Here is a 55054-nt window from a genome sequence, read left to right as displayed (position 1 = left end):
TTGGCTTAGCGACAAATCAGAGAATTTTAAGTTGGCTTGTAATTCTCTAAATTTAGTACAACTCATTGATAGCCCCACCAGATTTAATCCATCTAAGCCTAATAGTGACACTCTGTTAGATGTCATTCTCACTAACAGGGCTCATAAGTATACAGCAATAGGTGTGTTTGTGAACGACCTAAGCGACCATTGTGCAATAGGATGTGTTAGAAACACCAAAATACCTAAACTTAAGGGTCTCACTGTTTCTAGACGCTATTTTAAACATTTTTCAGAGCAGGCATTTTTATCTGACTTGGCAAGACTGAACTGGAATCATGTTGCATTGATTCCTACTGTTGATGAAGCTGTTGATTTTTTTCAGCAACAGTTTCTATTGATTGCCAATAAACACGCTCCTTTTAAAAAGCATAGAATAAAGAATAGGGATAATCCTTGGTTTTCTCAAGAACTAGCCCAGTTAATTCAATTAAGAAATAAACAGTGGTCCCTTGCAAGGAGGTCCAGCAGTAATGTAGATTGGCAACGTTTTAGAACTTTGAGAAATAAATGTACCTCAGCCATTCGGGCCTCTAAATCAAATTATTATCTTAATGCAACTACTGATAACTTTAACAATCCTTCTAAATTCTGGAAAACAATTAAAGTATTGCAGAACAAAAAGGTTTCAGACTTTCCCCAGAAATTGATCATTGGAAATGTAACCATCACAGATAAAAGTGACATTTTAAATGCCTTTAATGTACACTTTGAGAAGGCAGGTCATCTATTTTATCAGCAGTTTCCATCAATTTCAGGGGATGCTTCAACACATTTTTTGCCACCTAGTACATCTTCTATCTCTGATTTGTCATTTGATTTTGAAGCCCTTCAAGTTCAAGATGTTATGAAATCACTAAATTCTATAGACCCTAAAAAGGCGCCTGGACCTGATGGTCTGGATCCCTTTTTGTTAAAGGTGGCTGCACCGGTTATAGCTGAGCCTATTACTCATATTTTTAATATGTCATTAAGTTTTAATCAGATCCCAGCAATCTGGAAGCAAGCTTACATTACTCCCCTGTTCAAATCTGGTGATCGATTTGACATGAATAATTTTAGACCCATCTCTAATCTTCCTGTTCTTTCTAAAATATTGGAATCTTTAGTTGCTACTCAACTTAAATCATATTTGCACTCACATAATATTTTAAATGAAATGCAATCCGGGTTCCGGTCGGGGCACAGTACAATATCCGCCACTTTAAAAGTTATGGATGACATCAAAGACTCAGAGGCTATGGACAGTAAACTTAGCTGTGTTTCTCTGTTCATAGACCTCACAAAGGCGTTTGATACTGTGGACCATCCATTATTGGTTAATACCCTGCTGAGAGCTGGCATTGGATGTAACGTGGTCAAATGGTTCCATAGCTATTTGACCAACCGTTCACAAATGGTCAAATATGGCAATGATCTGTCAAACGCAGTCCTTGTAACTAAGGGTGTTCCACAGGGTTCTGTTTTGGGTCCCTTGCTTTTCCTAGTTTATATTAATAATGCTTGTGATAATTTTAATTTTTGTAAATATCACCTATATGCAGATGATACAATTCTGTATTCCTGTGCCCCCACAGCTAAATTAGCCTTTTCAAATCTACAGGCAGATTTCAATACCCTGCAACATGCCCTACTAGATTTGAAGCTGTTGTTAAACCCACATAAAACTAAAGTTATGGTTTTTCAAACTGGGCGAACAAAACTACCATCCTTCTCCATCAAGTCACTAGATGGAATTTGTATCCAGTCTGTAGATAATTACAAATATCTGGGATTTTGGATGGATAAAAACCTAAATTTTAAATATCATGTTGATTTTCTTGCAAAGAAACTAAAATTCACATTGGGTTTTCTGTATAGACTAAAGTCCTGTTTTTCCTTAGCTTCAAGAAAACGTTTAGTTGTTAGCCTTTTTCTGTCACAGATTGATTATGGGGATACTATTTACAGATTTGCCTCTCTGTCCACCTTGTCCAAACTTGACCCCCTTTATCACTCTGCTCTCAGATACATCACAAATTCTAGTTTTAGGACACATCATTGTTTACTTTACAGTTTGGTAGGATGGCCATCTCTGCATTTGCGCAGGCTTGAACATTGGTATATTTTAATTTATAAAGTTATTTTAGGAAAACTTCCAAAATATTTATATAGGAAATTTTTATCATTTCAAAGTTCCTACAATCTCAGGTCACATAACTGGTTACAGTTTAAAGTGCCGGCTATTAGAACAGAGGCTGGAAAGCTAAGCCTGTTCTATTATGGTCCCTGGTCCTGGAATGACGTGCAGACTAAACTTAAGCTACAATCCCTCATCTCTTTAAATGATTTTAAACATAGAATAAAAGAATTGGTCATTGCTAAGTGCATATGTTTTGATAATTCCACTTCCACTTAAATTCATTATCAATATGATTTTATTAATGTCGTTTCTGTGAACAGTATTATATAGGGTATTAGGTAATACCTAAATGTTTATGCTGCTGTATTCTTTGTTGTATTTATTGATGATGTTGGTTTTGTCTGTGGTTTGTTATTTGTTTAATCCTGCTATCTGACCCTGTCTTGACTAGGTCTCACTTGTAAAAGAGGTTTTAACCTCAATGTGACTTTCCTAGTTAAATAAAGGTTATAAAAAAAATGTAAAAAAATTTTTTTTTTTTTTTTGTGAATCATTCACGAAATTGAGATGACTGACAGTGATACCCGGCCATAGCAACAGAAGACATTTTTCAAAACAGATAGAACAAATCAGAAAAATACTTACAATAGCCTACAGTATTGCTTTCAATTAATAAACAATGAAAATAACAATAAGCAAAAAAAAAAAAAAAATATGACAATGTAAAAGAAAAAGAAAATTAATTAAGTTTAAAAACCCCATCTCACATTTCAAGGTATAAATAAAGTGTCGGGACAGATTATTTATTTAAAACAGGGTTGCATCGATAGAGTTTATTCCCTTCGCGATTCAAAATAAGAAACACAGAATCTTATTCTTGCAACATTTTAAATTTCTATTGTCAAAGAAATTGCAGCTAAGTTAAAAAATTAAAACGGTACAAAACGAAAATAGTTCAAAGCAACATAAATTAAGAACAGGCGTTTTTCTTTGCCTCTCTCTCGCGCTGGATCTCTTTTTAGTAAGTTTCTTTTGTCTCCCTCACTGCGGGTGCCGGGTCTCTCTCGAAATTAAACATTTCAGGGTAAAAACACACCATAGGCCTACAGCTGATAATACTGTATATGTCGCTGCGTGTCATCCGGTCACCGTGATTTTGCCAAGTAAGATGTGTTCCTGGATCAACAAATTTTGTTGATCCTGGATCAACATTTAATAAACCAATCACAAGCCTCTGATGTCATCAGTGTGTGCCAACCAAATCCAATCGGTCCATTTTGAACGTTCCCTCCTCTCTTCCCTCGGCTGACTGACAAAAGGTAAGTTATTTTGTCTGTCCTCTTTCTTCGACCCTTTCTGCAACTAAAAATCTGACTTTGTAAATGTATTTATTCACTAAAAAATCCTGAAATAGAACACTTAAATGGCCTAATGTAAAGCAACTCTGAACATAACAGCCATGTGCCGTTTAGCTAATAGCTAAGCTTACTTTAACCCCTAAAAATCTCCTTTCTCTCATACCTTTACACACTCATACACATTTAATATTTAATAAAATTCCAGGTCTTTAAAACAGAATACTATGATTTTAGTCCGAATAAAGTGTGCAAAAAGTATATGACATTTAAAAAAACAGTACAATAATTGCTTTTTTTTTATTTTTATTTTTTTATACTCTTTATTTGCCATTTTTCTTATTTACAACACAACATACAGAAAAAAAAGCAAAACAAAAACAAAACAAGGGGCACTACAAATTGTATAATAACAAAATAAAGTATTAAAATTGTTCCGCTTCCTTATATGCAAACCATTTTGACCAGCACTTATTATAAATGTGTCCTTTGATACGTAGAAAGTATGTCATCTTCTCCATTGAGTGTATCTCCTCCACTATTTCTTTCCATTGTTCAGTCCGAGGTGGGTCAATCTTTAACCAAGACCGAGTGATAGCCTTTTTACATGCAATCATTAGAATTTTAAAAAGATAAATGTCGTCTTTTTGGACCACCTCATCAGGTAGTAGACCTAACAAGAAAATCTTAGGATCTTTAGGGATGACATAACCCATTATCCTCCCAGTAATTAAAAAGATACTGTCCCAGAATTGTTCTAACTTTGGGCACGTCCAAAATATATGAGAGTGATTGGCGTTCCCGTGCCCACACTGTCGCCAGCATTGCTGTTGTTCACCCCTTTGGTTATTAATAATATGAGGTGTAATGAAAAATCTGACCAGACTCTTCCACCCAAATTCCCTCCACCTTTTAGAACTAGTAGACGTCTGTTGTAGTGTTGCACGGTGTACCGATACTTCAAAAGTATCGCGATACTCGGAAATTAAAAACGTCACGATACCTAAATTTATCAGTATCGATACTTAAATTTTTTTTGTGAACGCCTCCCTATGGACGTCTGTGTTTTTTTCCTGACGCACGCAGCAAAGAAGCTGTCAGTGTCATGTGACAAAACACTACAGCGACATGGCTGCATGTGCGAGCACAAGTGGTCCACGACTCGTAGAAAGATGACGCGAGGAGTGACATATGGAAGTACGTTGCCTACCTTGCTCTGTTGCACGGTGCACCGATACTTAAAAAGTAAATCGGAAATTAAAAACGTCACGATTCCTTAATTTATTAGTATGGATACTTCTAAGAATGACCGGCTGCGTGTCGTGTCCGTTTTTATTTCGGCTCCCATGTTAACTGCCTGCGTGACACACGCGTCTGGGCGCGGCTCGAGGGAAACGCGTGTATGCTAGAAATAGAACCGACGCCTATTTTTCACGCGACACGCAAGCGTGTTGGAAGCGTTTCCAGGCAAAATAGAATAGGAAAAGATGTTTCTATGTCATTTTGACACGAATACATATTAATAAATGACATTTTGATGTTTGAAAGTTTTGACATAAATACAATAGGCCTATAAATGTAATTTAAAAAAATATTATCGATTTTCAAATATTGCACCTCTCAATACAGAACTAATTATTCTGTAGCCTATTTTGCCGTCAACACTGCCGACGTTGTCTTTGCTGCTATATATTTATGTTTAACATGAAGTATAGGCCTTCCACAACTCTCTCCCCAGATGTCAAATATATCACCAATGTGGCTTATCATATGTTACCAATATTAAACATTTTTTAATATAATCGCTGTTCATATTTTTATTCAAAGTTCAGAATCAAGATAAAGCTCATATGTTTCTTATGATAAATGAGATAATGCTGCTAAATTTATATATATTTTTTTTACCTTGAATGTCATTGCTCTAATTTATTTTTTATATTTATATATTTCATATTTTGTTCAAATGTTTTATATATCTGCTGTTCATATGTTCATTTATTAGTGTGTTATATGATTAGAATGTTGTCCCGGTTTTAAAATAAAGCACAGCAGTGATATTTGAGAGTGTTTCTCCCTTTTCAGGAAAAGTATCGAAAAAGTATCGAAATCGCAATACTTGACTTGGTATCGAAACAATAATTTTGGTATCGTGACAACACTAGTCTGTTGTGTCACGCACATCGAAAGCCAATCACCCTCTGACACTTCCACACACAGCTCTTTTTCCCATTTTGACTTAATATACAAGGTATTATTTCCATTTTGTTTCTGCAGTGCTTTATACAATTTAGAGACAGTTTTACTTGGCAGGAACTTATAAGCATTAACAAAAACTTTAACAATGTCACTGCCTTCAGGAGAAATACCTTTTCTTATTTCACTGTTATAGAAATGTCTCACTTGAAAATATTTGAATAGATCTCTGTTCTCTAGTTTGTATTGTCTCTTGAGTTGTTCGAATGTCTTAAAGGTGTTGCCGTCTACAAACTGACACAGGGCCATGAGGCCATGATCTTTCCAACTCAAGAATGAAGAGTCTATTTCACCTAGTCGAAAAGTCGGGTTGCAGGAGGGCCAAATCAAAAGTTTAATATCATTAGCCAATTTGTACTTATTTACAACCTCTTTCCAAATGAATAGCGTATCTTCAACTATACGATTCCCATCTTTGTTTGTGATAACTTTACCTCCTAGACGGGTTTGAGGTTGGCTCTGTCCCTGGGTTAATTCAATCAGTCTCCATCGAGCCTCGATTTCTGGGGAACACCAGCAAACCATGTATCTCATTTGAGATGCGTAATAATATTCCTTCAGATTTGGAAGGGCTAAACCACCATGATCTTTATCAATCTGAAGTGTCCTAAATTTTATTCTTGGTCTAGCCCCTGACCAAATATATCGTGATATTAGCCGGTCCCAAGCGTTAAAATGTGAGTCAGCAATCCTGATAGGCAATGACATGAAAAGATACAAAAATCTGGGAAGCAGATTCATTTTCACTATTTCCAATCTAGCATTGAAGTCTAGTATCAGCATTGCCCAGCACTTCATGTCTTTTTGTATTGAGTCAATAACTTTCTCGAAATTCAAACTGAATAAATCATCTAGATCTTGGGAGATAAACACACCTAGATACTTTAACTTTTTAGCTTCCCATTTGAGTTTATAATTATGTCGTATGGATTTACTGGGGGAGTAGTTTATGGTCAGGACTTGCGTTTTGGTAATGTTTAGGTGATAACCAGACAGCTGACCAAACTCTGTCAGAGTTCTCATAAGTTTAGGGAGGCTTACATCTGGATTTTGGAGGTAGGTGATAATATCGTCCGCAAAAAGTCCAATTATATGTTCAGTGTTTGCAATAGTAATGCCTCTAAGCTCTTCATTTTGCCTAATAGCCTGTGCCAAGGGCTCTATGTATAATGCAAAGAGCGCTGGACTGAGGCAACAGCCTTGTCGAGTACCTCTAAACAGCTGAAAGCTATCAGTTAGGTGGCCATTAAGTTTTACCCTCGCCCTCGGACTATCATACAGTGACTGGATACACCTAATAAATTGATTATTAAAGCCAAGACGCTCAAGCACCTTGTATAAAAAGGGCCAGCTGACCTGATCAAAGGCTTTCTCCGCGTCGAGGCTGACTAGAGCCGAACTCAGTTGTTGTTTCTTGGCTTGGTCTATGACATGCAATGTTCGTCTTATGTTGTCATGAGTTTGACGGCCTTTAATAAATCCTGTTTGATCCTCATGAATCAAATCTATAAGATAATGCTCCATTCTCTTAGAGATTATAGAAGTAAAGTGTAATCAACATTCAGTATTGATATCGGGCGATATGACTCACAATATTCTATATTTTTCCCTTCCTTAGGGAGGACAGATATTACAGCCTCTCTCCATGATGGCGGTATCTCTGCTCTACTCAGGGTCCAATTAAAAGACTCCAGCAGAACGGGAGCCAGCTCCTCCTTGAAAATCTTGTACCACTCATTAGAAAACCCATCGCTACCTGGGCATTTATTAGTTTTCAGATTTCCAATAGCTGCATCCACTTCTTTTCGAGTGATAGGGGCAGTTAAAGCGTCATTTTGTATTGATCCTAGGGAAGGCAGGCCTAATCCTGCCAAATACTGTGTAAAAACACTTTCATTCACTGGTTTTGAGGATGTGTATAGTGTTTGATAATAGTTTTCAAAGATTTTATGAATTTGATTAATATCATGAGTCAAACTATCAGTTAAAGGGTCTCTAATTTTGGTAATCGAGTGTTTCAATTGCTGCTTTCGGAGGCGCCTTGCTAGAATTCTTGTGGCTTTTGGACCAGATTCGTAAAAAGTCTGTTTTGAGAATCGTACATTTTTCTCTATCTCTTCGTGTAACATATCATTTATATTATTTTTAATAACTGTTATTTGTTCGGTCAATTCTTGATCATTAGCACTTTCTTGTTGTTTTAGCTCTAGACTCCTAAGTGTCTTTTCCAACTCGTCATATTTTAATCGTTTTATCTTCTTCAAATAGGCAGTTCTTGAAATGAGTCTACCTCTCATTACTGCTTTAACTGTATCCCAAACCAGAGCAGGATTTACCTGACCATTGTTATTATCCTCTACACATTCTGCTATTTCCTTCTTAATGTCATTAATTGTGGTTTCCTTGTTAAGAATGCTTATATTTAAGCGCCATAGTGTTGTTTTTGGTTGATTAGATAAGTGAATAGACAAATAAACAATATTGTGGTCAGATATATCAGATGTTCCAATTTTGCATTCCTTCACCCTAAACCTGTCAATGGTGTTCATCAAAAAGAAGTCAATCCTGGAGTGGACTTTATGTGTGAGAGAATAATGGGTAAAATCTCTCTCTTTAATGTGAAAATCCCTCCAGACATCAAACATATTAAATTAAAATATTAAAATATTAAGATCTTTTGATCTACCAGTTTTTTGTTTTTTGGAGCTGGTTGTATCCAGGGTATAATTTAGGATTGTATTCCAATCACCAGCACAAACTAGAATCCCCTCACTTACTGAGATTATTGTATCAAAAAGCAGTTTTAAAAATTTCCTGTCACTTTCCGGTGGGACATAAATGTTAGCAAATGTGACCACAACATTATCAATTCGCCCTTTTATAATAATAAATCTGCCTTCTTTATCAACCTTTTCAGAAATTAATTCAAAGTTTAGAGAGTTGGAAATTAGAGTAGCCACCCCCCTTTTCCTACTATTTTTACACCAGCTATGAAATGTATTTGAGTACCCTAATGTTTTAAATTTATCATGTTCTTGCTTAGACATATGTGTCTCCTGTAGAAAAGCTACTTGTATCCCATCTTTTCTCAATTTAGCTAGAACCCTTTTTCTTTTCACTGGACTACTCAAGCCATTTACATTCAAAGAAGCAATTTTTAAATCATATGACACTGTTATAATAGCAAAAGCAGTTACATAATTTAGTGACCCCTAAGAACACACATTGAACAATAACAAAAATGAACCTTAATGAACTGACTTCCAAACGAAAAGAGGATTCTTCCTCCTCTCCTGTAACCCCGTTGGCAGGTGGAGGGTTAAGTCTCTCTGGACGAGAGGGCCCGAAAAAGACAGTAGATGTGTCTGGATGTAAAAACACGTCCATCTTATTAGTCCAACGTAGACGATAAAGTGTGACCTCTCCCACGAAGTAGATAATCAAGCAGTGGCCTGAAAAACATCTGGTTGTAGCGTGATGAACAACATGTTTATTAGATCCTATACCAACTAAACTACTGAAAGAAGTGTTACCTGTAGTGGAAGAGCCTCTTCTCAATATTATTAACTCGTCTTTATCTCTAGGTCATGTTCCAAGAACATTTAAACTGGCAGTTATAAAACCTCTCATTAAGAAACCACAATTAGATCATAATAATCTAGCAAATTATAGACCCATTTCAAATCTTCCATTTATGTCTAAAATATTAGAAAAAGTGGTGTCCACTCAACTGGGCTCTTTCTTGCAACAAAATGATATCTATGAAAAGTTTCAGTCTGGATTCAGACCGCATCATAGCACTGAAACTGCGCTTGTTAAAATCACAAATGATTTACTTTTAGTTTCTGACCAAGGCTGTATCTCAATACTAGTTTTACTTGATCTTAGTGCTGCGTTCGATACTATAGATCATACATTACTCTTAGATCGACTACAAAATTATACTGGTGTTCAAGGACAAGCACTAAGCTGGTTCAAATCATACCTATCTGACCGCTACCATTTTGTCTATTTAAATGGAGAAAAATCGATCATAACTCCAGTAAACTATGGAGTGCCGCAGGGATCTGTGTTAGGCCCTCTGTTATTTTCAATATATATGATGCCACTTGGAAATATTATAAGGAAACATGGAATTAGTTTCCATTGTTATGCTGATGACACTCAAATATATATTTCATCACGGCCGGATGAAAACGCTACATTTTCCAAATTGACAGAGTGTGTTAAAGATATAAAAGATTGGATGACGCGTAATTTTCTTTTATTAAATCCAGACAAGACAGAGGTAATACTTATCGGTTCAAAAAACCGCCCACAAAACATCGCACAATACAACTTTAACATCATAGGATGTCCTGTTACTTTATCCTCTACAGTAAAAGACCTGGGTGTTATACTCGATTGCAACCTGTCTTTTGAAAATCATATTTCATATGTTACAAAAACAGCCTTTTTCCACCTTAGAAACATTGCTAAGCTACGTAATATGCTATCAGTTTCTGATGCAGAAAAGTTAGTTCATGCATTCATGACCTCGAGACTGGATTATTGTAATGCTTTATTAGCTGGTTGTCCTGCATCCTCAATAAACAAGCTACAGTTAGTCCAAAATGTCGCCGCTAGAGTTCTTACGAGATCAAGAAAATATGATTATATAACACCGATTTTATCATCACTGCATTGGTTACCTATAAAGCTCCGTATTAATTATAAGATATTGCTACTGACTTACAAAGCCCTAAACGGCTTAGCTCCAGTCTATTTAACGGATCTTCTATCACCCTATAATCCATCACGCTCTTTAAGATCACTAAATTCAAGGCTTTTGGTCATACCTAGGATATCCAGAACCACCAAAGGAGGGAGAGCATTTTCACATTTGGCTCCAAAACTCTGGAATAGTCTTCCGGATACTGTTCGTTGCTCAGACTCGCTCTCCCAGTTTAAAACTAGATTAAAGTCGCATCTCTTCAGCCAGGCATTCTTATAATCCTACAGTTCAAACTACAATCCGGCCTCTAGCTCATAAATGCCAGAGGAGAACTGGCCCCCGACTGAGCCTGGGTTCTCCCAAGGTTTTTTTTCTCCATTAGGTCACCTGATGGAGTTTTAGGACACCATTAGGTCACTTGATGGAGTTTTTCGGTTCCTTGCCACTGTTGCCTTTGGCTTGCTCAGTTGGGGATATTTTGGGGATATTTAATTTAATTTTATCAATCAATAAATTCCTCTTGAAAAAACTTTGTTGTATTATTTTAATTTAATACTGTGAAGCTGCTTTGATACAATCTGTATTGTGAAAAGCGCTATACAAATAAACTTGACTTGACTTGACTTGACTTGACTTGACTTGACTTAAGGATGCTGCGAGCTCGATGCAGACAGCCTTTCCTCTGGATGTGCTCGATGGCAGGTAGTGGAGTCCCAGTGATGCGCTTGGCGGTTTTCACCACCCGCTGCAGTGCCTTGCGCTCTGCAACAGAACAGCTCCCATACCACACTGTAGCACAGTTGGTCAGGATGCTTTCTATTGCACAGCGATAGAAGTTCACCAGGATAGTGGAGGAAAGCTGATTCTTCCTCAGTGTCCTCAGGAAGAAAAGGCGCTGGTGAGCCTTCTTGACCAGGCAGGAGGTGTTGGTTGTCCAGGACATGTCCGCCGAGATGTGGGTCCCCAGGAACTTGAAACTGGAGACACGCTCAACAGCCATTCCATTGATGTGGATGGTGTCGTGTGTGCCTCTTGACACTTTCCTGAAGTCCACGATGAGCTCCTTCGTTTTGGTGGTGTTGAGGAGCTGGTTATTTTCAGTGCACCATGTGGCCAGGTGCTTGATCTCCTCCCTATATATAGTCTCATCGTTGTTGCTGATGAGACCAATCACCGTAGTGTCGTCCGCAAACTTGACGATGGAATTAGATCCGTACACAGGCTTGCAGTCGGAGGTGAAGAGGGAGTAGAGAAACGGGCTTAGCACACAGCCCTGTGGTACACCAGTGTTGAGTGTGATGGACGTGGAGCAGTTGGAGCCTGATCGAACATTCTGGGGTCTGTTGGTCAAAAAGTCCAAAATCCAGTTGCACATGGAGGTGTTGATGCCCAGGTCTCCAAGTTTGGCTATTAACTTAGTTGGGATGACAGTGTTGAATGCTGAGCTGAAGTCAACAAACAGCATGCGTGCATAAGTGTTCTTATTGTCCAGATGTGTGAGCACAGAGTGCAGTGCCATGGAAACTGCATCCTCTGTGCTCCTATTGCTACGGTAGGCAAACTGGTGTGAGTCCAATGTGGATGGAAGAGAGTCTTTTAGGTGTGCCAGGACCAGCCGCTCAAAGCACTTCATTACGATGGGTGTGAGTGCTACAGGGCGGTAGTCGTTAAGGCACTTCGGGCTGGAGTGTTTTGGCACTGGCACAATGGAAGTGCATTTAAAGCATGTTGGTACAGCTGCTTGGGCAAGAGACAGGTTGAAAATGTCTGTAAAAACCCCAGCGAGCTGCTCCGCACATGCCCTGAGTACGCGTCCAGGGATGTTGTCTGGTCCAGCAGCCTTGTGCGCGCTGATCCTGCTCAGTGCATTGCAGACATCTGTGGAGGAGAGTGTGATCGGCGGGTGGTCAGCTGAGGATTTGAGCTTGGTGGCAGTTTCTCTGTTGTCTCTTTCAAAGCGAGCATAAAAGTAATTTAGCTCGTTCAGGAAGTTGACATCAGTGGCTGCGGGGGTGGAGTGAGTGGGTTTGTAGTCACTGATGGCCTGAATGCCCTGCCACATGCGCCGAGGGTCAGCGTTGGAAAAGTGTCCCTCTATCTTAAGCTTGTAGCAGTGCTTGGCCTCTTTGATGCCCCTTTTCAGATTTGCTCTGGATGTGCTATAGGCTTGTGCATCTCCTGATCTGAAGGCAGTATTGCGTGTCTTCAATAGGAGTCGCACTTCCCCGTTCATCCATGGCTTCTGATTTGGGTATGTGGTGATCTGCTTCTGAGTTGTAACACTGTCAATGGTGGTATTGATATAATCCAGTACAGAGGAGGTGTAGCAGTCAATGTCCGTGTGAGAGCCACTGGTGGCTTGAGAAGCAAACATACTCCAGTCTGTGTGTAGAAACCTTTCCTGGAGTGAGAAATCTGCCCCCGCAGGCCACACCTTGATGGTCTTCACTGATGGCTTCACGCGATTGATGAGAGGTGCATATTTGGGGGTGAGGAACAAAGAAAGGTGATCTGACTGTCCCAGGTGGGGAGGGGTGTCGCGACGTAAGCTCCAGCCATGTTTGTGTAAACATGGTCTAAGGTTTTGTTTCCTCTGGTGTGACAGGAAACATGCTGGTGAAATTTCGGTAGCACTGACTTTAAGTTTGAATGATTAAAATCACCCGCAACAATAAACGCAGCTTCCGGGTGAACGGTCTGTTGTTTACTGATGGCTGCGTGAAGTTCTTTCATAGCAAACTTGGCATCAGCATCCGGGGGAATATAGGCTGCAGTTATAATAGTGGAAGTGAACTCCCGCGGTAGATAAAACGGTCTACATTTAACCATGAGAAACTCAAGGTTAGCTGAACAATGTCTCCCAACAATAGCAGAGTTTGTGCACCAAGCTTTGTTAATGTAAATGCACAATCCACCACCTCTGGTCTTACCGGAGCCATCTAATGTTCTATCCGCCCGGAATGTATGGCGTCCCGCTAGCTCAATAGCGTTGTCCGGTATTCCGCTGTTTAACCATGTTTCCGTGAAAATTAGAACATTACAGTTCAAAAGTCTCTTGCTGTATGTGATGTTGAGTCGAATCTCCTCCATTTTGTTCAACAGCGACCGTACTTTGGCAAGGAAAATGCTGGGTAAAGAGAGCCGGTGTGGTGTTAGCTTTAGCTTAGCTCTTAGTCCTCCGCGCTTCCCCTGCCTTTGTTTACGATCTCGACGCCGCCTGCGAGCACTTCCGCCCGGCCGGGCAGAGTGCATAGCCTCGGGTGTTCTGGCAATCTCAGGAAGGAGTCGAAGGTTGTCCATAAAACTGTCGGAAATTCGCAAACCAATATCCAAAAGCTCACCTTGGGTGTACGATGTTAAGGCACAACTGTTCTGCACGAACAGACCCGAAATGAGCAAGAAAAATACTGCTAAATTGCAGAATCTGGAGAGATCGCGAGCCTCGCGATGTACTTGCGCCGCCATCTTGGTTTCAATCAGTTTTGAATGGAATTATGGAAATAAATAAACTTTTCCATGATATTCAAATTTTTTGGGAAGGGTCTGTGTATATATATATATCACATGAGGATTGGTATTAGATGATTCTTTGAATCTCCTTTTTTAATTTTTAATCTCCTAATTTTCTGATCTTATTTTGTAGTTCTGTGACCTCACAAAACAAGAAGTCACATACATGGATCCATTTGGTGAAACCAATGGCAAGAAAAAATGGATTCTGAAGAATTGGAGGTAGTAGAATAACAATAAATAACATTAAGATTTTGATAGTATCCCTTTATTTCAAGGCTGTAATCATTTGGTCCATTTGTCCGTTCAGTTACATGACAACAGCATTTTGGGAGCCTGAAAACACAAGCTTTTGAAAACGGATTTCAAAGTGCATGGTTTTGAAAATGATGCATTTACTGTCTCATAACAATATTTTATGATGCTTAAAAATCAGCCTTGCATCACAGGAATAAATTACCTTTTTAACTGTATTACTATAGAAAACAATTATTTTAAATTGAAATAATATTTCACGACATTACGTCTTTGTCTTACAATTGTTCTTACATAAATGCAGCCTTGGTGAGCAGAAGAAACGTAAAAAATTAAAAAGTTATCATATTTTTGAACTTTTGACAGGCACACATACGTATACATAAAATGCAACAACAAAAAAAAATGTCTTGAGTTATAGAGATGGGTATAGTGCCTGGGAAGCTCAATATTTAAACTTTTGGGGAGGTAAACCCATGAATGGGTTGTCAATGATCAATAAACTGAATACACACTTCACCTTTAATTAATTGTACACATTTCTAACATTTAAAAGTCATGACTTAAAAGTGACACCGCAAAAAAACGGAGACACGTCCTGGCCAGATATTTTTGAAAAATACCCCCGTCCACAGTCTACTTTCATTTAGTTAATACTTGATACTTGCCAAAGTGTGTTGTGTTTAGAGTCCTGCTGCACAACAAAATTATTCTGCTAATGGATTTTATTATAGTGAAACATTACCTTAAATGACCAAGCATATGAAAAAACAACAACATACTATATCAGCACTACATTCAGAACAAATACCTAATAATTAAGCTTTATTTTTTCAGTTCTTTTGCCAAAGCTAAAGGATGTGCCCTGAAATGGACATGGAATGATGTGCCCCACCCACGACAAGAGGATGGACATTCTTGTGGGGTCCATGTGCTAATGGTAATTTTTTTCTAATTTTCTAAAATCTGTCGATGTACTTTTATTTTTATGCATTCTGATAAAGTATTTAGAATTCACATTAAAATGTATATATATTTCAGTTTGCTCAGGCCCTGCTTGAGGGAAAAGGTTTCGTGGATGGATATGCCTCAGTGGATATACCCCAGCTAAGGGCACAGTTCTGCAACATTCTGTTCTCCTCTTTAGGTGCTCCCTTTCATAAAAACTAAAGCAAAACATACAAATTATACATTTGGGGGGACATGTTCGGTTCACTTAGTTTGGTCATGACCATGAGTTATTAGATCCAGTCAAGTCACCTTTATATATATCTTTATTTGACATGGACATACAATTACATTGGACGAACCATATGCATTGGTTTTAGTGTTATAGCATGCATACTAATTTTCAACACCTGTCCACGGGAGGCTTTTAGAAAGAAAATACAATAACAAGACTAATAACAAAAGTGATAACAACAATACCAAAAAAACAAACAAACAAAAAAACAGCAAAGCATCAGAATCAGAGAGTATCTTAGTTGTAGGTTATACATGCGAGCACTGTTGTTTAGTTTTTAGCCATTGTTTCAGTCCTCTGTTAAAAGCATTGCCATCAGTCTCTAGTTTTAAATTAGCGCGTGAAGCATTCCAGAGTTTTGGCCCCTTTACAGAGAAAGCAGACTGACCAAAAGAGGTCTTGCACTTTGGGACTAGACAGACTAGACACTTTATTTACAGTATATAGCGCTTTTTTCAATGCAGATTGTGTCAAAGCAGCTTTACAGTGATAGAGGGAACATCATTTTGGCTGTACAGCAGCTCTAGAAGAAAAAAGTGTCCTGCTTGCATAAGTTCAGTATTGATTCATTCTGTTGTAAAAAATCATTAGTTATTAATTTAGTTCATTTATCTATACAGCAGCTCTGGAGAAACAGTGATGTCATCATCCAGCTCACTTCAGTTCCCTTTCAAGGGAACTCCCGTTGCGTCGAAAAGCTGACGCTATGGGAACGCTTTGCGTGATGACGTCTTGAAGCACATGTAAAATCAGTCCAATGGTGTGGCGGAACGTCAGAGGCGGGTGACATCACGTACCAGGAAGCTATAAAAGCCGGCCCGAAACAGAAAACGAAAGCTTTCTGAGTCTTCAGTTGCGCTCTGTGTTGAATCTGTCCTTGTTATTTGGTGTTGTCTGTCTATATTATATATATATATTCAGTATGGCGAGCAAGCAGCAGTTTAGAGTGTGTGTCCATCCCTGCCCGCGTTATTTAACGGGAGGTGATACTCACACTCTTTGTGTTGTTTGTTTGGGTGAGGAGCATGCCCAGTCAGCACTCGAGGGTGGTGACTGTGTGCATTGCGACGCGCTTCCATTGCGCACGCTCCGATCCCGCTTGGCTCGGTTCAATCCCGATCGCGTTCCCCAGGGCTCGGGTCCCGCCGCGGCTGAGGCTCGGCGGCGATCTCAGACCTGGGGTTCGCAAATGGATCTGTCAGTGGATGTTGAGACGGGCTCTGCCTTATCTCAGCATCAATCTGACAGATCCAGTGCCTCTCATCAGGGTGTGGAAGCACGCATTGCGGTTTCTTCCCCCCCGATAGAGGCACCAATACTGCAACTGTCCAGCTCTGAGGAGTTGGATGTTGTGAGTATTGAAGCTGAGTCTGAGGATTCGCCACCTCAGTCTCATGCGTTTGAGGAACTGCTCGATGTTATTACTAGAGCAGTTGACAGACTATCTATTGAGTGGCCAGAGGATAGGCAGGACGTTCGTTCGAAAAGTAAGCTCGACGAACGCTTCCTGCCATCTCGTACACAGCCTCAGCGAAGAAGCCTTCCGTTTTTCCCCGATCTCCACACCGAGGTGTCGAAATCGTGGGGAAAACCGGTTTCATACAGAGTGTATGCACCACAAACATCCCACTATTCTTCCATTCACAAATATAAAGAATATGGTTATGGGGAGATGCCGAAGGTGGAGGAGACGCTTGCGAGCTATCTCTCTCCAGCAACGGCATCTTCTCTGAAAGCTCCTTCACTTCCCTCTAAGCCAGTAAAATTCACATCATCTCTGGTTCATAAATCGTATGCAGCCGCTGGTCAAGCTGCAGCGTGTCTGCATACGATGTCTATTATGCAAGCCTATCAGGCAGAATTATTGGGGGATTTAGAGGAGGGCGGGGGAATTGGTCCTGACACAGTGGCTGAACTACGCAGAGCCACAGATCTGTCTCTCAGGGCCACCAAGGAGACCGCTAAATCAATCGGGCGGTCTATGGCAGCCCTGGTGGCCACTGAGAGGCATCTGTGGCTCAATTTGAGCGATATAAAAGAGAAAGAAAAGCACGTTCTCTTAGATGCTCCGGTTTCCACTGTTGGTTTATTTGGTGATGCAGTAAACAGTGCGGTAGCTAAATCTCAGGAAGCTGCTAAACAGGCAGCTGCATTACAAAAACTTCTCCCCCGCCGTTCTTTCATTGAGGCTGCTGAGCGGGAGCAGCCTCACTCCTCTAAAAAGAGCGCTGAACATCGTGCCACTCAAAAACAGAGTGTGTCCTCTCGTGCTCCCCCACAAAAATCTCGGGGACACGGAGGGCGCTCTCAAACCCAGCAGTCTTCGAGGGGTAAAACGGATCTGCGGACCGTTATTACCGCCAAGAAGGCTGCTGGGAAAAAGTCCTGATGTCTGAGGGCTCAGGACAAATGAGGGTAGTCCCCCCGAAGCAGAGCGGTTAACACCTCTTTTCACGGTGCCCGTCTCTCTTCGGTGCCCTCAGGGGACCGTTCTGCCAACCCTGCCACCTCTGGTGTTACAGGGCGCAGCGGTCTCCGGCGAGCACATATCTCAAGGTCCACCCGGAAACGTAGTGGCCTCGGGATGCCCGCCCCCTCTGAGGAGGGTGCTAGAGCAGTCTGTTTGGTCGTTCCCTGCCGGTGCGCCGTTACAGGGCGACGAACCGACTACTCAACAGCAGGAGAAAAATACGGTGCCGTCTCTCTTCGGTGCCCTCAGGGGACCGTTCTGCCAACCCTGCCGCCTCCGGTGTTACAGGGCGCAGCGGTCTCCGGCGAGCACTTATCTCAAGGTCCACCCGGAAACGTAGTGGCCTCGGGATGCCCGCCCCCTCTGAGGAGGGTGCTGGAGCAGTCTGTTTGGTCGTTCCCTGCCGGTGCGCCGTTACAGGGCGACGAACCGACTACTCAACAGCAACAAAATCCAGAAACCAGTCTCGAGAGACTGGTACCTCTAGTAGAATCTTTGACAGCGTGGAAGCTACTGTCAAATGTTTCTCGTTGGGTCCTGCAGACCGTGGAAAAAGGGTATTAGATACAATTCTATTAACGCCCACCGCGGTTTATGGGGGTCCTGCCCACAGTGGTGGGCCCCGAGCAGGTTCTGGTTATGGAACAGGAAGTAAACACTCTGTTAGAGAAAGGGGCCATAGAATATGTACCCCCCTCCAACAGGGAAACCGGGTTTTACAACCGGTACTTCATAGTTCCAAAAAAGGACGGGGGATTGCGTCCCATTTTAGATCTTCGAGTTCTGTACGAGCACATGCAGCTCAAGTTCAAAATGTTAACCTTGAGACAAATCGTGCCACAGATCAGGTCCGAGGACTGGTTTGTCACGATAGACCTCAAGGACGCATATTTCCATCCGTCCGTGTCATTGGAAGTTCCTGAGGTTTGCTTTCGGGGGCAAAGCATACCAATATCGAGTTCTTCCATTCGGCCTAGCTTTATCACCCCGCACTTTCACCAAATGCGTGGATGCAGCTCTGGCGCCTCTGCGCCTCCGGGGTATTCGCATCACGAACTACTTCGACGATTGGTTGATTTTAGCTCAGTCGCATTAGATGGCGGTTCAACATCGAGATGTTGTTCTCGCCCATATGAAAGAGTTGGGGTTACGGCTGAACGCCAAGAAGAGTGTGCTTTCTCCATTTTAGAGGACCACTTTTTTAGGCGTGGTTTGGGATTCAGTGTCGATGCAGGCGCGCCTGTCATCGCCACGCTTCGATTCCATCCTGGCAGCTGTGAGAAGTGTAAAGCTAGGCCAGCTACTCACTGTCAAACAGTTCCAGAGACTGTTGGGTCTCATGGCAGCAGCTTCCAACGGGATACCTTTTGGACTGCTGCACATGAGGCCCCTGCAGTGGTGGCTCAGGACCAGAGGGTTTTTCCCCGAGGGGCAACCCATTTCGCACAATCAAGGTCACGCGGTGATGCCTACGTGCCTTGGTTATGTGGAAGAAACCTTGGTTCCTGTCCCAGGGCCCAGTGCTGGGAGCTCCTTGTCGTCGCAAACTGCTAACGACGGATGCTTCCCTCACGGGTTGGGGAGCGATCCTGAGGGTCGCTCATCTCAAGGTCTGTGGGAAGACCATCATCGTTCCTGGCATTCTATAGCCTAGAGATGTTAGCTGTCTTCCGGGCTCTGAGGAGCTTTATCACAGGTCTCAGGGGACACCATGTGTAGTACATACGGACAACACGTCGGTAGTCGCCTATATCAAGGGGGTTTGCGCTGGCATGCCATATCCTCTTGTGGTCCCAGGGGAAGTTGCTGTCACTCAAGGCAGCCTACATCCCCGGGGTCCAGAATATAGGAGCAGACACTCTGTCGAGACAGGGGCCGAGGCCCGGGGGAATGGTGGCTCCACCCCCGAGGTGGTGGAGCTGATATGGAAATTATAAGTGGATCTGTTTGCGTCTCGAGAGACGTCTCACTGTCCACTTTGGTTCTCCTTCACGCATCCAGCTCCTCTGGGACTGGATGCTATGGTACAGACGTGGCCGAGGCTACGTCTGTACGCCTTTCCCCCAGTTGCTCTGCTCCCGGGAGTTCTGGAAAGAGTTCGCAGGGACCGGGTTTGCCTGCTTTTTATAGCCCCGCGCTGGCCGGGCAGAGTATGGTTTCCCGATATTGTGTCCCTCCTCGACGGGCATCCTCTGGAGTTACCCGTCAGGAGGGACCTTCTGTCCCAGGCAGAGGGCTCGATATTTCACCCTCGGCCAGAACTGTGGAACCTGTGGGCTTGGCCTCTGAGGGGGCCCAGCTCATAGAGTCAGGTCTCTCAACCGAGGTTGTTGAGACCATTCTACAGTCCAGAGCTCCCTCCACGAGGAAACTTTATGCCCTGAAGTGGAGAGTATTCACTTCTTGGTGTAGTGACCGTCGGTTGGACCCAGTCCACTGCCCAATTGGTACAGTGCTGGAGTTCCTGCAGGAACGGTTCACTGCAGGTCTGACCCCGTCCACTTTAAAGGTCTATGTGGCGGCCATAGGTGCTTACCACAGTCCTTTGGGTGGAATGTCTGTGGGGAAAGACCCCTTGGTATCTCGTTTCCTTCGTGGCACTTGGAGGTCCTCCTCCCTTTCGAAATCGGACCAGGAGGCGAATAATTTGCTTTGCCCTGTTCGGGCGTTAGACGCGTATGTCCACAGAGCTGCCCTGTGGCGTAAAAGTGACTTTTGCTCCCCTAACAAGGGAGGTCCAGTGTCTAAGCAAAGGATGAGCAAGTGGGTGGTTGAGACTATCTCACTGGCTTATGAGGCGGCTGGACAGCCTTCTCCTTTGGCTGTCCGGTCGCTCTCTACTAGGAGTATGGCGGCCTCTAAGGCCCTTATATCAGGAGTATCGTTACAGGACGTCTGTGATGCGGCAGGCTGGTCCTCACCGCACACCTTCGTCAGGTTCTACTCTCTGGATTTAGACTCTACTCTAGGGTCTCATGTTTTGTCTTCTTAGTGCTGCTCACATGATTACACACAGGACAGACATTTGTAGCTATGGAGGCGTTGGTATAGACGTTCCCATAGCGTCAGCTTTTCGACGCAACGGGAGTTCCCTTGAAAGGGAACGCCTCGGTTACGACTGTAACCTCGGTTCCCTGAAGAGGGAACGAGCGTTGCGTCGCCTTGCCATATCTCCTTCATGCCTGTCAGCGCGACTTCAGACTTTACGAAGCTTTCGTTTTCTGTTTCGGGCCGGCTTTTATAGCTTCCTGGTACGTGACGTCACCCGCCTCTGACGTTCCGCCACACCATTGGACTGATTTTACATGTGCTTCAAGACGTCATCACGCAAAGCGTTCCCATAGCGTCAGCTTTTCGACGCAACGCTCGTTCCCTCTTCAGGGAACCGAGGTTACAGTCGTAACCGAGGCGTTCTCAATCAATGGTGTCAATGCAGGAGATCAATAATATTGTTTAATATCAAGTGTTCCCATCTAAGCAAGCCAGTGGCCAGAAGCGACAGCGGCAAGGGTTAATTAATTAATATTAATTAGTGGGAATGTGATGTGTCATGACCACAAGATCATGTCTACATTATATGTTCAAAGTGAAGCAGCGCTGCACAGACCGAACGGTTTTGGATCCTTGCTTCTCCTCTTCCTTGCCAACTCGTGACAATAAGAATGTCACTACTCATGGACAAATGAATATCTCATGGCCAAGACAAAACTACTCATTTGATTCTTAATATATGATTTGCATATATATACTGTATACACACACACACACACACACACACACACACACACACATATATATGTCAAAGCAATAACTGAATCAGCATACTATCATCTAAAAAATATTGCAAGAATTAGATGCTTTGTTTCCAGACAAGACTTAGAGAAACTTGTGCATGCTTTAATCACCAGTATATATATATATATATATATATGATCATAATTTTTTCCCCTGCAGATAGAGGTGTAAAGTGCACATTGTGCTGGAGTGTCCTGATGAAAGAGAAGGTAAATAGAAGAATCTGTTTAATACTGTAACTAATAAAAAAATAAAAATAAAAATAAAAAAACAAGCATTGTTTCACTTTTAGGTGTGCTGTCAGGAATGCGGTGCACACAGCCATTTGAGATGTCAGCGAACACCATGTGGCATCTGTGTAATTTGTAAGTAATTTCAATTCCAAGAACAAACAGCTATTCAACACACTGTCTAAAATGTGCAGGCTAAAAGAGCAAGTTGTGCAAACTGCGGTGAAACTCCCACAAAAATCAAAACAAGTATATAATGTTACATACTATATTTCAAAGCAAATTTAAGGATATTTTTTAGATGAAATGGGCAGTTTGAATAAGGGTATGCTTATATGCATGTTATGCAGTGCTGTACAGTTTGTTTTTGGAACAGTCTTTTTAATAGTCTAATAGTGCTTCAACTACTGAAGGTATTTGACCTCTGGTGATGCACTTTGTTTCAAAAAAATTTTGAGTGCATGCTATCTTTTTACATCATAGGTCTTGTCTTAGGAAAAAAAAAATACAATTATGCATTTAGACTCAGAAAGTCTCAGAAAGTTACAAGTGTATGTTTTGCTGAAGCATGAGGGGAATGTTATTAGTTAATAATATGTTTGGGTCTGTTCCTTATAATGTATGACTTCAGAACTGTTGTCCATTGTAGATGTATAGAGGATTATGTATCCCAGTACAAGTTTAGTTGTACACCCATTTTAATGTTTTCTATAGATGTAATAATTAGTCCTCCTGAGATTAGAATGGCATTGCTGTTTATGCTGATGCTTCAAATAGCAGGTGAAGGAAACAATATCTTCGAACATCTACAAAAAGGAGAAAGTAAGCAGACAGAGGAAAGAACAAGACCTCCAGATGATGAGAAGAAACAAGAGGAAGAAGAGAAAAGGGAAACTCACAAAACAGAAAAAGTGGAAGTAAAAAACAAACAATCAAAGGGTAAAAAAAGAAAGGCAAGTGATGCATCAGACAGGGAAAAAAAGCAAGACAGCAAGGAAGAAAGACAGCCACAAACCTTTGACACTGGCAAGGATGCAGGTTTTGAAAATGAGGAAATACAGGCAAGAGACAGTGGAGACTGTCCTTTGAATAACCCCACAGACAACATTAAAGGCATCAAAGTTTTTGGACGCTTAGCCCTCACTGGTCAGAGAAAGTCCCCGTATGTTGTCACAAAAGAAGAAATTCAGCGCAGAATAGAAGGGGAGAATATGTCCTCTAATGTTTTCAGAGATCTGCTAGGAGTAAGTTCATTTTTAAATTGATAAGGTCGATATATTAAGTTATCAGTAGTGTTTTATATTTGTTTTCATCTCTCTATTAGTTTTATTTTAGTTCTAATGCACTACTGTTAATTTTTCTTAAGGGGCGCAAACAAAATCTGCCTGAATTAGTCCTCAATCTTCCCAAGAAAATGAAGACTAAGACAAGCATTTTTAGTGCACTAACAGAGGGAGAGGCTTCAGACCTAGCCACTGGTTTAACTAAAAGCCTGTGTCAAAATGTCAGTCCAAAGTTGGTACGTAAAGACATAAGTGACCACAATGCAGAAGTAACCAGGTACAGTACATGTTCTTAATGCAGAGCTACTGTATTGCTGATATTTGATGTAATTTTATTAACCGTTTCATTTTTTTCTTTTCATTAAAGGACAACTCTGGCTAGTGTACGTGCCAACTTGCAATCAAGCCTGGATTCTAGATCAGCTTTCAGTTTATTAACCCACACATTTGGTCCACAGGCAGTGGATGGAGTGTTAGGTTTCATCTTAGAGAGTCTAAAATGAAAGCAGAACAAAGTAATGTCATGCAGCACCAATCTGTATGTGAAATGTTAAGGTTGTTAAATCTGACAATAACCTTTTATGTTTGATATTTTGTTTACACAGATGGTTCATCTCTTCAAAATGTTCCTAATTAATCGAGAACTAATTGAATCAGGGGCCTTTTATTTCTGTAAAATACCCTTATATTTGTGTTATATTAATAATTTTGTTATATCAATATGCTCAGTGTAAAATAAGATTCTTACATCTTTAATATGTGGAAAAATTAAAAATGTTTTATTTGATGAATGGCGTATGATTCCTTCTTATGAACACAAACAGAAACATACTGCATGTCATCTAGCCACATTGCAATGGTACTGTAACAGTAATAATTAATAATAGATCTAAAATATCAAATTTACATTGACGGAATCTCTTTTTAGCACACAAAATATTACATTGAAAACAGCTTTGCAGATTCTTCCGAAAACAGTATTGTTTTGAAATTAACATCAAGTTAAACAAAACATTTGGCCACACTAAAATCAGCTATTCATTTGATCCCATACAAGAAAATCTGCACCCAATCCTGTATTCACATTTTCTTTAATTTTCTTCCTTTTTTTGGGTTGTCTCTTTCTTCTTTTAAACCCTCCTGAATTTGTGTCAGAAATGCAGGTTTTCTTGGAAACCTTGGAAGTCTTTTTTCAGTTTTTTGCATTGCATGGAAGAGTGGCTGCATCTTCCTTGAAGTGTCATTGGTACAATGCCTTTTAGACAAAAGACTTCTGTCTTCTTGTTGCACATTAACATATAGATCATTTATTTGGCTTTTGATGTTCTCTGGAACAGTCTGCCATCTTTTGACAATTTCAAGAACATCTTCTAGTCTCCGGAAGTCTGAACTTGTGTCTTGTTTCTCAAAATACACATCAGCATTGTCAGATTGATTCACAGAACAGCAAATTTTTTCATTAATGGTCATGCCAAACAACTGTTGTGCTAAAATAAGGCAGGGACATATGCCATGATATGAGAATGTGCAACAGGTACAAGAATAGGTTTCCAAATCTGTATGATATGTTCCTCTCCCACAAAGGCTTTCCACGTCGATTTCCATCTTCACCTCTGAACAGACACTGAAGTGACCTTTGTCTTGTACAGCTCTTGCATGAGCTTCTATCTGAAGAGCAAGTTCAGGGAATGCATCATCCTTATCTTTGAGTATATCTAGCAACATCAAATGTTTGCATACTTCACCTTTCAAACCCACAGGGCAACTGCAGAAACATATAGGAAAGTGAGGAGTCTTGTTCGGATGGCACATTATACACATATATTTCCAATGATTCTCTTGTAATGGTGCGTTCACACCGGACGCGAATAGCGCGTCAGGCGCGAGTGATTTCAATGTTAAGTCAATGTAAAGACGCGTTACGCGCGTAAAAAATTCCTGCGGCGCGAATGAGGCGTAGAGCGCGGCGCGGTAGACGCGAATACGCCTCATTCGCGCGTCAAGTTCGCGCAAATTGAGCGTCTGGCGCGTTAAGCGCGTTAAGCGCGAATGATTTCATTAGTGCTATTTGTGCATTCACGCGTTTGACGCGAATTCGCGTCTGCCGCCCGAGTTGAAAAATCTGAACTTCTGCGTCAATTCGCGCCGCGTTAACCAATAGGAGCCTTGCTGCTGTCACGTGGTGAAGTGACGGGATAAACTCCCGCGTGGAGTTTCATTCATTTAAAATGGAGGAAAAATTCATTTTAGCCGTGAGCAGTCACCCAGAGCTATACGACAGCAGTTCTTATTTTTACCGAGACAGGAATAAAAAGGACCTTGCTTGGAAAAAGGTCAGTGAGGAGATAGGGCAAACTGGTGAGTTGTAAACATGTACACATTTCACTTTTGAGTCACGTTATTGACCTTGCCGCTATATTCCCGCTATACAGCCAAGTTACTTTTCGCTAACAAGATAATGTGTTTATTCAGAGGAAGTTTGCAGGAAAAAATGGAAAAGCCTCAGGGACACGTACCTGAAGGAGAAGAGGAAGGAGATGGAGAAGAGGAGTGGATCAGCAGCAGGGTCTGTGAAGAGGTGGAAGTTCTCTCAGATCTTGGGATTCCTCGACCCCTTCGTCACCCCACGGGAGACAAGTGGTAACATGGAGGGGGTCGAGGCCCAGATCGGAGAGGACTACCACCTCGAGGACCAGGGACAGCCTGAAGAGATATCAGGGGAGACAGTGACAGGTGTGTTTCCAGTCAAGGCATTTATGCTGTCATGTTTACAGATGAAGAAAATGCAATCTATCTATGACTATTGTTACCAATGTGTTTAACATAATAACATTTAAATGTTTAAAATAACATTTAATATTGTCTTGACAGAGGCAAATTATCAAAGAGGGGATCGTCCAAGATTCCCTGCCTCTCCTCCTGTCTCCCCAGTCCCTGGTCCCTCAGCCCCTGCTGCTGAACCCACAGGTGAGTGAAGGCAATCGTACAAACAATATTTCAACATGTCATGAGCTCTAGTCCCCTTACTAATAATCATTGTATTTGTAAATGCAGACACAAATCCATTGCAATGTATGGAACCAATCATCTGCAAACATACTTTATAGCTACTGTTCATTTGCATGTTTATCTATGTATATGTCTGAAGTATATTTATTTATTTATTAATTAAAGGATAGCCTCTAACTTATAACTTTAAGTAATTAAAGCCTATAACTTTAATTACTTAAAATATGTTAAAGCAAGTTAAAAACAGTATCTTGCATCAGTATATTGCATTTAAATTAAAAATTTTAAACCTTCACTGTGAACATGAAAATCATGTACCATCTTTCTGCCTTCTCATTGCAGTTCTGTGTTGTATTTTTTTTATTTCACATGCCAACAGAGGAGGAGAGCCCGCCGGCGGCCCCGTGAGCGGTCCCAGGATGGTCCGTCAGAGGTGGAGCAGGCGCTGATGGAGCTTCTGTCACAACCTCCGGCGCGACCACCAGCCCCACCGCCACTGTCCGCCGATGAGCACTTTCTCCTCAGCCTTCTGCCTTTTCTGCAGAGCATGCCGCCTCATATAAAAGAAAATGTTAAATTCCAAATATATAAATTGACGATGGAGAACAGCACCACTGTGTTAAATTTGGAGCAATTTGACCCCCCACAGTAGTTTAAAAAAAAATGAGGCAGCAGGCTCTGCAGGAAACGCAGAATGCCTTCCTTCCTTTTCTCCTACATGTTGTTCCCTGTGGCTTTTCCACCTTCCAAGCGAGGACCTTTTTATTCCTGTCTCTTTGTAAATAGTTTGTACGTTCAGTTTTTTTATTTTTAAATTCTGTTCATATTGTTAAATATAAATGTTCTATATTCATTTTATTTAAACCAATAAATTATTTTTAAATATGACTAAATGCCTCGTGTGGTTCTAATGCACAACAAAACATTTCTTTTATCACATAACTTGATTTTTTATATTTTTTTTATATACGAGATATATTAATTTAGTATTTAATGTTATTTATTCCATATCTAAATATAGATTATATGAAACATCATTGTAATGTGAAGAAAACCAAAAAAAAAGAAAGGTTCACTTTTGGAGGCTGGCTCCATTTATTTATTAAAAAATAAATAGATCATTTTACCTTGTATACAAACATTGAAAACCTGTAATTTTGAAAAGGTTAGTCAGAGTTTAAACTTAATACATGTGCAAGTTGTGGACCTGACAGCCTGGAACTGAGGCTGACAACCTGGAAAAAAAATACTAAATCTTATAATGGAGGAAAACTGTTTTTAGAAAAACATGCTCTTTATAGGTTTGTGGGTGGCTCTTAAAAGAGCCGTTGTGGGGAAGTCATGAGGAGGACTTCAAATGCTACTCCGTCGGCTGCCATGGTACTGCTCCCTCCGCTGAGAAGTGTTCCATGAAAACCTCCCTCACCTGGAGTGCCTCTCTAGAGGAGTTGTTGGCTGCAACTCGACCCAGACCTGGCAGTGGCTCATCTCCAGCATGCCCCGCGCCCCTCACAGCAGGTGCCTCTCTCCCTTCCGAATACCGCATGAAGTTGTGGAGAACACACGTCGCCTTCACACACTTCTCCGCAACTTCAGGGTGGACCTCGATAAGGCGGCGGTACATCCTCCACTGTGAGGAGAGTATGCCAAAGGCGTTCTCCACCACCAGCCTGGCTCTGGAGAGGCGGTAATTGAAGACACGCCTCTCTGGAGGAAGCGTGCGTCCAGGGAAGGAACGCCTCATCAGCCACGAAGACATGGGGCTGGGGTCCTCTGTCTTCAGCACCAGGTAGAGGCTGGTCAGGAGGCAGATGAAGAGTGCCAGCCCGGAGAGCCTGTCCAAAGGCGGAGTTTGCCAGAATCCCTGCCGTACCCCCCAACATCGATCACCCGGAAGCGATACTTCGCATCCACAACTGCAAGCAGAACGATGGAGAACGTTCCCTTGTAGTTGTGGAACTGGGATCCTGAGTTGGGGGGTGCCTTCATCACCACATGCTTCCCATCCACCGCTCTAACGCACAGAGGGAAGTTCCACCGCTCCTGAAATCCCTCTGCGATGGACCTCCAGTCATCGGTGGTGGGCACAGCCATGTAGTCCTCCACAAGGCAGTCCCAGATGGCAGTCACTACCTGGGCGACGATCTGGCACACGGTGGAGACACCAACTCGGTAGCTGGACGCTATCGTCCTGAATGAGTCCCCAGTGGCAAGAAACCTAGAAAACATTGTTATAAATATTATTACAAGTACACTTGTAGTTACATATTAAACTATACAATCAACAGGTATGCTATTAACCCTCTGAGGTCGAGAAACGCGCCGACGCGTTTTGCTGGATTTTTTTCACATAGCAGCAACATAAACTTAAATTACTCCGTCATTTATGGTTATACAGAAAAAAGAAATATAAAAAAATAATCTGTGATATTTCTACTTTTGTATGTGTCCACTTACAATCAAATCAAAACATTGTGCTTTTGTAAAATAAAGAAAATAAACAGGGTGTGCGTTCTGCCTCTCCGTCGCGGTGAACTTTTTTTTCTTGAGCACGTCTATAAACTGAAACATAACTCAGCGAATACTTCTCACACATTTATGAGCCATATACCTTTATACACATTTAAGTGTGTACTTTTAAATGATCGGATTCAAACTGAAAACAAATATTCTCTGTTTAAGTAATTTGTATAAAACCAACAGGATGTCCAGTATCTCAAACGCTTGCTAATTACTTTCTAAAGAGATTCACATGCAAATCTCCACATGGGACGCGAACGCCCTCGTTACCTCAAACACAAAACACCAAAACACTTCACAAGTCTCTGCTTTTCGTCGAGTTTGGAAGACACGTCTGAGCTTACATTGGATTTAACTCAGAAGAAGAAGAACGCGATTTGAAGACAAGAAAGATGTAAGGTAAGAAATTCTTACTTATTAGTTTATGGTATTGTTGCATAAACTTCACATTGCAGTTGAACTGTTGCTAGATATATGGTGAATATGATACTATTTAGACCCGTGTTTCCTGTTAAATACTGTTTGTGGATATCTGCTCAAACATAGATATGTATAACCATAATGTTTAATATTTTGGAGCGTGATGGCGTTTGAATGTATCATATTTTGGAGCGCGCTGTGGGTTTGAGTATCATATTTTGGAGCGCGCTGTGGGTTTTAATGTATCATATTTTGGAGCGCGATCGCGTTTGAAAGGAAAAATGCACCAAACATTAGGCTTTATGTTTTTACTATTATCTCATTTCATATCATCATAACGAATGGAAACATTTGAAGTAACATATGATAATCAATATATTTTTCTCTAGCGTAGTTGTTTTTGAAATCTTTTGGAAGATTTAATTTATTGTTATTATTATTTTATGCAGCACTGCGTAGCCTATGCCTACAAGGCACAACAAACCTGGTGTTCATTATATATTGTTGGAAACGTGTGTGTGTGTGTGTGTATTCTGTGAATTTTAAAAAGAAATTTTAACCAGAAAAATCTAAAATCTATTCCCAAAATCGTGCAGCCCTATAGTTTCTCTTGATATCATTATGTTCACAGTTTTTTCTTTTTTTTTTTTCTTTCAGGGACCAGATGCAATTGAGTCCTGCTGACTTCAACATTCACATGAGTCTCTGTACATGAACATGGTAAAGTGAAAATCAAACACCTTGGAAATGAAAGGTATGTACAATGTTTTTAGGAATGGCACAAAGGTCTCTGTCTTTGGATCATTGTTTTCAATGTGCTCTTTTGTCATTTGTATTTTTGGATTGTGTTGTGTTGTAAATAAATCCAAACAATCTAAAAGCCATTCTTTTTTAAATCTCCTCATTCTTTGTGCAAGGTTGCTCTGAATGACAGGGCCTGATCGCTCCTAATAGGGCAGTTAGGGGAGTGTCTTTGTCTTTCTCAGGTGTTAAAAGCTTACATATTCATGAGATGATCACGCCTCTTCGCATAAGGCTTTGTCACACAAAACACGTCTTAGAAATTTTAAATCAATATATTGTCTTATCTGAATGAGCAGTCAGGGTGATTTTCACATAGTTTTGGAGCAAATATTCTAGGCTATGTCATACAATTTTCAAAAGTCTTGTGAAGAAATAATCAGTATGGGTTTCATGGCCTTATTTCAGTGACAATTTTTTTTTGTATTTTCACAAACCACGCATAAATGTCATTATCTCAAAACTACAAACTTTTACATACATGCTGCTGATATATTATTGTAGCAGAGTTTGTGCTGAATACAGTGTAATTAGACTTTAGCCATGAAAATGTCACTAGTAACAGAAAAACACACAAATGTCAGAGCATGTCAGAACACCTCCAGAGCCCAGAAAACAGCTCAGACCTCAGAGGGTTAAATGGTTTATGGTATATTAAAATGCCAATAATCAAGCACTACATATAGACAGTGTTGCCAAAGTTACTTTGAAAAAGTAACTTAGTTACTTTACAGATTACTTGATTTAAAAAGTAACTTAGTTACTTTACAGATTACTTGATTTTAAAAGTAACTAAGTTACTTTACAAGTTACTTTCTTAGTTACATTCAGCAGCTGCCGACAACATAAAAATGACAACCGGTTTTGCCAACACTCACTTTATTGGAAGTGTATTTTTAACAGTAACATCAACAATCTATCTCCTGACAATTAAAGTTGAACTTAAAAACTATTTCCTGAAAAAAGACATGTTTTTACAAAAAATAAAGGCAGTCTTTCTTGACTTAACATAAATACTTGTTTTTATAAAAAATTAAATACAGTCTTTCTTGACTTCACTTAACATAAATACTTGTTTTAATAAAAAAATAAAAGTCTTTCTTGACTTCACTTAACATAAATACTTGTTTTAATAAAAAATAAGTCTTTCTTGACTTCACTTAACATAAATACTTGTTTTAATAAAAAATAAAATAGTCTTTCTTGACTTCACTTAACATAAATACTTGTTTTAATAAAAAAATTTAAATAAAGAAAAAGACTATAAAATTTCTTGACCATCAAGAAGTGGTTTTACAAAACAAAACAAATGTGTAACACCACATGTAAGCTTATATCATGTTTTCTTTACTTTTGTTACTTTGGCCAAATCTTATTTTGTAATCCCATGTTATGAGTGAAACAGTGGAGTGGGGCGAGTAAACCAGTGGTTGTACCTCATTAACAGAAGCTTCTCAAACCTTTTGTCAGAAAGTCTATTTCTTCTAGGAGTGAGCACCAAACCTCCAAGACTGAAAAGCCGCTCCACAGGAGCACTTGATGGGGTTGGAGTGTTATATTTCAAGAAAATGTTCTTTATGTTTGAAAACTGATGCAGAATCTGAAGGTCATATGCTGACCTCAGGTAGTCCATGACTTCATTTTCTGCAGAATAGGTCTCCTCTGCCTCTGCCTCAAAAGTGAAAAAGTCCATCTCACCTTGGCTGGCAGATGTGGTGGGCACACTAGCAGGGCTCTGTGCTGCAAGAGCAGTTGTACGGCGGCACTCTGCTGTCAGAAGCTCTTTTACTCGCTCTCTCCTACCTGCATCTCTCAGCCATCTGAGTTTGAATTTTGGACAACTGACTGCTGCGAGAAGGGCATCTTTGTCATCCAGCACACCGGCAAAACGGGTCTGGATAGCCTGAAAAATATAATTCATATGTTAATGCATACAAGGCCTACTATTTATTATGTCATTGAATACTTACAAATCATGCCTAATGTGGGATCAATATTATGGATTTAATTTTGTTTTAGGTTACTTACTGACATTTGTATTTTTTTAATCTTCTTTTGCAATGATAATGTATATTCTGTTCCATGTTCATGACTAGTGTGATGCAAGAAATTTTAACTAGCTTAAAAGAGGGGAACATACCTGCACTATGGCATCTGGAAGGCCTGCAGTCATACTGGAGAGGGCATCTTTCACATCCAGGGTCTTCTGCATCAGAACTTCAAGTGTGGGCAGTAAAGTCCCATAAGGACAGTCACCTTGTAAAATATCAAGTGCTGCAGTCAGAGGCTTCATGGCGGTGCAGTACTCATGCAGAAACTGGTACTCTTTCTCTTTGAAGCACTTAACTCCCAGCTTGGTGCACAGAGTATTCAGCTCACACATGGGGATTTCTGCAACTCTCTTAACAGCATCAAAAAATGAATTCCACCTTGTGGATGTTGGTACCAGGAGCTTTCTTTTGCTGACTTCCTCCACTGTTTCTGATGCAAGGGTAGATCTACTTGATTTGGTCCAAAGAGCTGAGCATTTTGCTGTGCTGCTCCTATACACAGCCTTGCTCTCTGCATTGGAAGTTAAATATTTATCTACATCATTTGTGGAAATTAGGTTGATGGTGTGTGAAGCACACCTGTGATGCGGGGGAAGAGACAGCTGGCATTCACTTTCATCAACAGCTGAGAGGATTTCTGACGTATCTAAAAAAGTGACATCATCATTTGTGGGGGTGGACTCTCCCTCCTCCGTCTCATCATCGGACTCTGTGACAGGCTGAGGCTGATAAACATTAAACGCCTTGACAAAGTTGGATCCATTATCAGTCACTGTTGCAACTACTTTGTGTAGTAATCCATACGAAGAGTGAATGTTTTCGATTTCTGCACCAATAACATCATACGTGTGTCTGCCGCGAATTCTCCTACATGCCAATGCAGCCTTGTTGCGCTCTAATGTGGATCTACTAATCCAGTGGAGCGTTACTCCCATATAACTTCTGTTGTTAGCAGTCCAAATATCCGCGGTAGTTGACACAAAGTCGACCTCATTCAGCGCTGCCTTCAGATTTCTCTCCATTACTCCTCCTCCATGTAAGAAGAAAAAGCTGTTCTGTGAGGCAGCGCGGCATTGACAGTAGTAGGGATCTTATTTATTATGGCACGAAACGAGGGCGAGTCAACCGTATTTAATGGCAGCATTTCCTCCACAACAAACTGCCCGACTAACTTCTTCAACTCTCCCCCACTTACTGGTTTTGCACCGAAGTCCAGCTTTTGTTGTTTGGGTGGTCGGGGACCTCCTGCTCTCTGCTTCGCATCACCTGGTGTGACTTGCTCTATAAGTTTGACTGTGCAGTGCTGCGACTCCAAATTCGACGTAGTGTTTTTGTAGCTAGATAACACTTTGTCGCCGCCAGCACAGAGTGTACAACGGACCTTAATGTTGTCATCTTTAGCTGACACAAACTCAAAATAGTGACTGTATTTCCATCTAGAAAACGCACATCTCTCGCCTCCCTCCATTGTTGTTTACGTTTGTGTCGCTGCGTGGTACGTACACGTGACGTGAACTTCATGCATGCTGAAAACGTGACTTGTCGCATACGTGACTTCACTCCCCGAGATGCAAGAAGAAATAAATATATATTTTTATTAAGGAAAATGACAAAAATAGTGACTTGGTTAAGTAACTTTAATCTGATTACTGGTTTGGAAATAGTAACGCGTTAGATTACTCGTTACTGAAAAAAGTGGTCAGATTAGAGTAACGCGTTACTAAGTAACGCGTTACCGGCATCACTGCATATAGACAATAATCAAGCACTACATATTGCTTACAGATAGAGATATTTAATTTCTAGGTTAATGTCTAGGTTATAGCCTAGCAGTTAACTCAGTATCACTAGAAAGATCACTGGGTTTATACAGAGAAACATGACAGTATCACGTCTGCCAAGAATATTTTAATGTCTAGGTTATAGCAGTTAACTCAGTATCACTAGAAAGATCACTGTGTTTATACAGAGAAACATGACAGTATCATGTCTTCCAAGAATATTTTAATGTCTAGGTTATAGCAGTTAACTGAGTATCACTAGAAAGAGCGCCAATAGTGGTATCCGTACCACAGTTTAAAAAAAACATTGATAGCATATGTTAGCATATTGAATATACTGTATTTAAAATATCATATACATTTACTAACCGAAGACAGATGGACAGGCGCTCCGCAGCCGGGATAGAGCGCCTGTAGTTGGTGTCCTGGAGGGTGATCCTCGCTCCGATGCGGGACAGCAGGTCATTGAACTGGGCGCGGGACAGGCGGAAGTACCGCTGAAAGCGGCCGTCATCCAGGCGCAGCTCCTGGAGCAAATGATGAAACTCGCCGAACTGGGTTCGCCTCCGAAGGGTCTGGTGGACCCAAATACGGCGACGATGATCCCTACGCCGCTGTTCTGCTCTCCAGAGCAAATACAGAGCAGTGACTCTCTCGATAAATGACCGATCAACAACAGACATCTTGTAAAAAGATGGCCGCCAACGGGGTTCGAAACTTTTGGAACTTTCGTCTCTGACGCGCGTAAATTTCGCTTCAAAGTTTTGTTTTTACGCGCGTCAATTTCGCTCTTGACACGCGAATTAACACAAAGTGGTCAAGCGTCAAACTAGACGCGGCAGGCGCGAATTTGACGCGCTATTCGCGTCCGGTGTGAACGCAACATAATGTGGTCAATCCAGCCTTTTTCCATCATTCTAGTTGCTTTGTTAAATGTTTCCTCCAACTTCATGGCAACACAGTTTGCCATTCTTCCTGCTGATTGCAAGTGTTTTATCACCTGAAAGTAAGTCTCTGTCTTGCAAAGAAGGACGTCAAGCAAGTCATCCAAACGCCGATTTCTTATCCCAGATAAGAATTGGTATTTCAGTCGATGGAAGAACCTGAATAAAAGAAAAACAATTTATAGTGCCAAAACAAGTTCATAATTATATGTGGAAAAGTTGCAACGACAGTGATATGGAGCTAGAATTGTGTCTTTATTACATGCAAGAAAATAAATGATCTGAGAGAAAAAAAAAAAATTTGAGAGAAAAAGTTATCACACTGATAGCAAAAAAAGCATTTCATGAGAGAAAAAAGAATATTTGAGAGAAAAAGTTTTCATACCAATAGCAAAAAATAATAATATTTGAGACTAAAAAAAGTTTTGAGAGAAAGTATTTTCTCATAGAACATAAAAAAAATATACATTTGAAATTTTTTTTTTTTGGAGAAAAAAAATCTCTCTCAAAATACTTTGAAAAAAACTCTCAAATATATTTTTTGCTATCAGTGTGAAAACATTTTCTCCAAAAAAAAAAAGTGTTTCTCTCGAAACGCTTTTCTTTGCTCTCGATGCAATTTCTTGCTCTCGTGTCAGATTTTGCTTTCACTGTGAGAATTGTGTCATGGGCGGGGCCACGTTCCTATTGGCCAGTCGGGTGAGCATCGTCTTGTCTTTGGAGTCGAACTGAATCATTACACCATTGTTCGGTTCACCTGCATAGATGCCGCCTCTGCCTCATGACTAGTTGAGTTGAGCACGGACACTCCAATGTTTGGGTAAGATGATGACACACAGCTGGCTGAGCAAGTTCAGCATCACTGAAGATTAAACATTAAAAAATAGCACTCATATTCATGAATGAATGTGTATTATATTATTTGCTTGCTAATCGTTAGTAAAGCTAACCAGTCATCATGCTGCATACTCACCTGGTTTATACTATTTTTAAATCAAATGCCAAATGAATGTTTTGATTTAGATAGCTTCACGCCTTATTTAGTGAGTAGTGGTGCAACGGATCATCATCGATCCGTGATCCGTTCGGATCAATATCTTCGGTTCGGCACTCACGTGATCCGCGGATTGATTGATGAAAAAAAAGTTGTGCGCATGTTCAGTCCACACACAGCGTGGTCATGGCGAGCGTTATGAACCGCAGAGAGCGTGACGCCTCATTCGCGCCGCAAAACCTCCAGACGTGCGTAAACGCGTCTTTACATTGACTTCACATTGAAATCACTCGCGCCAGACGCTCTATTCGCGTTTGGTGTGAACGCAGCATGGGTGACGGCGAGAGAGAGAGAGAAAGAGTGCCTGCGAGTGCGAGCGAGCAAGGTAATACGTTGTCAAATATGTTTAAACTTAAACGAACTACACAAGTAGTTATGTCTCTTTGTATTCATTTGTCCTGTTATTGACATAGGCCTAATGCGCGTCATTGACAAAATGCGCAACCAGATGTTCGAATAATTCGAATATGTGTTTTTTAGAGGGAATATTCGAACGTCATTTTTGAGCAATTTTGACAGCCCTATATGACAGTGGAAACACATAAAGCATTGGTCCATGTTTAAAGGAAGGAGATGCCTTTTTATGTTGCACTTTAAGTTGTTTTTCATTAATTATGTTAAAAAGAAGATATTATGCCTTGTGCACTTTAAGTTGATTTTAATTTAACAATTTAAAAGTGTTAATAAAAAAATTAAATAAAATTTTGCTGATCCGAAAAATGATCCGATCCGTGACTCTGATCCGAGAAACGATCTGAACCGTGAGTTTTTTGATCCGTTGCACCCCTATTAGTGAGTAGTGAGCTAGTTTCTACCTTTGCACTTGCTAGCCTCAAAGCACCTGAAGAGTAACTGCTTGTTCATCATATAACATACAACCTCCTGTATAACTATCAACTAACGTTAGTAGCCTATGCATGGAAGGTGGCAACCCTATAGCTAGCTAACGTTAGACAGTGATTGATATAACGTTTGAAAGTGTCCCACCTAGTTTTGTTTAAAATAAGTTAGTCTTTGTATGGTTGTTGCACATGTAGCTTGCAAACTCAGCTACACAGGGCTTATTCTAAATATTTTTTACCATCTAGCCGAGGTCTAGAGCTGACAAGGTAAATTGCAGGTCTAGGACTAACTCTTACATTAGCAACCCACGAATATGTTTGTGCCTGTACTGTCATAATAATTATTTTTTCTTTTAAATCCCAGCATGGAAAACCGACCACAGGTACCATTCAGAAAGAGGATGTCCAGTGTCCTATATGTGGCATGTTCTTCCCCGTCCTGCTTATCGAGGAACATGCTAGCCATTGTGGCCAAAGGTAATGGTTACCTATTTCTTAAAGCTCTGTCTTCTGTGGGGAGAGGGGTGGGGTGTCTTGCTGTGTGCACTCAGGATGTTGTATGTATTGCTTTAATTATTTAATTATTTTTGTTGAATGATATGGGGATAGCTGATATGGACTGGATTTGTAAATACATTAATGCCTTTATTCTTATAGAACTGAGGACACAACCTCACCTGAGAGGGAACTCCATACTGAGACAGATGATATCTCATGGTAAGTCCAATTTTTTATTGATGTAGCATGTAAGGGATTGTTCACTCCAAAATGAAAATGCACCCATTATCTAGACACCCTTGTGTGAATGGAACTGCCTTAACCTGCCTTTCCATGGACACAAGGGTGACTAGATAATGGTTGAATTTTAATTTTGGTGAGACCTCTACCTTACTGTATTTGTATACAATGAGAGGGTTATTCAGATGTGGTATTTTTCACAGTGAGGAAGATGTGATCATGTGGCTCAAATCAAAAGTGGATACCAGCAAGACCTTTGAGCTCTGTGTGTCTCGAGATAATATGTTTGAAAGGGGTCTGAAGTTATGGAAGCGCAACAAAAAGGCTACACCAATTAATCCCTTGCGGATCAAATTCCTTGGAGAGGCAGGGATTGATACAGGGGCCCTTAGAAAAGAGTTTCTGACCAGTGAGTAGTGGCCATTCATTAGTTACTTTTAAAAAGGGAAATGCATTTAAAAACCAATTTGACGATATTATACAGTATAACATTTGTGGTGTCTTGTCTAATGATTTTAATTGTTTTGTTGTTGAATCTAAGCAATGGTATCTGGGATTGAGCAACGCCTTTTTGAAGGTGGGAAGTCCAAAATGCCCAAATATTCTGTGAATGACTTTGATGAAGAGCTCTTCAGGTAGGCGATTTGCAGTGATGGGATTTGATGGAAGGGAGGGGGGGCAATCAGTTATACATTGCTTTCTTTTTTCATGAATTTGTAGCCTTTGTTAAAATCTTTAGCCTAGTGATTAAAAAGCTGGAAGTTATTTGTCTTTCTGTTTTAACTCCCATGTTCTCTTTTATAGGATTGCGGTTGAAATCTTTGCTACAAGCATTGCCCAAGGTGGACCTGCACCACGTTTCCTCCAGCGGTGGTGCTACAACTTTCTAGTATCTGGCAAGCTCTCATTGGATCACGTCCTGGACCCGAGCTTATCACCGCTAATAACAACAGTGTGTTTAAATTTTAACTGACTGGATTATAAAACAGTTTTAGATGTTTTGATAATTGTATTATACAATTAAAGTTCACCAAACTATCCTCGATAATGATATTACAGTTGAATCAGCTCTTTGTAAACTTTTTTCTTAATTTGGTTTAAGGTTGCAGAGGCGTCCGACATGACTGACTACATTGCAGACATTATGGATTGTGGCTATACTGGCAAGATCGACATGGAACACAAAGAGAACATTCTAAAGTAGGCGCACTGTAAAGAATACTTATGTGGATATAACTGTCTGGCAAAGGAAAGGTTTGCTTGCCCTTGGAGATTCATGATTTTTTATTTCTTTGTATTCAGAGCAATCGGTCTGCATGTCATGACGAAAAGAATGCCCATGCTTCAGCAACTCCGTGAGGGCTTGGACATCTACAGCTTCTCCCAAGTGATGCAGGCAAAGACGGAAGAGTGCCGCAGTCTGTTCGTCGCCGGAGACGACGAGTCGGTATGCTGTCCAATAGTGTTCTATAGCATAGTTGTAGGCCATGTTATTTCCTTCATGAAAAAAAGAGGAAAGAGACTGCTGCATTCCTTCCTCAGGTAAAATTAACGAAAAACAAGAAAGTTGCTCATTAGAGTCACGGGGAGGTATCCAAGGTGAATAAGAAAAATATGGTCCTAGGCAGCTCTTCAAGAATGTTTAAAATGCCTTTATTTCAGGCGGCTTAAAAGCCGACATCAGGCTGAAGCATGTTGATGATTTGATGATGTAAGCCACATGAAATTAAAGCGTTATACACTTTCTTGAAGAGTTGCCTAGTTGGACCATCTCTTTATTATACCATGGTATGTCCTTTCTTCCTTCTGCTGCTTCTTCGGGCACTTTTAGAAGAATGTAATGAGTTTCATTATGTTTTGATCGTAGGTGGACTCTCATTACATCACTTCCCATCTGGCGCCGGAGATGAGCGAAAGGGGCTGCAACAAGGAGTCCCAGATCCTTGAACACTTTCAAGACTTCCTCCACGAGCTGGAAGGTATGTCTACAACTAGTCATTGAAAGTGTTGATTGTGATTTAAGATTTCCACTCTAGGGGTCTGCAGTGGTGTGGTGATCTAAGTATCAGGTGTCTGATGCAGCTGCTCACCAGAGACCAGGATTCAATTCCCGGTCCCGCCACATTTCAAATATGTCTGGATTCCATAGGGTAGTCATATGTGGGCCGCCACTCCAGATGGTGTTTAGTTTAATTTTGGCATGAGTGTTTTTGACTCCACAGCAACCCAGTCTGGTGTTTTAGTTACGGTGTTAAAATGCTTTAATGAGCATTACATCATATGTAAGCCTATATATACTCACTGGAGTTTTTTTTTTCTAGTTGCTGAACCAGATGCCACGTCTGAAGACATCACAACTGTACCCTCAGTGATGCAGTGGATTACGGGTCAAGCCCACAGACATCTTCTTCTTTCTGATCGCCAGAAATTCAAGATCACAGTGAAGTTTGACCATGACTGTCACAAGATGCTTAACCACACAATCTGTTATCCAACAGTTAGCGCTTGCACAGACACCATAACATTCCCTGTTGCACACGTCAGACTATGGGTCTTTCAAAAACATCATGACAACAGCCATTAAATATGGTGCAGGATTTGATAGAGCGTGATGCATTGTGTTTCATGTTTGTAAGCCCACGTTATATCCTCGAATATGTCCGGATTCCACAGGGGAGTTGTGAACTTGCATAGCATGGTTTTAACATACTGTTCAGGGTAAAATTTGACCAATTTTAACATTTGTGAGGGTTAAAGATTGTATCAGTGATTACAGGCCCAAAAATAAATGATCACATTCATCTATTCTTTCCTAACGATCCGCTAGCTGCCTGCCCCATAAGCATGCCGTCAAAAAAACGCGTCTCTGTTAGCAGCCTAGGCTCTGAGATCTGCACACAAAAACAGTTGGTTTCACCACCACTCAAAACCAAAATAAAGTGTTCCAACCAATCACCGACAGGGGTGTGTGTTGTGAGGTTTTGCGCTCGTGCACGGCTGCCTATGACGGCTGCACACGAAAACCTCACAACACACACCCCTGTCGGTGATTGGTTGGAACACTTTATTTTGGTTTTGAGTGGTGGTGAAACCAACTGTTTTTGTGTGCAGATCTCAGAGCCTAGGCTGCTTACAGAGACGCGTTTTTTTGACGGCATGCTTATGGGGCAGGCAGCTAGCGGATCGTTAGGAAAGAATAGATGAATGTGATTATTTATTTTTGGGCCTGAAATCACTAATACAACCTTTAATCTATTGTGTTTTTAGTTGTCATATTGTAAGACACCCACGTTGCTTTTTGTTTAAAATTTCATTCACCAATGTTAATTAACAAGAGAAAAAAATTGTGACAGCACACCTTGAGGATTTTTTGGAAATCTGTTCTTGGTGATTTACAGTTTAATGTATTGTTCCAGATATGCTTCTGTTCGATTGGGAAGACTTTTATTATTCCTAGACTTATGGTCTTTTGATAGATTTTAAAGATCATAATAGTTGATGCTACTGTGTGAGTGAGGTTCGATGCTACTGTGTGAGTGAGGTTCGAGTAATGTAGTTGACTTGAAGTTATGCCAGCACATTTTCTGTTCTCGTGCAAGGCTGTTCTCAGACATTCATGTAAAAGGACATTTTCTGTTTTCAAGGACTATAAACCACAATGTTACTACACATATTTGCCTTTTGTCTGTAAAACCATACATATCTTTGTTTCTAATAAAGAAAATGGATAAATATGTATAATAAACTGTTTGGACCACTGGCCATCATTGGGTTTTCTGGAGGGAAGGGGTCCATCAAATAGATAGATATGACTGATTTATTGAATTTAAGTGTCATGCTTCAAAAAGCCCAGCCCATATGGGCTTACAAGAAACTCCAAAGAGGTCAAATACAGTGTTCAATAATACAAAACAAACAAATGCTATGTTTTGTAAACTGCTTATCCAGCTCTCACATAAGGAATGAGACCAATTGAAGAGCATGCATATAGATATCCCGCCCAAGAGAAGAGGACTCTGCAGTGGGGTTAATATCTTGTAAGGCAGCAAGAGCCTCAGCTGACAAGGGGCATGCAGTTTCTGGTACTATGACTCCATGTTCTGGATCAGCACCACAAGCTTCCTGGTCATGCAAGTGTTCCATCTGTAATAGAAAATAAAAAGTCAAACAAAATACTATTATAACAATTGTCTTCTAACGTACTGTGAGATTGAATATTCATACTATGTTAGGTCGTAGTTATCTAGATACTTCATGTACATGTAAACCCGCTTTAAAAACTAATGTACTGCATGCGGCAATGTCTGGGACAAACCTCAGACAGATCTGGCTCTTGCACCGGTACTTGCATCCTCCCAATTCTCCAAAGCTGATTAGGGGTCAGGTTTGCCTCGGTCCTCAAGGGGTGACAATTCCATGTCTCTACAAAGTTTTGAAGGTCTGCTTGTAGACGTGGAATGAAAACATACCCAAGACAGAAGAGGTGAACAGCATTTGAGAGGTCTACAAACCCCTCTTCCTCCAAGGTGTGAAGCATGTTGTAGTACTGAGATGTTACAGCGTTCCACACATCTCTCCATAGTCGTTCCACTCTGCAAATAAGTTACATGGTAAAGTGGTCAGTTGCATAAAAAAAAACACTAGTATGTACAAATTTATATTAGTCTGGCTACAAAAGTTAGAATCCAATTGACTGACAGTTGGTCTAGTATAAGGGAAAGCGTCTTTTCCACTCTAAATTTTAATAGACTAATCAGCGCCATGAATTGTAATGATTAGCCAATCGACACCAAGGGCAGAAGTAATGCTTTTGTCAAAACGGTAGTCTGGCCTAGTATCAGCTGTGGTGCCTGTGGCTTCTTGTCTATTCCGCTAGATACCAGTCTACTTCAGGCAATACCTCAAACGATATCTGTAGAGCAGTTCTTCATGCCTAAAAATAACAGACAAGGCTCCCCCCAGGATGTATATGTAATACCCCCTAGTTTGGGGACTCGCAATCAGGTTACTATCAGGTGTCAAGCATAATCAGGCTAATTGTTGGGATGGATGTAGCTAACTGTAGGTAGGATGCAATGTGAACCCTGGATTGAGAGGAAAGTAATAACATAGACCATCTTCACCTTTGGTTGTGGACACTTTTCCCAGCTATAAAGCTGCCACGACCTGTTCCTCGCACAGTGAACATGGATCTTGCTATCTCCACATTTTCTACGCCTTGGTCACCACGTACTCTGAATAAAAAAAAGAGCATTGTGAGATTAATTTGAAAACAATACTATTTGAAACTGGAGGAGGGAGAAGGTCCTTACTTACCTTGATGGCCATCCATGTTTCTGCACACTCTCCATGAAAAACCTCAAACCAGTCTCTGCCTTATTATTCCCAGCCGCATCGAGGTACAAAACCTGATTGAAGATAGGAATTAAAAATGTTAGATTCCAAGCAAAACTAAAAATGTAAACCAGTAGTTCAATTTAAAAATGGTAGTTAACTGTACCTTCCGAGAAAATCCATCGATACCTCCGAACACCACTATGTTGTACCTTAAAATGTATCAGATTGGATATTATCTCTGTAACAGGCAACCACTGATAAGAAATATGCAATTTTCTAATATCCACCGTAATATGCTATTTGAACATCACCCCATCCAACACATCATAAACCTAACTAAAGTGTTTCCCATCCATAGACCAATGTGTGGCGCAGCACCACAGAATCAACATCAAGGGCCACAAATTGATTCCGCTTTTTTCCCCCAACGCAATTTTGAAATATAAATATTATTACGTTCATTCATATCGGTGAGTAATTCTCAACATGAAACTTAAAGACAGGTCTTCCTCCAACATAAAGTCCAGGTATTCATATGAGCAACTAATTCTACTGGCCTGCCCTGTCATGTATGGAGTTAGGCTGAGGAATGAAACCAGGCAGGGTTCTGGTAAAAATGTTTTTAGTTGTCTTCTCTTAAATAACTTACTTTAAAGAATTAAGATTGAGCGGAGTAATTTCAAATGCTTCTTGTAGCTTTACAATTGTCTCAGCAGGTGACTGAAGAACAACAGATAAGCATACAGGTGTATATTTAACATGGCAGCTTCAGAAAGTGTGTGTTTGAATGCCGTCTGCTGCACACACTCTGACCCTGATGACAGACTCCACTGACTGCCACGACACCATGACACTCGATTCCCCCACCAGCGCCAGAGGGGCACCACAAATTGCTACCTGTTCTGTGGGGAACACTGACATAACCCTCATAAACCGAACATTAACTTCACAATGCTTGAAATCATATTTGTGCAGTAAAAATGGAGACAACCTCATAAATAAAACACTACCTGATCAACTTGTGATTGGTGTCAACGTGGACAAGAGACAATGAAGCTGGGACAGAGTATGTCCGTCTGGCAATGCATGTCAACTGGATCATTCTTGAGATGATGCCTGCTCCATCAACACGCTGCAAGGATGACTTGACTCTACTCCATGTGACACGGTGTCCCATGGCCAGTAGAGCCCCTTTCACCAGCCTATATCCAGCATCAGGCATTCTGGCCTTTATGGATCTCACCTTAAAGATAGAGTTTAAAAGGTATTAAGTCACATATGGCCACTCTGTGATTGGTTTATCCAGTTCCATCCTCCATCCCTACCCCACAGAAGAACTGTTGAAAAAAAGAATGAATACCATGACCAATACTGACCATGCCCATTTAGGAGACATGGTGGCAAAAGCTCTGGTTGCAGATTTATCCATCTTTAAAGTAAAAATATAACTGGCCTAATGGATTAATGAAAAAGATTGATTTTTTATGGCATCATGAATTTATTGTCATACTTGCCTTCATATCAAGGACACAATCGGGAATGTCAGAGTAGCTGCTTCTGACTGAGAGACCATACTCTCTCATCCTCCTACACAGGGTGGATCTTGAAATACCATGAGCATTAGCCAGAGTGGTCAATGGTAGGTTGGTGCTTAAAAGACTTTCAATAACATTCCTACTGATACTCAATCTAGGTTGCCCCACACTTCCATTCCACTCGACTACAGCTACATTGTCAACTAAAGGGGTGACGGGAGTGTTGGAAAGCAGAGCCTTGATCACCTCATTGAGCTGCTCAAAGCCAACTATAACACATTGAGGAATATCCATATAAGCAGCCCCTGCCCGTAAAAACTGCAGTTCCTGATAGGTGATGAAGTGGAGATATTCAAAATCAACAGGCTCCCTACTGATTACAGCAGCCAGTCTATCCCTGGCCCTTCTTAATAGCTGCCACCTAATCGATTCCTGCAAGAGGGAAAAAAAGAAATCAACAAGGAGATGAAGTGCAGATAGGCTACAGATAATTCAATGTTTGGGTAAAGAGGGCCTCATACCTCAACTCTACACAGTAAATTCCCCAGTGTTAAATTAACACTGCTCAGAGCACATATGGTCCCACTCTACATGGTGTTAAAGTAACACTGAAGCAGTGTTAAAGTTAATGAGATAATTAAGTGATTAATTGAGTGATGATTGAGCATTATTGACGACACCTGATGTTAACAAGCAGAATCACTGAAGGAGAAAATCTCAAATTGTAAGCCACCGTTATGGTGATGGGTGTTTGCTTTAGTTGGGCTCTTGACCCTTAAATTATTAACTTAAGTTTTTGTTTGATTGCTGTATCTGACTTACAACTGCCAGATAAACAAATAAAAAAAGTGATCTGATGGTGATGGTTATGTTATGACAATCGTCATTTTAACTTTATGTTTCTGATTTATGTTGTTGGTTACAGCACAACTGTGATTCTGCATAAATATCCAGAATTTTAGATATAATATAAAGGATTTCTTAAAAGTAAAAAGAAAAAAAAACTTTTTTTTATAGCCACACACAGACATAAAGATTCAGTCTATGCATCTCAACAATGGTGACAATTGGGAAAAGTAAATTACATAGACAATTCAGATCATAATTTGTTCATACCGCAATGCATGATGGGAGCCATTAATGAGTTGTGATTGGTGGCAGCCACTGCAACATGTTTTATTATTGTCACCATTGTTGGGATTCACAGGCTGATTATTGATGTCTGTGTTTCTAAATTAATACATTTGAAAGTGTTTTGATCAGAACAATGTTTATTAAATATATTGGATTATAAGAAAAATGCTGATAATCACATACTGTAGAATCAAAAAGCTGCTGCTGAGAAGTTACCTTAAACTATCTCAATAAGTTTCATTTTCGGATCACAGCATGATTATGTCAAAACATAACCAACACTATCAGATCACACTTTTTCTTTGTTCATTTGACTGTTATAAATCAATAACAGCAGACAAACAAAGTCTAAAGTTAATAATATACAGTATGGGTCAAGAGCCCAACTAAAGCAAACACCCATCACCATAGCGGTGGCTTACAATTTGAGATTTTCTCCTTCAGTGATTCTGCTTGTTATCATCAGGTGTCTTCAATAATGCTCAATCATCACTCAATTAATCACTTAATTGTCTCATTAACTTTAACACTGCTTCAGTGTTACTTTAACACCATGTAGAGTGGGACCATATGTGCTCTGAGCAGTGTTAATATAACACTGGGGAATTTACTGTGTAGGAAGGTGTTGCACAGTCTCGGTTTCATGTGCATCAGACTGAAAGGGATTATGCATGTAAGGACACCTCAAAAACATATTGTGTGGCAACAGCACTGAAATAAACTTTGCAATGGCTTACCGGAGGTTTTGTGCGGTCACTGCGGTGATTTTCCATGCTGGAAATAAAAAGCAGCAAGAATGCACATTACAATGACAGTAACTTTTTTATTGTATGTGAACATGTACATTTCCTCCATTTATGGGTACCATCTGCCATTTTGAGGACCCACAGGTGTTTCTAATGAATTGATTGCATTGTCTTTGAAGTCTATGAAGTAGAGCCAATCAGACAAATGAAACAGCTGTGTGGGTATTCGAAATGATGGGACTACATGAAAAATAAACCCATGAATGGAAGTCACGTAAAGATATTTTGAACTCTAAAGTGTTTGCTTACATAGTTACATTATAATTATAACCAACGTTAATGGCAGTGTTTCCCTCAAAACTTTTAGAGACAATGATGGTTGGACCTCAGTTCAGGGGAATGCAAAGAGGGTCCTGGGGTATGCACCCCTGGCCGGAAATTTGTACATGTTTAAGTCAAATGCATCATTCTGGTGCACTCTGAGAGCAACATTAAGAGGTTAAATTTATGCTGCTATATTTATAGCATATATTTCACATATGCATCGCCTTCATGTCAACTTATCTGTATTTCCTCCATTTAAATTGCATAGCCTAAGGCAAAGATTTTAGAGCGTATAGTGCTCTATTCATGGGTTTCATCAGGTCCCTTTCCACAGGTGTATAAAATCAAGCACCTAGATTATGAATGCAGACTGCATTGTGCTTGATTAATACACCTGTGGAAAGGGACCTGATGAAATCCATGAATAGCCTACCTACAGTGAGAGATACAGATGCTAAACACATTAATAATAATCATTTTAGGTTATAGTTCAGTTATAGGTTCAAACAGGAAATGTATCATATTGACCTTAAAACAAAATAGTTTATTCTGAGTCCATGACTGATCATGGAGTAAAACTGTACAGAAAGTTGTATATGATGAACTAGGGCTGGGCGATATATCGGATGACATTGTTATGTGCATCTCGTCAGTCAAGCCGATTCTTTGATTGTCCATTTACTACAGTAAGTTCACTGACAAGCTGAGCCATATCGCATTAATTATCGCAGGCGATACGTCTGTGATAATGAAGGGGAAATTGCCCCGGTTGTCAGTGAACTACGAAACTAGTGAAAACTTCACTTACAGTGAAGCTATCTAAATCAAAACATTCATTTGGCATTTGATTTAAAAATAGTATAAACCAGGTGAGTATGCAGCATGATGGCTGGTTAGCTTTACTAACGATTAGCAAGCAAATAATATAATACACATTCATTCATGAATATGAGTGCTATTTTTTAATGTTTAATCTTCAGTGATGCTGAACTTGCTCAGCCAGCTGTGTGTCATCATCTTACCCAAACATTGGAGTGTCCGTGCTCAACTCAACTAGTCATGAGGCAGAGGCGGCATCTATGCAGGTGAACCGAACAATGGTGTAATGATTCAGTTCGACTCCAAAGACAAGACGATGCTCACCCGACTGGCCAATAGGAACGTGGCCCCGCCCATGACACAATTCTCACAGTGAAAGCAAAATCTGACACGAGAGCAAGAAATTGCATCGAGAGCAAAGAAAAGCGTTTCGAGAGAAACACTTTTTTTTTTTGGGAGAAAATGTTTTCACACTGATAGCAAAAAATATATTTGAGAGTTTTTTTCAAAGTATTTTGAGAGAGATTTTTTTTCTCAAAAAAAAAAAAATTTCAAATGTATATTTTTTTTATGTTCTATGAGAAAATACTTTCTCTCAAAACTTTTTTTAGTCTCAAATATTATTATTTTTTGCTATTGGTATGAAAACTTTTTCTCTCAAATATTCTTTTTTCTCTCATGAAATGCTTTTTTTGCTATCAGTGTGATAACTTTTTCTCTCAAATTTTTTTTTTTTCTCTCAGATCATTTATTTTCTTGCATGTAATAAAGACACAATTCTAGCTCCATACAGTGAATGATATTAAAGGCTGTAAAGCAGAAATCAATTTAAATTCACTAGGGTCTTATTTTACCTTTCGGTAACACTTTATTTAGATAGTCCACTTTAGACATTCTACTAACAATAAGTAACTTTGCAACTACATGTCAACTAACCGTCATTAGAGTATTAGTATACTGTATGCTTAATATCTGCTAACACTTTATTTTGATGGTCCCCCAACAGAAATTCTTCTGACTATAAGTAACTTGGCAACTACAAGTCAATTTATTCTACTAACCCGAACCCTAACACCTAACCATAACCTGACAGTCTACTGACAGTCTACTACAGTATACTAATACTCTAATGAGAGTTAGTTGACATGTAGTTGCAAAGTTACTTATAGTTAGTAGAATGTCTAAAGTGGACTATCAAAATAAAGTGGAACCTACCTTTCTATCAAATTGTTGGTCTCTGAATTCCCATGGTTATAACAACGTCCATAATCAGCCCATCTATGACTTATTGGTTCCCAGTACCTCTGGAAATAATTGCAAAGCTCTTTGTAGTGAGAAAATTCCTTTAGGAATTTTTTTGCCACTCTGTCAAAGTCAGCCTTCTGCAATTAACAAAAAGAGGTATAGTGAGTCTACAAGCAAAAAAGGCAACAACATAAAAGCTTAGTAATATACAGGATAAAATATCTATAGGATTGTATAATATCTATAGTATTTAGCCTTTTCTGTGGTTTTTAAAAAATATTGGATGAATGGAACATGAACATGAATGGAAAAGTACACAATGTATAGTGAAAAAAACCTCTTGGTAAAAAAATGTAAGGTGCAAATGGTATAAATTCAAACATTTCTGACTTAAAGGGATAATTCACAGAAAAAATGCAATTTCTAACATCATTTACTCACCAGGTGTTGTTCCAAACCTGTATGAGTTTCTTTCTTCTGTTGAACACAAAATAAAATATTTTAAAGAATGTTGGTAACCAGACAGTTGACAACACCCATTGACTTTCTTGGTATTTTTTTTCTTCTACTATGGAAGTCAATAGGGTCCATCAATTGTTTAATTACCAACATTCTTCAAAATATCTTCTTTTCTGTTCAACAGATGAAAGAAACTCATACAGGTTTGGAACAACATGAGGGTAAGTAAATGATGACAAAAAAATTGTTTTTGGGTGAAAAAATTAAGCATTCAATTATAAAAAAAAAACAAAAAAAAAAACCATTATACATATTACAATAACATAACCATTACAATTTAAAATTCAAATACCATAGGACAAGCTTTCATTTTTTTGAAGTAATCAATAATTTCTTTACGGATACTTGAATGCTGTGGCCCACTAACACCGGAATCTGACTTCATCAACCACCGAACAACGGCCTGTGAACCAGGACATATGTAATGGATTAATCAAGTATCATTAAAATTATGAATCATTAAATTTAAGGGGAAAAAACGTCTTACTTGGAGTACATGGTACCAGCAAAGAAGAACATCAGACTCAGGGAAAATGTCATTCAAAGCAATTATTTCACTCATGTCTTTGTCAACCATGAAGCACCTTTAAAGAAAAAGAAAAGTAGGTTAACTTGTTCAACACTGCTGGATCCATTCCCCCAAAAGCAGTTGATCCCCCCAATAGATCAGTTCCTTAATAAACTTGGTGGCTTAGGGAACAAAGGTTGTAGCCTCTGAAGTGCAAGCGTAAGGGTTTCTTGCGTCTCACTGCTTGTTATTATGTATGCAACAGGAACTCCATGGCCATGGTCATCTCTCACAAGCAGTGTAAAAAGTGGAAAGGAATATTGATTCACACAGTGTGTGGCATCAAAAAACACAATGTTACTCGCATGGTCCTGTAAGTCTTTTCTCATGCACTCCGTTTGGAGAACAATCATAAGGTCCTGATCCTTACCCAGTGGCTGATGAAATACAACATTATCTTTTAACCCTCTAAGCGACAAGACGTCTTACTTAATAAAACAGGCTGTAGATCCTAATATGGTGTGATATCTCATTTGTATTCCCTACCACTAGATGGCAGACATATAATACTTCAATTCAAGACCAAAATGACGTCATGTTCCTATTCAAAGTGTTGGAGGAAACAGCAGAGCAAGTGAGCGATCGTGTCATTGATGCGGAAGCAGTTCAGTTCAGAGCGTCTGAGTAAATTGTGAGATTTGTGAGAGAAAATCGTCAAATGGCTAATAAAAACTTGTACCGTGAGGATGTGTTGCTAATGTTATTCGCCGATTCTGACTCTGAAGGGGAATATTTGCCTTTTGGAAATGACGATCGGCCGTCTAATGATCGCGCTTCTCCTGGTACAGTAACGTTACATCTTTGCCGTGCAATGGTGCCGTCCGCGCTTCTCCCGGTACATCTGTGCCATGCAATGGTGCCGCCCGTGCTTCTCCCGGTACATCTTTGCCGTGCAATGGTGCCGCCCGCGCTTCTCCCGGTACAACTTTGCCGCGCAACGGTGCCGTCGCGCAAGGCGCGAGTGTTCACGAAGCACAAACAGATCATTTTTGACCATTTGCCCAACGGGGATGGGGGTGGCAGGGGTGGACGTGATCTTAGTGTACATAGGAGAGCTGTTGCTAGAGGTAAAAAAAAACCCACTCCATATATATTTTTTCCTGAATATTACTGATGAACTGATCAAAAAGCAGGCTACTGTTCACATGTGTTTTACTACTAAAGTATTGTAATATAGTAATAATTTAGTACTTTCTCATATTTTATTGTTGGTTTCCTCTTTTCCGATCATTTGGAATGAGGATAAAAAGACAAAAAATAAATAAATTCAATATCTACTATTTCCTGAATATTACTGATGAACTGATCAAAAAGTAGGCTGTTGTTCACATGCATTTTACTATATAGTATAGTAATAATTTAGTACTTTCTCCTGTTATTGTTGGTTTCCTCTTTTCTCATCATTTGGAATGAGGATAAAAAATATAAATAAAACATGCAAATAAGTTCAAACATCAGTTCAATATCTACTATTTCCTGAATATTATGAAATTCAAGAGGGCCATGATGATGTCATTATATGCAAATTAGATGAGTATATTTTCATCCAACATAAACTTTCAGTCATCCCCAACATTTTTCTAATTTACAGTAGATCTTTATCTTTAAGCCCTTTCAAGCCACAAGCTTTTGAAATTTTTATGTCAAAATCCAGCATTTTTTCAAAAAAACCTTGGTGCCTAAAGGGTTAAAGGACCAGCTAATAGTTTCTCTGTACTCTTACAATCATCTTTATCAAGATGTTTCCCTCGAAGCATACAGGTACGGATATTATGTATGTCTTCTGGTTTAACAAAGTATTCTCTGGAATGATAATTAACTTCTCCATGAGCTTTTGACCACTCATGAGCTTGAAGGAGGATGACATCTGGTTTTACGCCTAATGTGATCCACTTCTTGATCTCATCCACCAGCTGAGGGTGAATCTGCTGAAAATGACCATCTTCTACAGAAACATCATGTCCATTGTGCTGGTCAAATATTCTCTGCACAACAACTTTGTGTCCTTTCCAATCATTTTTTACTTTAAGTATCTCCTCTTCCCTTCTTCTTCCCTCTACTTATCTTATTGTTCACCTTAATCAACATGTGCTTTCAATACAATCCTGTTATCTCTCGGCAACGTCCTTTCATCACGCACAATAGGCAGCGCAATACTGCCAATCTGCGTCCCATCCTCACATACTCCTCTCTCTCTTTCCGTGGGTCTATGGAATTGTCAGTCAGCAGTCAATAAAGCTGACTTCATTCCAGCCTTTGCATCTCATTCTACTCTTAGTATCTTGGGGCTGACCGAGACCTGGATTCGTCCAGAAGACTCAGCAACCCCTGCTGCTCTCTCTAGCAATTTCTCCTTCTCCCACTCCCCTCGCCAGTCTGGGAGAGGTGGGGGTACAGGGCTTCTCGTTTCTAACAATTGCAAATACTCCACGCTCTCTTCTCTATGCAACAACAACTCATTTGAATATCATGCTATTACACTTACAACTCCCATTAAAATACATATTGTAGTCATTTATCGCCCCCCAGGTCAGCTGGGTAACTTTGTAGATGAGCTGGATGTGCTGCTGTCCACTTTCCCCGAGGACAGCACCCCACTTCTAGTCTTCGGTGACTTCAACATTCATCTCGAAAAGCCACATGCAACAGACTTCACCTCTCTCCTAGCCTCTTTCGATCTCAAACGACTCATCACCACAGGTACTCACAAATCAGGCAACCAACTGGACCTGGTTTACACACGCAACTGCACCACAGAAAACATCCTGGTGACACCTCTCCATGTCTCAGATCATTTCCTCATTACTCTCAGTCTACTACTCTCTACCCCTGCACCACCACCCCCACCACCAGTCACTTTCAGACGAAACCTGCGCTCACTTTCCCCCTCCCATCTTTCCTCTGCCGTGTCATCCTCTCTTCCCCCACCCTCACAATTCTCATCTCTGGATGTGAATACCGCAACGGACACCTTATGCTCCACTCTAACCTCTTCTCTAGACATTATCTGCCCTCTCTCCTCCAGGCCAGCACGCGCTACTCCCTCTAACCCCTGGTTATCTGAGGTTCTTCGGGAACACCGGACCGATCTCAGGGCAGCGGAGAGGAAATGGCACAAATCAAAAGACGCATCTGACCTGAGTATGTATCAATCTCTCCTCTCTTCCTTTTCTGTTGATGTTCATGCAGCAAAATCTTCATACTTCCACAACAAGATCAACAGCTCCTCCAACACACGATTCCTCTTCAAGACATTCAACACTCTCCTCTGTCCACCTCCACCACCACCCGCCCCCTCCTTAACTGCTGACGATTTTGCGAACTTCTTCACCAACAAAACAACAGCTATCAACGGTCAGTTCTCAGCTCCTGTTGTGAGATCTGATATTATCTCATCTCCTGATTAGCTTCATAGTAACCAAAGTTATCTAGAATAGCCTTGTGCTGTCAGGTCAGGTTTACAAAGATAGTCTCCCTCGGCTTGTCTAACATATATCAGCAAATCTAGGAATATAATAACCTTACTGTGAAACAATACATTTCTACAAGTACAAGCCTATGGACCAAAAGTTATGCTTACCTTCCAGCAGTATCTTGTCCAAGGGCTTCTTGAAGAATAATCAATAGGGTAAACTCTAATTATAATGCTCTGTTGCTATAATTATAGAACTGTCTTGTGATGAGCTGAAATACGAATAAACGGTACTTGTCTTTATAAAATAAAATTTATTTATACAAAGGATTAAAACACTGGTTATACAATAAAAAGATGTGTAGCAAATCAACAAAAGATTACAGGTTATAATACTTTCAGCTCTATCCAATTCCAGGGCAGTCCTGTAAATGGATTCACAAAGGCTAAATACCTTATATGCAGTTCAAGCAATATATGAATAACTTGTTCTCGTCCGAGTATGTCAAGTTATGAATTTCAGCAGAGCAATATCTACGAAGAGTCTAAATAATCTGAAGATATATTGATTCTCTTCAGGGCTGCATCGACATCAAAATCAAAAAGCACTCACTCATACAAAAGCACCCATATATATAGGAACGTTTGGTTACATCAGTTCCTCTGCCTACGCTAGGGTTTTTCCCATAAGAAGTAAAACCATGTGACTTAGTAAATCATATGACAATGTGAAACATGTGACATATATAACTCATGAAACAATGTGACATATTTAGTACTACATTGTATTACCTCTTGGAAGCTGTGTTTACATTGTGTTCACCATAAGTGTGCATTCATTTCAGCATTCTTTCTACCTTTCCTTCCTTTCCCTCTTGGAAATCTATGTGTATGTGTTCTGGAGTATAGGTCTGGAAATGGAGATGTATTTGATAGTGCATTAACCATTCCAGCATCGATCCGTACACTCCACACACACAGGAACCCAGACCGACCCCCTCCACAGCCAATATCCCTCTGTCTTCCTTTTCTTCGCTAACCGAGGAAGAAGTATCTACACTCCTCCTCTCCAGTCACCCTACCACCTGCCCACTTGACCCCATCCCCTCACACCTTCTACAAGCCATCTCTCCCACAATTCTACCATCACTCACACACATCATCAACTCTTCCCTCCATACTGGCACTTTCCCTACAACATTCAAGCAGGCTCGGGTTACCCCACTGCTCAAAAAACCAACACTAAACACATCATTTGTAGAGAATTACAGACCTATCTCTCTCCTACCATTCATTGCGAAGACACTTGAAAGAGCTGTTTTCAACCAAGTAACATCCTTCTTGTCTCAAAACAACCAGCTGGATGTCAACCAATCTGGCTTCAAGAAAGGGCATTCAACTGAGACTGCATTACTGTCAGTCACAGAAGCCCTACGGATCGCAAAAGCTGCTTCCAAATCTTCAGTCCTCATTCTCCTGGATCTGTCTGCTGCCTTCGACACTGTGAATCATCAGATCCTTCTGTCCACCCTCTCATCACTGGGCATCACAGGAACTTCACTCCACTGGTTTGAGTCCTATCTCACAGGTAGGTCCTTCAAGGTCGCATGGAGAGGCGAGGTATCCAGGGCACATCAGCTGACCACAGGGGTTCCCCAGGGTTCAGTTCTTGGTCCCCTCCTCTTCTCCATCTACACCACATCACTAGGACACATCATACAGGCACACGGTTTTTCCTACCACTGCTATGCTGATGACACGCAGCTCTTCCTCTCATTTCAACCAGATGATCCCACAGTAGCTGCACGGGTCTCAAGCTGTCCGGCGGACATCTCCACATGGATGAAGGAACATCACCTGCAGCTCAACCTGGCAAAGACTGAGCTTCTCGTCCTCCCTGCCAATCTGTCTCTACAGCACGACTTCACCATCCAGCTAGAATCATCATTAATCACCCCATCAAGGTCGGTCAGAAATCTTGGAGTA

At 40.4% G+C, this 55054-nt stretch overlaps 2 protein-coding genes and 3 long non-coding RNA genes across 5 annotated transcripts; 2 read left to right on the top strand and 3 right to left on the bottom strand.

Moving 5' to 3' along the window:
- The first annotated feature begins 14126 nt into the window (after positions 1-14126).
- On the top strand, positions 14127-24278 carry LOC309480401. Its single transcript, XR_014199630.1, has 7 exons — positions 14127-14215; positions 15086-15188; positions 15290-15395; positions 21916-21965; positions 22049-22121; positions 23353-23546; positions 23637-24278. It is a non-coding gene; the product is annotated as an uncharacterized lncRNA (long non-coding RNA).
- Positions 24279-25187: 909 nt separating this feature from the next.
- LOC309480402 lies at positions 25188-27166 on the top strand. The gene is made up of 2 exons (XR_014199631.1): positions 25188-26002; positions 26141-27166. It is a non-coding gene; the product is annotated as an uncharacterized lncRNA (long non-coding RNA).
- Positions 27167-28078: 912 nt separating this feature from the next.
- Positions 28079-34733, bottom strand: LOC309480250 (uncharacterized protein; the record flags this gene model as incomplete). The annotated part of the gene is made up of 2 exons (XM_082144662.1): positions 34221-34733; positions 28079-28496 (listed from the first exon to the last, which is right to left on the bottom strand). Exons 1-2 carry the CDS (start codon positions 34532-34534, stop codon positions 28079-28081), a joined length of 732 nt encoding a protein of 243 aa, XP_082000788.1. The 5' UTR covers positions 34535-34733.
- LOC309480382 (uncharacterized protein) lies at positions 30713-33816 on the bottom strand. The gene is made up of 2 exons (XM_082144818.1): positions 32160-33816; positions 30713-31922 (listed from the first exon to the last, which is right to left on the bottom strand). The coding sequence occupies exons 1-2, from the start codon at positions 33090-33092 to the stop codon at positions 31410-31412; spliced, it is 1446 nt and encodes a 481-aa protein (XP_082000944.1). The 5' UTR covers positions 33093-33816; the 3' UTR covers positions 30713-31409.
- Positions 34734-34797: 64 nt separating the features above from the next.
- Positions 34798-49575, bottom strand: LOC309480407. The gene is made up of 3 exons (XR_014199636.1): positions 49381-49575; positions 48540-48706; positions 34798-34954 (listed from the first exon to the last, which is right to left on the bottom strand). It is a non-coding gene; the product is annotated as an uncharacterized lncRNA (long non-coding RNA).
- Positions 49576-55054: the final 5479 nt, after the last annotated feature.

Source organism: Leuciscus leuciscus, assembly GCF_965113295.1.
Source record: "Leuciscus leuciscus genome assembly, chromosome: 18".
NCBI classification, from domain to species: Eukaryota; Metazoa; Chordata; class Actinopteri; order Cypriniformes; family Leuciscidae; genus Leuciscus; species Leuciscus leuciscus.
Note: the sequence above shows the minus strand (reverse complement) of the source record. Positions and strands in the feature narration are given on the sequence as shown.

Excerpts from the sequence above, each read along its gene's own strand:
- LOC309480382 (XM_082144818.1), bottom strand. The coding sequence starts at position 33,092 with ATGGAGAGAAATCTGAAGGCAGCGCTGAATGAGGTCGACTTTGTGTCA. Across the intron at positions 31,923-32,159 it reads TTCCAGATGCCATAGTGCAG|GCTATCCAGACCCGTTTTGC; the intron begins GTATGTTCCCCT and ends TATATTTTTCAG.